The sequence below is a fragment of the Melampsora larici-populina genome, assembly GCF_000204055.1.
Source record: "Melampsora larici-populina 98AG31 unplaced genomic scaffold MELLAscaffold_20, whole genome shotgun sequence".
NCBI lineage: Eukaryota > Fungi > Basidiomycota > Pucciniomycetes > Pucciniales > Melampsoraceae > Melampsora > Melampsora laricis-populina.
Window position 1 is genome coordinate 1,087,896 of NW_006768784.1, and position 60,868 is coordinate 1,148,763.

Sequence of the window (60,868 nt, forward strand, 5' to 3'; positions counted from 1 at the left end):
ACACGCATGATGTGGGATTCGAACATCGACCTGGCGTATAAGCGATATATACTACAATTCCAGGGACTTTGCAAGAATCAAGTGTCACTTGTCATTATGAAACTTTTCCTTTCAGCACTTCTGTGCGCGTAGGAAATCTTTCCAGATGGCTCCTTTAGTACTTCTGTGTGCCTTGGACACTATTGCAGAAGGCCAAGTGGGATGTTAGCCGATAAACCCGTTACGATCCAAATCGACTTCACGACAAGTTACAATCACTCTGATTTTTTTGCATTTTGGTTGGTAAGGCTTCAGCTCAATTGACACTCTTCTTTTTAAAGCTTACTATCCTTGGTCAACCTTTTACAGGCTGGAGATACCTACAGTACTACCAGACACCAGATACATATATAGTGTATGGGACTTGTAATTTTACCTTCTCATTTTCGATATCATAAGATAACTTTCTTGATCATCAATTTCTCACAAATGTTCATGTTACATTTTAGCAGATAGAGTAAAAATACAACATATGGTATTACTATGACTATTCAAACAGTGTTGCTGGGTTTACAGCAGAACTAATATCTATCAAATCCAGCTCGTGTATAAGCCCAGAAACTGCATCATCATGCTCACCATCTGAGCTACTGTCATCATCGTTGATAATCACAGAATTCTGGCCTTCGATATCGTCCTCGTCCATATCCTCTTCTTCTGTAACCTCTTCTTCCGTAGCTGTATCAATATCACCAGGAATCATAGACAGATGTCCCTCTTTGAGGAGAGTTGTGATATGATCTATCTGATTTTCCCATGTTTTCTTGAGGTCTTCATCTCCAACTTGGCTATGATGTGTCCGAGAAAAAACTTCAAGTAGTCCTTCATTCCACATGAGCTGTAGGTTTGCCATTTTAACAGACCGATTGTTGATGACCACAGTAGCTGCGTTCTGACGAGCCAGAGGAGGTAAACATGAAAGTGTGGGGTGAGAGGTCAGAGTAGTCGCTAGGATTGGGTCAGAGTTTGGTACCGATTTCAAAGAAAGGAGAGTCCTCCAGATTTGATTGTGGCTCGTGATTGCCCAACACATAGCTCGGCGAGCCTCCCAGCCAAGCCGCCTGAGCTCCTCGGTTGCTCGATCAGCATATGCAACTTGCTGCATGCCATGTCTCGTCTTTGGATCTACTGCCCAAGGTGCTTCCAGTTTTGTGAAGAGAGAGTCGTTCCAGAAGGGATGATCTGCTTGGATATGAATTAGATCGTTATAATCAATATTTTCTGGGAGCTGATGGTGTGGATATTCCGCGTGGTATTCCGCCCAACGAGTTTGATATGTTTCAACAACTTTCTTAAGCTGTGTTACATGCTTCCGAAGTGCAACAAGCAAATTGGTCTTTCCCTTATGTCCTAGTTGGAAGGGAGAGTAGTAAGCTTCGCACTTGTATTGAATTTCGTTCCAATTTGTGACTTACCTAGATTTGATTCATGTCCATCTGTGCGACTCTGTTGGAGTGGTCGCTTTTCCTCACATATGGCAATATACTTCAGCCCAACTTCGTGCTTACTGTACCAGAGCTTGAGGAATGCTTTCTGCTCGTTTTCTAATCCCAGAACATTTGCAGTGCCTACTTTTGCCGCCTGCTTATCAATTCGCTCTTTCAGATCAGCTGTGGACCAAAGTCGAGCAAGAACCTGTTCAGGTGTAAGCATTGGCTTTAACCTGCCAAAAAAACAACACTGTCAATAATTATAAATCCTAGTATATATGAATCGACTTACCACTCAGCTTCTAGTTCATCTTGTAAAGATAATAGACGACCAAGTTCTAACTGTTGCTTCAACAAGACTGCCTGCTTACTTGTGTATGCTTCGCGCTCGGAAGCCCACTGCCCACGGAAAAAATCGGCTGAATACTTGTTTCCAGGTAAGGCTGGGTTGTCCATATCAAAGAGGGAATTCAAAGCGGATTGGGCTTCTCTAGAGACCTTCACAGCATTTTGAAATCGTTTTTGAAGCCATGTTCCTATTGTATCAAGCCCACATCAGATAAGTATAGACGTTATAGAATTAAATTTAATCTTACCAGCTCCTTCGTTAACCTTGGAAGAATAAAATACAGCGCGCCAATGGATAGCCAGTATCCGATGAAGCCTAGTGGAGATGCGAAGGGGGGCAACGAGAGCGGATAAAAATGACCAAAGCCTCTCGAGGCCCTCACCATCGGAAAGCCCCCAATACTCGTTGAAGCGAGGGTGGTACATAATTTGACAGGCCCACTGATGCACGTATGCGTGGAATACGGAAGTCCCAAACTTCATCTTCTTGATATCCTCGTCATGAAATAGCCCACGCTGAAATTAAAAATTCAATCACTTTTGATTAGTTGCTAGCTGGTGAGTTATAAGCCGTGATGAGACAAAGACTGACCTTTGCTATATGTACATCAAGGTGGCAGCCGATATCATAGAGTACACCAATAAACTTGTCAGGGTACAGTTCTCGAAGCTGTTTGAGAATTCCCACAGGGTAATAGAGTCTAAACGTAAAGGCACATTAGGTCTTGGCTTGTTTTTTTGCTTGGTACGTGATTCAAAGCTCACTTTTCACCACTCTGATAGATATTCACAAATTGAAGAGGAACATCATGACGACATGCACTTGCAAATAGACCTGTATCATCACATCTGTCCCATGATGTGCTATTTCGAACATCGTTGGCGGCGGTATGGGAATCAGAACACGAAGTCTAAATTCAAAGACACCATCAGTGTTGATGGAATTGAGATGAAACAGAAAAAAAGATACACACCTTAAGATTATTGGCTTGATTGTCGGTTTCTCGACAAGCAACAACGTCTTTTTCAAGCTTGCTAGGTGGAATGAAGAAGTGAGGATATTGGTCGTCTTGAAGCGAGTCTTTGCTGGCGTGAGACTGGTGGCGGTGTTGAAAATTACCGTCCATTGCAATGATAAAGTCAGGTTCGTTGGGAGACACCTTGACTTCTCCATCTGCTGGACCAAAGCACCGAGGACAACGAGCAGCAGAGATATCTAGGGGGGATAGTTGAAGGCCTTCTTCGTATAGAGTTTGTTGACCAACGAGAATTCGACGGTAGGCGTCAATTGCTTGAGTGAAAGGACGTCTGAGATTGTGATTGACATTCTTCTGGTGTCTTCCCTTGATTTGTTCGGGTGTCAATCTTGAATGACATTGTTCGTCCAAAAAGGACATCAGTGTGTCAATAAAGCCTGAAGTTGATACTGATAGGTGGTTCCAGAGGTGATGGTGGAATTGGACTAGCCGGACAGAGAAGGCGGTGCGAGGAAACTGAGGTGAGCCAGCTATGTAACCAAGGTGAAGAAGATGTATCACATCGGGTAGACAACCACAGAATGTGACTTGACGTCTTCTAGTGTGACCTAAGCCAATGTGCAAAGTGATAGTCAATAAACTAGAACGGAACAGAACAAAAATAACTACTTACTGAGAAGGTCAATCAGGTCAACTCGTTGCCGTCGAAGTTTGTCAGAAGGACACTTGCATTGAACCTCATTGGACAAATATGAGTATGGCTTTGTCCAATTACATGTAGAGTATTGAAGGTGGAGATATGTTGCCGTCAGTTGGGTTTCAAGTGCCTTCCACTTTTGTTGCCGCCTGGCTCGGGCTTCAGCATGTCGAAGTGATTTTTGATGGCTAGCATATTGGTCGCCGGAGAAGTCTGTGATTTCTTCATGGATACAATCATTTGTGTCTTCCCACCCATCATTGTCATCTTCTGTGGCAGAGGGAAGCAGGGGTGTTGGACGTTCGAGGAAACCAAGCTCTTGAGCAATCCTCAAAGCTTCAGGGCGGGTCATACCTGGTGGTGCGGTGTTGTTTTGTCGTTGACGGGTTCGTCGGTTGCCAAACATATCAGCATCATACCCAGAAAGACGGTAATCGTTACGTGGCATATTGGTGCGTTGAGATTCAAGTTGTAGTGGTAATTCAATTGAGGTGGAGGTGGATGAGGACAAGTCCGGGGCAATACATATGTAGTTCAGGACTCAGTGAGTCAGGGCACAGGGGCAGGGCTACGGCTACGCTACATATACGTTGTGTACACTATGTCATGCTGTGTATGTAGTGTACATGTGCCATAGGGCTCTTAAGCCTTATCTGGCTAAGTTGTATGTATGAAATTTCAAAAAACTTCTTGGTAAGTGTATATTTGGGGTACCGAGATGGGGAGATGCGTGAGATGGGTCGAGATGAGAGGGTTGATGCTGGAAGCAGCAGTATGGTACATTCTATTCACTGCTTCAAGTGGTTGAATAAGGTACCCCAAGGTGTCCTTTGGTCCAGAGAACCATTGCCTGAAGGGAAAAGCTGTAGAGGCCTTTTAAGGCGCTCCCAACCCTGAGTAAGGAGTTTGCACAAGTTTGGCATAAGTCCCTCGCTCGACCGTCGATGCCTCGCGAGTAGGCGCGAGCGTGGGACTTTGATAAGTTTATCACTCCCCATCACTCCCCATCACTCCCCAGTACCGAACCACCTTCATCATCTGGTTTACTTATCTTACATCATACTTCAAACATCTTCTGGGTGAAGAAAATGATTTCTTGAGATTTCCAACTTGATGGAAGTCCATCAAAGAAAACTTTTCACACTTGCACCTGAAAACTTGGTGATTCAAAACAAATTATTGAATCAAATGAATAAAATTGATACATACATACCTTAAACTCTTATCTTCTGATGCAAATCACAAACAGTCACCTCCATTTCCATTTTTCACATCTTGGCATTTTCAAACCCATAAAACTTTACAACAATCTTTGAGAATATCATGCTTGTATGTAAACAGACCAAAGCCAACCCATTTTGTGGAAATGAGTTCAAGTAAAACTTACTAATGCTTAAATGGAAAACACTAAATCAGAGAATGTGGTGTTTGGGTGAAAATCCTAGGCTGAATGCCTAGGGTTGATAATTTCTTGAACAATGATAACCACAAAAAACCCCCTCTCCGACCCGCCTATGAAACAGGTAGTCTAAGAGTGGTGAAGAAAGGAGAGGGAATTAAAGAAACAGAAGGTCAGCATCCAATCATCATTATTCATCCCAAACCAGGCTAAAACACCATTAACCAACACAAAAAGGCTTGAAAAGATTGCCATTAACCAAAGGATTAGGTACAAAGAAGATACCATTAACTGATCCAATGCATACCCAAGGCACAAAAGCCATGAACCGCGGTATCAAAAGAAACAAAAGCATGAAAGCTACCGTACAAAAGAAACTCAACAGCAAGGCTCATATCTTATTTTAAGAAAAAGGCACGGTTGCTCCGATGTGCGATGAATGCCCAATAACATTGTTTTTGTTCTTTGGCAAATGCAATGCCATGTGACCACGGACATAGATCAAGAACGCATCGGTTGACCAACGCCCCACACTTTTGATATTGTCCATGGAATAGCCAGCTTGAGCTAACGCTGTTGCACCGCTGGAACATAAAGAGTGAACAGAAAAACTTTTGTTGAAAAACATATGAAACCGGGATAAAAACCATGAGCGAGATGGTTGAGAACCATTTGAGGTTAAGGACAGAGGAGTTGATGAAATAAAATTGGTGTCCTGAGCTTGCAAATAAGATTTGAGGATTTTTATTGGGCATGCTGAAGTGTTCTCAAAGTTTCTGATAATGACCTCAGTACCTAAGAATTTAGAATCACTTTTAGAGTACAGTAAATGATAACAAGCAAAATTTTTGCATAATGAAAATTTTAAGGAACTTCTGAGAATGGTTTTTCTGGAATCCAGAATGGTCAGCTCCCCTAGTCTATGTAAACCAGCAGAGCCCATTGCCAAAATTGCCAAGAACAGCTTTTTGTCAAAGGAGGAAGAAGATTTTTCCACTACACATTCAATTTGCTTCACCGTGAGGGGGTTCTTCCTTTCCACCGGATTGGAATACTCCAATAAACAATGTTTCATGATCTTTCTCACATCTGGGTGTCTTGATTCACATATAACCAAAGGAAAGAGAAGATTAAAAATATGAGCTAAACCAACTAAGTATGCTTGAACCAAACGGGGTGAAATTTTGTGGCTTGTGTACAAGACGTAATCTGATAAATTTCAAACATTAGAATGAAAGGTTGATGAAATTGGAGACAAAATTCTGTAAAGCTTCTAAAACCACATTTGTACTTGATCAACAAAGACTTGCAAACAGATTCTTGTTTGTCTTGAGATGAAAAAACCCAAATCTGTTCTATTGTAATGTTCTTCAAAGCACCATTCTTTTTGATTGATCTCCCCATGAATGAAAGGAAGCGTCAAAAGATGATAAATTAGAATCTTTACCACCACTAGATAAAGATGGATCAATGTCAAAGAAGGAAATGGAAACAGTGTCAATTGATTTGCAAAGCTTAGCTGATTCTTTGGGAGAGAGGATTGAATTTTGTCTTGAAAGACTATCAGCCTTCTTATTGAAATGTTTTGAAATGTGCATGATGTAAAGTTCTGGTTCAAATATCTTCAAAGCGCGTGGCTATGCCGATTAGGAATGGTACCTGGGGTAATCAGGTCAGATGTAAGTATATCGGCAAACAGGCCTCTTAAGCTTCAAAGAGCTATACAAAAGAACAAACCTGGGGTAATGAGTGAAGATGTAAGTATATCGGCAAACAGGCCTCTTAAGCTTCATAGAGCTATACGAAAGAACAGACCTGTGCACAAGCAACAGGATACAATGACAAAGTCGAGTCAGAAAAAGATGAGTAATAATAAATAGATTCTTTTTGATCATCAACAATGCATACCTGGGGTAATCAGGTTAGATGTAAGTATATCGGCAAACAGGCCTCTTAAGCTTCAAAGAGCTATACAAAAGAACAAACCTAGACGCAACACAAGAGTTAGTGAGAATAGAGAAAAAGAAAAATAGAGAAAGATAAAGCACACCTGTGCACAAGCAACAGGATACAATGACAAAGTCGAGTCAGAAAAAGATGAGTAATAATAAATCTAATAGTTGTAAATAAAGGTATTGTTAGGATGTAGTCAACAAAAGTACATAAAGAAAACAGTTACAGATTCTTTTCGATGAAGGGAAAAGAATCTGAGTGATGGACAGACTTGGACTATAAGTATTTCGAACAGCACACACAACACAAATGAAAAAGAAATGAACACTCAAGTCACAAACAACTTATTCCCAAAAGAGACACAATGAAACCCTTAACAATCATTTAATAACCTTCACACAGCTACTCATATCTTAACTCGTCACATTCATCTCGATTTGTAAACACTAGCTCATAATATCCTTAATAATGTAACCGTATTAGATGATTTGTTCTTGAATTTGAATAATTTGTTATTGATTTGAAAACCATATGACACCGGAAGTCCTTGATCTAAAGTATCACAACACATGACTCTTATGTCAGAACCGGCTTTCAGGAGTCAAATGACACGATGTCTGAATAACGCTCTGATGATCTTGTTGGGGCAGTGAGAGCTGAACAGGTCAAAAACCAGATGTGAATTGGTGTAAATGAGAATCCTTTTACTACCGTTACCAATTCCTATGTCCACTGCAGAGATCCCACCTGGCAACTCTGTCCAGAAGATGTTACGGTCAGGTGGAGGAAGGATGAAATACCACCCAAGACGTGAGCCAGGCTCCCAAATCCCAAAGCCTGTCATGCAAGCATCTGTGAACAAGACCCCGTCAGCTTTATGTAGACCCCCTCTTAAAGACGTCAACACCTGGACACCGTCTGAACTGCTGAAATATTCTATCAACCAAAGAATATCTTGTTGCTTCTCTTTTTTCAGAGGAATGTGGAGACATTTGATTTCTTTACCGCTTATTTTCTTGTAAAGACTTTGCAGTGCAAATCGGCCCTAAGGCATTGAGTTGCAAGCCCAAGATGCTGAACCAAGGATTTCTTGCCATTCTGTCAAAGAGTGAGTCGGGGTCCTGACAAAATCCTTTAATTGTTGAAGTAATTTCTCTTTCTACTTTTCTCCAGATACATCAACATCTTCTCAGAATCCACAATGTGGCCAATGATCTCAATTACCCTACCCTGAATCTGTTTCTTCCAAATCCAAGGAATCCCCAGAACGTCGAAAAGATTGGGTAATTTTGCTTGAGGTAAAGGAATCCAGTCTAACTTAACTAAGTCCAAATCTCGTGCCTCTCATTTGAAAGTTTGCGGCCGAGGCACGAGGGACTTATATGTAGTGTGACTTTTCTTGGTGACAAGCACATCAGGCTTTTAGTGGGAGGACCTTATTGTATTGAAAACTTTTCTTTATTTGATTACAACATTGTCTGTTGTTCACATATGTTAGACTCGAGCTTCTTCCACAACTTCTCTTCTTTTACTTTTTTTTATTTGTAATCCCATCAAAAAGTTTCCATTGAGCTCAAAAGAGCGTCTTTTGAAATTTCGATTGCTGCGAGTTACCCAAAAGATCACTGTATGTAATGAGACCCTGTGAACCTTCCAATCGAAAAGCTTGAGAAAGCTTGATGCTTTTCATGCAGACAGCTTGATATCATATGCTGTCTGATGAGAAGCGTATTTACTATTGACTGAAAGCATTTGAATCAAGCCTTTAACTTTGGCAATATCTTGTGCCCAATCGATTCAAACCCCTTTCCGAGAAACCAAATGGATTCCTCAGCAGCTCAGCCTCAAAACCAACCTCGGAGCCGTCCCCAAAACCGTACGATAGCAATCTGCGAATACATAAACGGTCTTGGAATGAATTCCAAGTTGTTCATTCAGAATCTTCTTGATTCGACTACTCCTGGAATCCCTGAAAGACGACAGTTTTGGGGGACAGAAACTGGTTGGGATTCGACCAAGAATGTGATCTTAAGCATCAAGCGGCGAGTTACTGATAATGACAAGAAGACTGGTACTCGCATTTGGTCTGACTTTGTCTTAGCAGAGGTTAGCCTCGACTAGAATGCCAATTAAAGTATCTGAAGTGCTCACCGTGGGATTACTTTGCATCCAGGCCCACGAGATAGTTAATTGCGAAGAGCCACCAAGAGGCCATGCCCCTAAGGGGAACTTCTACAGTGCAGATCGGATCAGCTACAAATTTTTTGAAACAATTTCCGAAGAGGCTCGAGAGAAAACAGTCATCGACAGCATGCCGTTCTTGTATTCCTTAATATATCAGAAAATTGATCTAGCCAACATTGCTCGAATGAAACGTCGTGAGGAAAGGATTAAACCGGAAGACTATATTGCTCAGAAAGATGCCGAACACGTTTGATACAAATGATACCGAGGAAAGGATCTTTCCAAACAATCCTGCCGAGTCTATGGAGGGTGTTTCACACTCCGAGAATATCTCTTCAAGCAGTATGGAAATCCACCGGTTGAAGCATGTAAGTCCTATAGTTCAATGCACTTGATTTCTCTTGAAAGTTAATAAAGGAATCTCTGATTCCTAATCAGATCAGACAACACACAGATTAGTATAACAGTCTTAGAAGAGATGAAGTATCCGGAGAAGATGTGTTAAACAATATGTGGTGTTGATGAAAAGCTTTCTAAAGATTGATGAAGAAGAAAGTTTTCAACATGGATGAAATCTGATATAGTGAATGTTTCGATACAAACAATGGTTAGGTTAAAGTTTAGTCAGAAAGGTTGTGAGTAAGACATATACAAATATACAAATGTAATAAAAACACATATTTAATATTATTAATTATTTGATGCAACAGTTTGTTCCAACAGCCCCCCCTGCTCACTACCTTTCTATCTTTGACAGTCCTAATTGATCATAACTTCCAATTAATATGTTAGCTCCGGTTGATTTTGTTAAAACATCAGCTGGAATTTCCTTTGTGGACACATGAGACACGGTAATTTTTCCTTCTTTTGTTAATTCCCTGATGAAATGATGCCTTATATCTATATGTTTAGATTTGTTATTAACTGACGCTTCATTGCAAAGAAAAACTGCACCCTGATTGTCATTCAATATAGGGAGTCAAATAGGAACATTTATAGGAGGTCCTTGATTCAGATGTTGTAATAAACGGCATAACCACAATCCATGTTTCGCGCAATCACCTATTGCCAGATATTCTGCCTTGGTTGTCGATAGTGTTACACAGTGTTGGCGTTTGCTTTTCCAAGATACCAGTGAACCCTTCACATAAAACACAAAACCCGTAGTTGACCGACGAGTATCTACATCACCAGCATAGTCTGCATCCGCATAACCCTCCACAAATAAATTCTGAGCCTTTCCATTACCAAAAGTTAAACTAAAATCCATCGTCCTCTTAACATAACGCACCAAATGCTTCACCGCAGCCCAATGAGAGTCGTTATGACGTGAATTGAATCTAGCCAGATAGCTAACCGCAAACGATATATCCGGACGAGTCTGAACTGAAAGAAAGTTCAACATCCCAACGGTGTAGAACTTAAAGCTCAACAAGAGCTTTACAGAGCTTAAAGAGGGATAATCTACTAATATAACTAACTAGTAGAAGTTGCCTAAGACTGCCTCTTTGAAAGAATCAACACGGGGTTTTGCTGAATTCTTTGGGATAAGGCACCAGAGAAATATGTCTCAATACTTAATTCAAGTATTATTCCCGTGAGTTTTAGAAATAAAGAAATCTCAACACTATTGTAGTGTTATTCCAATTTGAACACAACAAAACACAATTTTAATTACTAGCAAGCAACAATCAGTTTGATTGTTATTCCAAATGAAGACTTGTAGTCTTATCACACGTAAAGAAATCTCTCCTTTTGATGTAAAGGGGCTATTTAGTGAACTTAGTACTGCTAAAGTAATTTAATAATGATTAAAAACACTCTAACAAAAGTATAAGATGAGTAAAAAGGGGAACAAAATCCCGTAAAATCCTTAACAATAGTATATAACCTTCCAACCAACTTCCACAATGGTCAACAACCTCCAAAAAACCTCAAAAACCGTCAAAATCAATAGAATATCCTCCAAAGTAATCATATGATGTCATAAATATTATTGTTTGTAATGATCCAAGGCGTGAATTTGATCAATTGATGTGAATAAATGATGAACAGATCTTCTTATGATGAATACAGGTGATTTTTTCCTAATATTCATAGCTGAAATCCATTTTTGGAATTACGAATTTTTTGTAAAGTTGTTCAATTTTGGATTACTATAGCTCATTTGATAGCACTCGTGATTCTTATCATTTATCACCCCTATATCACCTATTTCTGATGTGTGATGAATAAGGTATTGAGTTGTAAAGATTGCAAAAATAAGGTTTTGTCATGTAAATGTCACATGTAACCTCCAAATTCTAAATTCACTCCAGTTTCTTTGTTGCCTTATAACTTTTTTACTACTCCTCCGTTACTAATGATTTAAAGATTGTACATTATGAAATCGATTATTCTGCGTCGAATGAACTATCACACACCCAATTCTGACAAGTTCTACCATATGTAATTAACTGAAAACCTCCAATTTTGATGAATTTTGACTATTTTCACGTCTAATAATGATTTTCCTTCTATCAAAAGATCATTCCACAGCACTCCAATCAATCACACAGCATAAAAATCACTCTGAAAAACTCTTGGCGCAATCAATCCATCAATGACATCACTACACAGGAATTAATACCATAGTACCCTTCTTCGAATTTTCCCTTTTCTTGAATAACTTTACACCTCCCTTATCAATCCTCATGATTAAAGTTGTTGATGACTAATGTGATCCTTCTCTTTCACAATAAAACCTTCCTGAACCAATATCTCTTCTAATAATAAGCTAAAAACCACTTTCCAAGCTTTCATACCCATATTTTCGAATTTTTCTCCAACTTGCTTAATAATCTTCTTCTTCTTTCATTCTTTTCATAACAGTTTCCATTCCTAAAGATCCAAACTAAATGTTCTTCTTCCTCAAATCCCTTCTTACTAATTCTCTTAATTTGATTTTCACTCTTATACTATTTTTATTGATCTTTTCGAATTTTTCTTTGCTCTTAAATGATCTTATCAATTGCTTATGTAAATATATATTCTGAAAGATAATGAAATGAAAATAATAAATCAACTTTGATAACCTTGATGACTAACAACCTCAATAATAATATTGCCTTTGACCAAAAACTCGAATTTTCACACAATTTTTAAATTTTTTGCTTAAGTAGAGATCTTGCTCACCACATCCTCCTCTTCTTCTCAAACTGTCCCCAGTTTACCATTAAAACAATTCAAAAATTGCATATCCTTCAATTCTAAAACTCTTCTTTTAACTTCCTTAATAAATTTTGACAAAAACACCTAAAAATGACTTCTCATCCAACTATAAGAGCTCCATGTGAACAATGCCGCCTTGAAGAAGTAGATTGCTTTTATGAATTAAGTCCTCTTAGCATTATTCAACCTTTAAGATGTCAAAGATGTGTAATATTAAATTCTATATGTGGTAAGTCATAATTTCAAATTTCCTACTATTTATTTAATTTTTTAATTTTTACTAATGTTTTTTATTCTTTCTTTCTTTTATTTAATCTTTATTCAGTTGCCCATTTCAACCACCAAACTACTCATCAATATTTCTATGAAGGCTCTTCAACACCCTTAAATAATATATTTGATCATGATTTACAACACGTGGATTTACCTCCATCACCAGTTCCTTCAATTTCTTCTTCTGTTGAAACTACCTTTCCTACTACAGACCCATTATTTCTTTCTCTTTATGATCACAATTTACCATGGAAGACTGATTATATTACTTCTCAAAATTGGAATTCTTGGCGCATTCTTGATGATGTTATAAGACAATTCAAAGATAATGGTAATATCATTCCAAACATAGTTAATAATCATTATAATTTTCTACGTGAAGCTGCTATAGATGAATATATTGTTAGAAAAGGTCTTGATGGAGCTCCAACTATAAATACTTTTATTCCTTGGATCCACCACGCTGAAAATGCCAACAGACTTCATAATAATAATACTCATGCTCCTGATTCACCTCTTTCAAATCCGCCTAATACTGGCCCTCCTTCTCTTTCTCCTCCTGATTTTAATAATATTGACAATATAACTCTTAATTACCCAAGTCCTGATAACTCTGATGTTCCTTCTACTCCTAACCATCTTGATCCACGCTTATTTGATTAATTTTAAAACACTTTTAACTTATCCTTTTTATTTGATTTAATATTTCATTTAACATAACATTATACTTTATAACTAGTGAAACATATCTTAATAAATTTATATTCTTATCTTTTAATCTTTTTATTCTTTTAAACTTTGAAATTAATATTATTATATACCTTTAAATATCTTTATATTTGCGCCTCTTCTTCAACACTGACCACCTCCTCTTCTTCTGCTGTTGGAATCACACCACGTGGATAAAATCTCTTAATATGTTCAGCTGCATATCTACGTGACAATTCCACTCCATTTAATTCTGCCAATATATAAGATCCACCTACATGTTGCCTAACAATTCTAAAAGGTCCATTCCACCTGTTCTTAAATAACTTTCCCCATTGAAACTCCAAGCTTTTATTATAAGTTAAAACCAAATCACCCTCTTGCAAAGGTTTCCTCATTCTATGCGCATTTCTTTTGTCCCAATAAATTATTCCTTCAACTCTTGCCTTCATCATTTTCTTATAAGCCTTCTCAATAACTTCTTCTCTGCATAACAATTGTTCCATTCTTGCTTTAATTAATTCTTCTCCTGTGTAAACATCTTCCCAATCAATTCCCAAGAAAGTTCCAGCTTCTAAGTCCACAGGTAAAACAGCCAATTGAGAGAAAAGCATTTCATAAGGTGACATTCCAGTAGTTCTTTTTGTAGAAATCCTATCAGCAAATAAAGCTTGAGGTAAGAAAGCCTCCCAAGATGTACCAGTTTCATCACTTAATTTTACAACAGCACCTTTAATATCTTTATGACCTCTTTCAACCATACCTTCAGCTTGTGGCCAATAAGGCGTGGCTTCAACTACTTTTGATCCTGCCATAATTACAGCCTCTCTAAATATTCCTTTAAACTCAGATCCACCATCAACAGTAAAACATTTCACGGACCCATACCTCATAATCCATTCTTTAACAATAAATTTAGCCACAGCAGTTGAAGTTAACTTCTTTAAAGGAGCTGCTTCAACCCAACCAGACAAATCATCTCTAGCAATAATTGCATAATCATAACTACCCGCCTTTATATGAACAGCATCCAAACTTACTCTTCCAAAAATAGTACTTTCTCCAGTAGCTCTTCCAACCTCTTTTTGCTTCTTCCCACCTTTCTTTTGACAAATTTCACACGTCATCACCCACCTTCTAACTGACTCTTTCATTTCAGGCCACCAAAACCTAATTAAACACCTCTTGTAGGTCTCTTCAACTCCTCTATGACCAAGTTCTTCATGTAATTTTTTTAATATAAAATTCTGACCAATTAATTTCAAAATTACCAACCTTCCTTGAGGTACACCCCTTTTCTTTAACCTGTCTCTTTCAACATAAAATAAAGGCGCCTTACTCTTGATACTCTGAAACTCAGCATCCATACAATCTTCAGGTCTTGTCATCTTTAATAAATATTCTTGTAAATTACGCCAAATACCCTCTTGATCCCACATATTGTCTTCAATTTTCTCCTCTTCTTCTGATCTTATTTCCATATCCTCTAATGAAAAACTCTCATATACTTTAATTTCTTTTAATTCTTCATCAAAACTTTCAGCTTCTTCTGATTCACTTCCTAGAACTCTTCTTGATAAACCATCAGGCATTCCAAATCCCTTCCCGTGTTTATGAACCAAATCAAATGAAAATAATTGAATATAAGCTACCCATCTTGTCATAGCAGCATTAGGTAAACTAGGCGTGTTTATCATCTGAATTAAAGCTTTAGCATCCACTTGCAATTCAAAATGCTGTCCCCATAATTTAGTTTTAAACTTTCTCATCATTTTAGCCACGCCACACAATTCTAATTTAGGTTGAGAGTACCTTGATTCCACTTCAGAAAAGACTTCAGACTCATAAAATACTGGTTGCATCAATACTCCACCAGCAGCAATATAACTTGAATCAACAGCCAATATAATTTTAGGCGCACCTTCACTATAATTTAAAGCTCCCAATACTATTTCTTCTCCTATAATCTTCTTAAATTTATTAAAAACATCTTCACAATCTTGAGTCCATTCCCAATCCACTTTCATCCGTGTCAACCTCCTCAAAGGTGCTGCCAAATGTCCAAAGTTAGGAATAAACATCCTTACATAAATACACGTACCCAAAAAGCTCAATACTTCAGTTTTATTAGTTGGAGTTGGCCAAGTCTGAATCTTATTCTTCTTTTTAATTGATATACTTCTTCCATTCTTACTCACTATATGTCCAACTATTTCTAAAGCAGGTACACACACGGCAAACTTCTTCCCACTAACTGTCAAACCTGCTTCCTCAATTCTGAATAATATTCTTTCTAATACCACGGCATATTCCCAAATAAACTTTCTAATACCATTGTTCTCCTTCAATACTTCATTATTGTAATCACTTTCAGGTCCTTTAATACCACCATCATCAATAAAAATTCCCACGTGTTGAGGAAGTTCTTCTTGCCAAATCCACATCATCTGCGCCTGATATACTGCCACAGAGTTTGTTGCTCCTTGAGGTAATCTTGTTAATTGTAATCTTCCTAAAGGAGTCTCAAATGTTGTTAAAGGCCTTGAAAATTCAGCTAATTCCCTCTCATCATAACCTCCCATGATATCACCAAGTCCATAACAAGCTCTACCAGAAAAAGATTCCACAAATTCCTCAGGTGAAGGTGGTACTCCAGAATCTTTAATAGTAACTTTATTTAATACTTGAAGATCATGAACTATCCTCAACTTTCCATCACCTTTAAGCACGCAAAACACAGGACTAGAATAACTTGAAGAGGATTGTTCATAAAGACCAGTCCTAATTCTTTGTCTAACCAATTCAATATAATCATTTCTAATTGCAGTTGGTATAGGTATAGGTCTTATTTGCCAAGGCACGTGTTCCACAACTGGAATTGCATAAGGCAAACCATAACTATGTTTCAATAAACCTCTTTCCTCCTCACAATACGCTATTGCTGCCTCTCTTAACACCATAATAAACAAAAACAACTTCCATTCTTCTTCAGAAAGCCAACCTTCAGGTCCAAAATTACACTGCTTCAATCTTTCCACCGTGGTCTTTTCAGTTTCAATAAATTCAGGAGGGTTATGAATTAAAGGAGTAACATAAGGGTCTCTAGATAATGGAGGCCTTTGAAGTGGATAATTTAAATACTGTGGCATAGGCGCATTCACAGGTTTAACTTTCTTATCAACTGACTTATATTTAGTACTAAAACTTCTATAATCCCTTCCTTCATAATCTCTACTCAGCATATCTTCATCTTCCATATTCATAATTAAATTCAATTCATTTACCAATCCTTCATCTAATTTAACTTCATCTTCAAACTTGAATCCATATACTTCATCTTCATTTAATTCCTCACGTAATTCCTCAAATAATTCTTCTTGTTTAAATTCCTCAACCATAAAACCTTGCCTTTCTTCAATTGACACATTTAATTTCCTTTCCCACGTACCTCTATCAGGTTCACACAATCTAATTTTCATCCAAACACCTCTATTATCTTTCACAGTCATTCTTTCTCCTACATCTTCCTCAAAATTAAGCTGAGCTTCAAAGTCAAAGAGAAAAGGTCTTCCCAAAAGAATTGGCGTGTCTTCATCTTCTGCAACAAAGAAATGAACCAATCCACTAATATTTGTTCCAATACTGACTTTAACATTCTCAGCAATTCCACACAAAGGAGTCCTATGTCCACTTATTCCCTTCACGCCACTTTTTAAATTTACCAAAGTCTGAACAGGAAGTAATTGCATAATCTTCAAAGGAATAATATTAATTTGAGATCCAGAATCAATAAGAGCTTTGATCTTCTTCTTTCCAATAGTAATTTCCACGAATCCTAGAGGTGTAGAATAAAGAGTAGCTTGAGGAACATTAACTTCCAATGAAGAATCTGAATCTGATTCATAATCAAAGTCAGAAACAGCAGTACTTTGAACAACTGAAGCCATAGTATTCTGATTAAGATTCAGTCTTCTTTTTGATACCCACTTCTTAACCTCATCAGATATCACGGGTGAAATAGCACATAATTCCTTGATTTGAAGCTCTATAGCACCTTTCATTATCTTTTCCACCACTTCTGAAACTACTTTTGTTTTATCAGCAAAGGCTGGTAAACCTCTTTCTGATCTACTTCTGACAAAATCCCCGTCATTTGGAATAATATAAGAAGGCTTGTTTGTTTGCTGACTTCCTTCTTCACTCTTCTCACTTTCATTATCCTTATTAATTCTTCTTAAAGTATCTTCAAGAATTCCACGTCTTTGATCTTCCACATCTTCTTCATCAACATCCATAGCATCAATCTCCTCCACCACGTCATTAATTGCTACCTTCTTCTTCTTCTTCAATTTAAATCCTGAACCTTCTTCCACGTCCTTTCCACTTCTAGTCTTCATTCCTACTCCATATAATTTTGTTCCAGCTCCTGCCTTAACTTCTACTTGCTTCTTATTAACCTCAGGCACGCTCCATTCCTCTAAAATTCCACAACTAGCTTTCAATTCATGTACTCTATCTTTTCCATCATTTTTAGTTATAACACTCGTAGGAATAACTGGTGGTGGTACCACAGCTGTATTAGTAGCTGGTGGTGGAACAGGATTTTGTTGTTGTTGTTGAATATTACCACGTGCAACAGCATTTGCTTGCTCCTCAGAATACTTAATTACTTGTTGCCTAATGCCATCTTCACCCTTCTTAGACAATCTCACGTCACTTCTTGGTAAGAAAAATCCATCCATTCTATCCTGAAGTAACCCAGCCTGCTTATCTTGAATAACCCATCTACATCTACCAACTGTATGCCCTTCAGTGCTACAATACGCACAAAACAAAGTTATAGGCTGATTATTAAAATTATTATTATTATTCACAGCTGGCAATTGATTATTGGTATGAGGATTATTAGGATTATAAGGCTTATTGACATTATTATTAAACCTATTAAAGTTCTGTTGATTAGGCGCTCTTCCAGGTTGAAAAGAATTTGGTTGTTGATTATTATAATGTTGGTTATTATTATAATGTTGATTCCTGTTATTATTAGGCGCATATTGATTATTAATAGGTCTTTGTTGAGGTCCAACTTGCTGATGAATTTGATTTTGCAAAGCATTAGAGATAGGGAGTTGAAAATTATAAGAATTAGGCGCAGGAATTTGTAAAGGATTCTGCACATGATTAATTTGCAAATTCTTCAAATCTGAACATAAAACCTCCATTTGCTGAGTTGCCTTAGCTTGCATTCCGCCAATCTTAGCCACTTTACTACTTGTATCCTTCTGAATAACCTCACTTTTAACTCCAGCAATCTCATTCTTAATTGTATATCTTTCTTCTCCAATATCTTCAAAGACCAAAAGCGCTTCTTCCTCAATATAATGATCCACCACTTTCTTTAACTTCTCCAAATTAGGCAACTTATATCTTCCACTTGATACCTTCTTCATCATCTTCTTTTTAATCATCCTCTTCTTGAATTTCTTTTGAAGCTCATCAGAGAAAGCTTCATAAAAATACCTTGCCACCTCTTCATCATTTGTATCCACATAATCATGTCTAGCTAAATATTGATGAATCTTATCAAAGTTAATTCTAAAGGTCTGATATTCACTTTTACACGTAACACCTCCATTTCTCATTGTTCTTTCAGATAAAGTTCTTAAATGGTCAATAGAATATCTTGGCTGCTCCGTGGTAGTCTGATATCTTGCAATCAATTGCTCCTTCACCTTCTTCCAACTCCATTCTCCAGTTCCCCATCCTTCCATATCACGTATTTCTTCCTTAAGCTCTTCTCCAACCACAAAACTGGTAATCTGCCTTACCATATCCAATTCTGAGGCGCCATTTGCTTCAGCCTGACTATGATAATTAATAATAAACTTCTTTACATTACCACCAACTTCAAATCTTACACTAGTATCAGAATTATCAATTTTACGTGGTTTTACATGACTTCTAACTTCTTCATTTCTTTCTTCCTCACTACTATTCTCTGAAACTGAACTATCCTCCTCACTTGAACTACTAGACACGCTTGAATCACCATCACTATCCTCTTCCTTAATAATCTTCTTTACAACCTTCTTTCCTTTCTCTTTCTTAACTACCTTAATAACCTCCTTATCCTTTTTCTTCTGCTCATTTTCTTCCTTAATCCTCCTCATTGAATTAATCATATCCGCCATTTCCTTCTCTCTTTGCAAATAATATTGTTGTTGAGTAAAGAATTGCTGCTGCCAAGCCATTTCTTCCTCGTGGTCAGAGGGTACCAAAGCTTCTTGTTCTCTAAATCCCGTGAAAGCTGTAGGTGGAATAGGATCTTCAGAAGCAGATGCTTCACGCTGTTTTCCACGAGCAGTTGATCCAGAAACAGGTGGTGGTGGTGGTAATACATTATAATTTACAGGATTCTCCTGAACATAAATCCTACTACCAGAAACTCGTGGTGTTCTCTTATAATGAGAAGTAGGTGGTAATCCTATATCTTCATCTCCATCATCCGCCACATTTTGATCATGAATTTGAATTACTGAAGACATTCTTTCTTCTGCTAAATTTTTTTAAAACAATTTAATTTGAAGAAAAAAAATTCGAAATAATCTCAATATTGAATATTCTTCTTGAATTAAATATAAATATATGCGTGTTAATTTAATTAAATCTTATAAAGAAATCTTGAACTGTTTGATGATTTAAATATAAAAATTGTTTAAGTTGACTGAATGAATTAATTCTTGATACTTGATGATAATAATTTTTCTTCGAAATTGAATCTTGAATTTTATTATTAATGTAATAGTTAATTTTAATAATAAATTTGTTAATGTTATAGATAATAATTAGGGAAATTATTCAGTTTTAAATGACAGATGTAGCCGTTGAAAGTAGAGCCCCAGTGGAGTCACCAATATGTAGAACTTAAAGCTCAACAAGAGCTTTACAGAGCTTAAAGAGGGATAATCTACTAATATAACTAACTAGTAGAAGTTGCCTAAGACTGCCTCTTTGAAAGAATCAACACGGGGTTTTGCTGAATTCTTTGGGATAAGGCACCAGAGAAATATGTCTCAATACTTAATTCAAGTATTATTCCCGTGAGTTTTAGAAATAAAGAAATCTCAACACTATTGTAGTGTTATTCCAATTTGAACACAACAAAACACAATTTTAATTACTAGCAAGAAACAATCAGTTTGATTGTTATTCCAAATGAAGACTTGTAGTCTTATCACACGTAAAGAAATCTCTCCTTTTGATGTAAAGGGGCTATTTAGTGAACTTAGTACTGCTAAAGTAATTTAATAATGATTAAAAACACTCTAACAAAAGTATAAGATGAGTAAAAAGGGGAACAAAAGCCCGTAAAATCCTTAACAATAGTATATAACCTTCCAACCAACTTCCACAATGGTCAACAACCTCCAAAAAACCTCAAAAACCGTCAAAATCAATAGAATATCCTCCAAAGTAATCATATGATGTCATAAATATTATTGTTTGTAATGATCCAAGGCGTGAATTTGATCAATTTATGTGAATAAATGATGAACAGATCTTCTTATGATGAATACAGGTGATTTTTTCCTAATATTCATAGCTGAAATCCATTTTTGGAATTACGAATTTTTTGTAAAGTTGTTCAATTTTGGATTACTATAGCTCATTTGATAGCACTCGTGATTCTTATCATTTATCACCCCTATATCACCTATTTCTGATGTGTGATGAATAAGGTATTGAGTTGTAAAGATTGCAAAAATAAGGTTTTGTCATGTAAATGTCACATGTAACCTCCAAATTCGAAATTCACTCCAGTTTCTTTGTTGCCTTATAACTTTTTTACTACTCCTCTGTTACTAATGATTTAAAGATTGTACATTATGAAACCAATGATTCTGCGTCGAATGAACTATCACACACCCAATTCTGACAAGTTCTACCATATGTAATTAACTGAAAACCTCCAATTTTGATGAATTTTGACTATTTTCACGTCTAATAATGATTTTCCTTCTATCAAAGGATCATTCCACAGCACTCCAATCAATCACACAGCAGAAAAATCACTCTGAAAAACTCTTGGCGCAATCAATCCATCAATGACATCACTACACAGGAATTAATACCATAGTACCCTTCTTCGAATTTTCCCTTTTCTTGAATAACTTTACACCTCCCTTATCAATCCTCATGATTAAAGTTGTTGATGACTAATGTGATCCTTCTCTTTCACAATAAAACCTTCCTGAACCAATATCTCTTCTAATAATAAGCTAAAAACCACTTTCCAAGCTTTCATACCCATATTTTCGAATTTTTCTCCAACTTGCTTAATAATCTTCTTCTTCTTTCATTCTTTTCATAACAGTTTCCATTCCTAAAGATCCAAACTAAATGTTCTTCTTCCTCAAATCCCTTCTTACTAATTCTCTTAATTTGATTTTCACTCTTATACTATTTTTATTGATCTTTTCGAATTTTTCTTTGCTCTTAAATGATCTTATCAATTGCTTATGTAAATATATATTCTGAAAGATAATGAAATGAAAATAATAAATCAACTTTGATAACCTTGATGACTAACAACCTCAATAATAATATTGCCTTTGACCAAAAACTCGAATTTTCACACAATTTTTAAATTTTTTGCTTAAGTAGAGATCTTGCTCACCACAACGGCCGCACAATATTGTTCAATTTCATTTGATTCTTCGATAGACGGGGTTGCAAGTTTTACATTTTGAGGGAGAGGTGTCTTGACTCCATTACAATTTGACATGCCGAATCTATCCAACATAGTTTCACAGTAGTGGGATTGGTCTAATGATAGAGTGCGCTTGGAACGGTCTTGAGTGATATGAACACCCAGATGAAGTGACGGGTTGGAGTTCCATCGGAACTTGTAGATTTTCTGAAGCTCTTCACGAAATGATTGGAGAAATGATTTATCATTGGAAAATGTCATGCCATCATCCACGTGCATGTGAATGTGTATAAATGAATTGTCTTTACGCATCGTGTATAACGAGTTATCAACTGGGCAGACACACCACCAACATAGATGCCTCGGATCGGGAGATCCGAGGTATCGTCGGATGCAAATCCTCGGACAGATCTTATCCGAGGTTTCTGTCCGAGGTATCATTATGCGCCCAAAATTACCTCGGATCAAAACCTCGGATAGCTTCTGTCCGAGGTTTCAGATCCGAGAACGCCTCGGATTTCCCAATCCGAGGTTAATATGCTGGCAGTGACAGTGAATCCAATACGTTTGAACTTCGTATCCAAGTCATGATTAAACTCGCGATGGGCCTGACAAGTTCCATAGAGTGACCTATCCAAAGCAACGACATGTTTGGGCTTGGAGGAGTCACGAAATCCTGTGACTTGACGCACGTAAACTTTGTGATGAAGCAAGCCGTTGAGAAAAGCGGTTTCTATGTCGAATTGCTCCATTTCCAAATCATCCGTGGCTGCAAGACTGTAGAGAGTGCGGAGTGTATCAGTTAGACCGACGGAAGCGTAGGTAGAATCGAAGTCGATGCCTTTAATTTGATGATTTCCTCCAGCTACCCAACAAGCCTTGTACTTGGTTATTCGGCCAAACTCATCACGTTTACGCTTCAATCGCCACATTCCCAGCAATATATTAGCATCGGGTGGAGCTTCAACAAGTCTACCAACATCATGGATTTGTAAAGACGTGAACTCCTCAGACATAGCTTTCAGCCACTCTTCACGATTGGGTCCACTCATTGCCTTGGTGTAGGATGGATCATCATTCTCTGGACCATCATCTACTTCACTCAGGTAGCATTTGTCAAGGTCAGTCACTGTATGATATCCGATCAAGTCGCCCAATCGTTCTACAGGGGCTGGTTGTCACTGAGATCTGCGAGGCTGAACAGGTTGTGTTATTTGAAGAAAATCATGAACGTCCTTGGTGGTATCCGGAGGTGATGTGTTGACCTCCCAGACTTCATCCCAACTTTCATCATTTAGCACCGTCAACTCCTCAGTAAATTCAGGATCAAGTTTTCGCAAAGGAAATACCTCCTCATTAAACACGACATCATTTGAGACCATTATTCTATTTGTCTTCGGATCCCATAGTCTATAGGCATTTGAATATTTTTCATAACCCACCATTATTGACTTGATTGAACGTGAAGCCAGCTTATTCTGATGACCAGGGGGAATGGTGTAGGCCAAACAACCTATAGCACGGAGACGATCATAATGTAGGATTGGTGTTTCGAGTCTAAGAGCAGTTGTTTGCCAGGCATATTCAGGACAATCGAACTTTACAGATTTTGAGGGACACAGGTTCAAGATGTACGACGTAGCCATTATTATTTCACCCCAAAGGCGCACAGGAAGGTTGGCATGAATCAGTTGTGCTCTCAATCTTCCTGATATCGTTCTGTTGAATCGCTCAACCACCAAATTCTGCTCAGGGCTCTCAGGGGGACCCATCTCATGCACGATACCTTTCTCAGCCAGACAGCGTTTGAAATCATTGCTTGTGAACTCTCCACCACGATCAGACTTGAATACGGCAATTTTGAACGACGTTTGATTACATAGCATGGTATTAAATTGTTTGAAAGCTTCTAAAGCATGAGATTTACATTTTAACAGAATGACCCAATTGCGACGGGTTGCATCATCAATCAAAACCATAGAATAAAGGAACCCGCCAATAGTCGCAACAGGAAAGGGACCTGCAAGATCACAATGAATTCTATGAAGAGGGATTTCACTCCTAGGAAGCCTGCCAGAATGGCTGCTCCTCGTCTGTTTCCCCAAGGTGCAGGCCTCGCAAGTAGACGGTGGAGACGGATCAAGTCGTAGGACATCCTCCATGACATCTCGGGTATTTCTGGCGTTGAGATGACCAAACCGCAGGTGCCATAAGTCAGTATTGTTAGGCTTGAAAGCAGTCGCAGATGACGCACTAGGTTCAGAAAAATGATAGAACCGCCAGAACCCTCCAGGACCCGAATCCTTATACGCTGGAACAGTGTTTTCATTGTCAGAAAAATACATGTTCTTGTCATCCGTGTTGGTACCGTAGTGTGGATCGAAAATCTTGTAACCCAACTCGTATAACTCAGTGATAGAGATAAGACTCGCTGGTAGTGATGGAGAGTAGAGTACATTTGGAATCGATACAACAGTCGGAGAACCTTGACGATCAAAGGCGTGAAGCTTGGCAGTACCCATCTGGTTTGCAACAATTCTAGATGACTTGTTCGCGTTTGCTACCTTGATCCAGACTGGCTCGACAGACCTTAAGTCATCCAACAGCATAGCATCTCCGAACATGTGTCGGTTGCATGCCGTATCAGCTAGCGTCGGTTTGTTTGTCGCAGTCGGAGAGGGATACGCAGATGATACAATCAGAGAGACCTCTTGAGGTTCTTCAGCAACTACATTGTATGATGTAGCAAATTGACATGCTGGAGGCGTCTCGTTCGAATTCACCGGTTCATGTCTGACTTCAGTTGGAACAGCTGGTTGCTGGCTTTGAACTTGAGCTTCGGTGTTAAATCCTATAACTCCTGCGGCCGCCAACTGATTGAATCGTCGAACCTTCTCCTCGTCAGACAGAGATCGAGATCCCGAGTTGTTAACCGCAGATGAAGGTCTCGAGCGGTTGACATCGCGATTCTGTTGTCTCGAACACACAGCATTGGTGTGATTGAATCTCCAATGATCTCTCAATACGCAAGGTGCGTTCGGAGATTTGTTGGTTCGAGGGTTGACTGAACGGGTGGGATTGGGTATGGTCTGCCTCGCATTGACAGCCATTGCAATTGGGGTTTCATCTACATTACTGAGCGCAGACTTTGTACGAATACGAGATATGACCTTTGCAATCGTAAGATTCTTGAGGTCACCAAAGAGTTGGTCGCGTATTGTGCTGTACTGATCACCAGGGAAGCTTAACAATAAGAATACGGCAAGAAGTTTGTCGCTTATTTTAAGATCCTGGTCAGAGGCGGTGGCTTCAGCTAATTGAGTATGTAGGTCATTGATATTGTCAAGAAAGGCAGGGACAGTTTCAGATCCCGAGTATCGTATTGTTGCGACCTTCGCTATAAGCGCAGCAACTTCGAGCCCATCATCTTGCGATGATTGTTTGATGAGTAGGTCGTAAGCCTTCTTGGGATCCTCGATTCCGCGAATTGCAGGAAGTCGAGTCGCAGTAACGGTGGCTCTGATGATTTCAAGCACACCAGCACGTTCAGATTCGATCTGCTCGTACTTGTCAGGATCCTTGAGATCCGACGAAGATGGCGATGTGTCTCGTTCGACATGCTTCCATAACTTCCTGGTTTTAAGATAAGTCTTTAAACCCAAATTCCAATCGACTTTGTTCGTGTCGTTTAGTTTAGGAATTTGTGCAAGAAGGAACGAAGAGTGAGATACTGAGGATGAGGTGTTATTGGACGCCATCAGTACTGTATTGACAGAATTGTTGGGAAGAGATGAGCCTGTATCGGACAGGATAGTTGGGTGGGTGGGTGGACCAGAAAGACTGATATCTGGGTTGTCCGTTACAGAATCCAGCGTGTGGATGTGGCTGGTGTGGGGTTATAGTTAACGTTCGGATTGATCGACAGTTTGTTTACTCCGGAATTCGAAAGAAGGTTTTCAAATTGTCGAGTCAATAGCCGAAACTGAACTTAGACAATTCTAAAGTTCAAGGTATGAGTATTTCGAGTTTGAATTGACAGGTTCTTTTGCGTAAGTCTGTATTCAAAACTCTAGTCTACCGTGTTTGTTGATCAAGATTGAGCTTCGAGCTCTGGGCTCATAACCTAAAGGAATCTCTGATTCCTAATCAGATCAGACAACACACAGATTAGTATAACAGTCTTAGAAGAGATGAAGTATCCGGAGAAGATGTGTTAAACAATATGTGGTGTTGATGAAAAGCTTTCTAAAGATTGATGAAGAAGAAAGTTTTCAACATGGATGAAATCTGATATAGTGAATGTTTCGATACAAACAATGGTTAGGTTAAAGTTTAGTCAGAAAGGTTGTGAGTAAGACATATGCACATATACAAATGTAATTAAAATACATATTTAATATTATTATTTGATGCAACAGTTAATATATATTTTCAACTTCTATTGGTCCAGCTTCCTGCGACTTTACTATCAATGATAGCATTCGCTTGTAACCGATGCTGTAATGGAATGCATATGCAAAATTCGATTGCATTCATTGCGTGCGGTGTCTCCGAGAGAGTGAATGACCATCTCCATTTCCTCGGCTTAACCACTTCTCGTCAAACAGGGTTGAAAGCAATGGACACGCTCGGGAGAGCTTTGCAAAATCTCATCAAACATCGTATGAAACAATCATATAATTTAAGACCCTTTATGACGCTTGAAAACATCGACATTCAAGCACGTATTCACAACACTGCCAACATAGATGCCTCGGGTTGCGGAATCCGAGGCATCATCGGAGGTAAAACCTCGGACAAGGTCTGTCCGAGGTTTTTGTCCGAGGTAATCTTCTGCGCTGGGAGTTGCCTCGGATCAAAACCTCGGACAGCTTCTGTCGGAGGTTGGTAATCCGATAATACCTCGGATTTTGCAATCCGAGGTAAATATGTTGGCGGTGAAATACACGAATTGAGGCATCTACGAAGCTTTTTCACGGTTCTTATGGCTACCTTCACTTCCTACCTCCTCATCTCATTGACGACATCAATCCAGAAGAAGCTAAAGTTGAATCTATTCTGAAGTGTATCGATAAAAGTCAAGAAGAGCCTTTTGAACCAGACACGATTTTGCCTACTCAAGAGGAGAAATTACATTGGAAGCTTGTACTAAAAGCACAGCTTTCCCGAGCTTTATTAGATTACGGACTTGAAAAAGACTCTGTAGAATACAACACTTGTAAATCAGCTCTTGCAACCGTTCCTCCTCCGGTCGATCCAATCAAATGGCACAATCCTGATCTTATGATGCTAAAAATGATGAGTGCATCAGATAGTTCTGCTGGAGGTGTAGCTGACATGCTTGAACAATGCCAAAAACAAACTGGTGAAGATGCGATTGAGTTGGCTAAATTTCTTTGAGTCCTTGAAGGCGATATGGGAACCTGCTTAAACTTCGAGTCACTCATCCGTCAACGCTTTCCAGCCAGTTCAACTCAAGATTCACTCAATAATATTCTCAATATGCCTGGATTAGCTCACACTATGTGGAACGTAGCAAGCAAAGTGATAAGCCATCATTGGGGTGATCCGAAGGACTCATCCGACACTGGTCTTCACCGAACCGCAGGCGCACTTTTGATGAGGACAGATAAACTCCCATCTCAACAGGACTTTAACTCCTTGATGGAAATGATTCATAAAAGCCACACAGCTACTCTAGTCTTTTTGTTGAAGTCAGTTCTTTATTTTTTTTGTTTTCATTCTTGAGCTGATCATTAACTTTACTTGATAGGCAAATAATTGCAAATCACGATCCACCTGTGAAACTAGATCAACCTGGTATGGCTCAGTCCATAATTGATGAATGCTACAAAAGATACTTTAGTATTGAATCTTTAGAAGCCTCTTCTAAAACGGGCAATTGGACTCTTTACAACTTGCGCCTTCGACTCAGGGACTTTGCTTCCATTGTTGAAGGGGATCAAGCTATGCGATCAGGTGATATAGGCCGCACTATGAGTATGTGGAAGAGAAGGGCCTTGATGGCTCAAGGTATCAAAGGACTTTCACATTATGCCATACATCTGCCAAGGTTTATCTTGATACTTGAAAAGTTTTTACCGCCGAAGATCGCCAAAGCAATAAAACACTCACTTTTGATTCCAACTGGCGGACGTGATGGGCACTGGGTTGCAAAGGACTTTTATCTTGAAATTCAGAACTATTGGCTGAAATATTTCTACAACAACTCGGTGCGTCTTTTTCTCCTTTGATATTCATCATATGATCTCATAGAATTGATGTTAACAGGGTCAAGGGACAAATATTGAGCGATTGATGGAGAGATTCTCTATCCTGATTCCACTTGTGAGTGAAGCATTCCGTGTTGATTGACTCAGATTTGCTTGCTAATTGAAGCTATTGTCTTGAACACAGCTTCGTAATCAGATCCATCAAATGAAAGTGAGATCTGGACTTAAAGACATTTACCAAAACAATTATCACCCAATCACGGATCAGACAATGAGAACCTTTTTACATATGGCTCAGATTCACTTATGTGATCCTGAAATATCTCAGAATTCGAGATCCACCAATGATAACGATGAAGTCGGTGATGTGGAAGAATTAGGGATAGCTAAATTGAAGTCAATCCTAAAAACAGAGGCACGTAAGAAGTTGCCCTCAAGATTCATCTGGGGATCAATGAGCGCAAGAGCCACCAATCCGGATGATCTAGAGCAACTTGATGAATCTGAGATGATTTGATTGTCAAGATATTACATGATAATTACTTATTGAATTGTCTAAGTATCATTTAATAATGTCTAGATAAGATCGATCCCAACTCTGTCTTGTAGCAATATCATTGATTACATGGTGAAGTTGTAATACATAATATCTATTGCTATAAATTCAAAGAATCCGAAACCTTTTTCTGCTTATCAGTGATCTTCTTCTCTTTCGAACTTGCTGCCTCGGCAGCTTTTTCTATTCGTAAAAGCTTTTGGTTTGCAATATCCTTTGCTTTGTTCTCTTTTTCCACAGCTTTCAATCGCAACTCTTCTCGATGTTCTTCTTCGATAATCTGTGTGTCCAGGATCTCTTGATCATTAGAAATCTCTATATCTTCAAGTTCAGATTGATATTTTCTGTAAGAATCGCTTTGAAGCCAAGATTTGATACAGTCAATTATCATCTTGAACATTCCAGGTAAGGTCTGACCACCCAGAATTTCGCGAAGAAAGCTTCCGTTCGATACCGAGACATAGTTTTTAGCGATCTGCCAAGCATCATCGCGATTGAAGAGGGTGTGAGGCAAGATTTTTGGATCTAATGGATAGGTTTTATGGAATAAAGCCTCGAAATGGCCCATGATCGAGACAACGAGGTCGATAATTGGCACATTCAGCCGTATAGGATCGTTAGACTTGCATACAAGCGGGATACTACTCGTAATCTTTCTTTTAGAACTGGTTTTTGGAATATCAAATAGCGAGATGTCCTCAGGATCAGTTGGACTTGAGGACATCAGTTGATCTAGCCTGGTTAAGTTTGTCTGTGGAAGGAGCCGGATGAGTCGAGCTGCTGCCTGAGGATCACAGTTTGAGCATCGACAGGTTGCCATCTTCAGAGACTTCTCGCGCTCAATCTCTTCTAGGTAGCGAGGATCCGTCAAAGACATAGGAATATATCCTTTCCTGTACCATCCAGTATAATCAATTAATACTATTGATTTTTTAGTTGTGAAACATTAGGTAAATATAGCTTACAGATTGTCAAGGGCATATACAACTCTTAAGCAGCATGGAGTGAAACGTAACGCATGCATACGCTCTTCATTATCCATATGGGATGTTACCAAAATCTCTGATGGTGAGTTTTTTCCTTTTGGAATATTGGGCTGAACAAATAATATCACTAATCCGTCACCATCGCCACGACCTGCTCTTCCAGCCATCTGATTCGAATCTGACGGGTCCATAGCACCCATGATGACTACAATCCTAACACAAGGCCAATTCTGACCCAAGCCAAGTGCAGAAGTAGCTGAGATTATGGGATACTTGCCTTCCCCGTACTCTCTTGCACTTTTGAGCTTGTCGTTATCGCTAGTCACAGAGTGATATCGTCGGATACAGTCACTGTTCCCATTGGAGGAATCTGTTGGTTGTCCACAAGCTTTGCAAACAGATTCTATTACATTCATTGTAGCATTCCGAGTTCCAGAGTATATGATCATTGGTGGTAAGTCCTTGTTTGAAACAACGGATTTGTGAGGAATTATGAGATTTAGATCCTCTGCTGAATCGAGTGAATGATTAAGGTATATCCGAATGAAACGTAGCTCAGGCCGTACGAGCTCGCCATGAATCATTGTGATATGTGATTTGGTGATGCTTAAGCTTTCCAAGATTGCAGAGACAGCTTGAGGCCGACACGTTGCAGACATCAGGAGCACTGGAATGTTGTCTGTTGCCATCAGGTGCTGGCCGAGATTTCCATATGACAAACGGAATATGCCGATGTCTTGTGGAGTGACATGAGTAGAGAAGTGTCTCGAGGCTCCACTGACCTGAAGCCCCCAAAGATAAATACAGTGGGCCTCATCGACCACTTTCAAGACCAGATGAGCTTGAAAATCTTTGCTATAGTAAAGAGTCTGAAAGTCTCCATTATTAAGAAATATCTCGGGACTCTTGGAAAAACAAACAGATATATTAGTTATGTTCACAACACAGTTGACTAGATGTTTTGACAGAGCTAACCAGATATATGAACGAGTAAAAGTTCTGCTTCAATTTTACCAATACGTCCTGGGTGAAGGTTGTTTTTGTCAGATTGACTGCAGAAATGCCGGAAAGTTTTTTCTCCAATACCTGAAATGGAGTACAATCTTCAGGCTGACAGTTTGCCAATTTTTATGGTGATATCAAACTAACCTGATTGTCACCAAGCGCATCTAGTGGGTTCAAGACCAAGATGACTTCTTTCTTGGACTTTGGAAACATATGGAAGAATAGTTCAGAAACACGACTCTTTCCAAAGCCAGTAGCAGCAAGCAAGAACGCGTTTAGACCGTTCAAAAGAGGGACTGTTGTGTTCAGCTGGATCTCCTTTGGACTGATCCTTGGGTACATTTCTCTAAACTTCAAATCAGCCATTTTCTTCTGCTCAGAAACCGTCGCGGTAAGTATCTTCTTCAATAAACTGGTCCAAACAAGCTGTAGGCTATTGGTCGATTGACGACTTTCATTTTTGTCTTGTCCTTGTAAAGCATCATGTGGATTACTTTGGGTTTGTCTTCTTGACAACGACATGATTATTGATTAAGAAGAAAAGTCAAGACTGGTAAAGACAGTTTGAGTTCATCGAGGTCATCAAAGTCAAGACCTCGATGATTTTGGTTTTCAAGCTGCATCAATGTCACAGATGACCGTTGAACGGTCATACGCAGTCAGATTTCGAAATTTCAAAAGACGCTCTTTTGAGCTCAATGGAAACTTTTTGATGGGATTAAAAATAAAAAAAAAGTAAAAGAAGAGAAGTTGTGGAAGAAGCTCGAGTCTAACATATATGAACAACAGACAATGTTGTAATCAAATAAAGAAAAGTTTTCAATACAATAAGGTCCTCCCACTAAAAGCTGTAATCAAATAAAGAAAAGTTTTCAATACAATAAGGTCCTCCCACTAAAAGCCCGATGTGCTTGTCACCAAGAAAAGTCACACTACATATAAGTCCCTCGTGCCTCGGCCGCAAACTTTCAAATGAGAGGCACGAGATTTGGACTTAGTTAAGTTAGAATCCAGTGATCTTTGAAAGTAACAAAATGTTTAGCTGAACAAACCACCCAAACATCATCCATCATATTGTTCATGTATTTGATCCCAAAAACGAATTCTGCAATCCAAAGGACTAGAGAAAAGACTCCACACCCAATGTATGGAGAAGCTGAAGATCCAAAATTCATATTAGGGGGTTTCAAGTCAATAAATTTACAGGATTTTACAGTCCAACAAGTTGTCTGATGTTGCAAAATATACCGTAAATTTGAAAAAGTTGGGACACCTAAAAAGGTGTCCTGAATGCTGTTGACCGTATATTTGCAGAAAAAACCTCACCGTAAAATTTAAAAAACTTGTCCGTTTTTTAAAAAAGTTTCACAAAAAAATTCTGACTTGAAACCCCCTATTATGGTCAACACAATGTTTATCTCTGATCTTTAATATTTGACGCATCTGATATTGGAAATGTAAGGGGATTATTTGAAAGGCTGTCTCAACATCAGATTTGACAAGGATTACGTCAACCCTGGGCCAGCAACGCAGCTGTTGCGCGCTGCGTTGCTGGCGCGTTGCGGAAATTGTGGGCCGCACCGCAGCACAAATTCTGCATATCTGTTGCGTTCCGAACTGACGCGTAACAAGATCCCGGAAAACAGGGTTTTTTTTGACCGCAACATTACCTGCTGCGTTACGGCGCACAACCGCAAAGTTGCGGCTGTTGCGGGTCGGGTTTCTCATTCCAGTGATTTCTACGCACTATACCTGATTAGGCGAAGTCTTCTCTTTGTTTCACAATCCGATCGATCTCAATTAGTCTGAATCCACCCATCCTAAACACGACGCACCAGCTATGCATTGGTGCATTCGAGACAGGAGCAAGCCAGGGGCTGACTGGCTTGAAAGTCATAACATGCTCCTTCCAAATCCGAGGGTGAGGTCTCTTTTTCTTTCATCCTCGTTTTCTCTCTTACCTCCTCACTGATATCCTTTCTGTCTTGGTTTGATATTATTCACTTGATAGAAACATCATCATACACTTACAACTTTATCAAACTTCATATTTCCATTTTCTTTCTTTATACTACTCATTGTTTACAATATGTCAGAAACTTCCCAAGCCGAATCCAAAACTCCTTCTAGATCTATCCGATCCAGAAAGCAAGTCATCAATGAGTCCATGGTTTTGACAATGTCCAACTCGCGTCGCTGATTGACTTCAGAGCAACCTTCGGCCTTGAAAACCAAGCGCAAATACCCTAGTTATCATCGCACCGATACTGACGCCGATTCTGATGCCTCAATCACGAGTCTTCACCCTGATGGAAAGAAGAACAAAAAGAATTCAAAGACACCAAGCAATCCCTCTCAATCCAAGTCTCAAACTCGCAAGAAGAAGAAAGTTACATCAGGACTTGAATTGAATGACGATGAGGTAGCTATCAAATTCAACTTCTTTAATCTCTACTTTTAGTATTACCTCATAGTCACTGAAGCGCGGCCCATCTTTCAGCACACCCAGGCCAAGTCTCAACCTTGCAAGAAGAGAAAGGTCCAATCAGACGTGGTACTGGATGAGGGCGGCTCCGAGGTAGGTTTCAAATTGCATTCATCCAATCTTTTTGCCAGACTGTTTACTTACCATAACCACTACGTTTATCAGCATATCTGTTCAAATGTGACCAAAGCCATACTCCGAGCCGACTCTGATGTCGAGATTACTGGGGTAATTCAGAGACCTCGTCGCAAGATAGCCACTCACAGCCCCCAATCACAAGTGACTGGCAGCCCAGTGCATCCCGGCAACCTCAACATGTTTTCAACATGTTTTCAATATGTTTTTAGTATGTTATTAATTGGTTGTTCAAATTACATCACACAGTCTTTGACAGATATATATGAGTCATAGTGAGCTGACAGATTCAATTCCCCATCACAGCCCTCAATTACAAGTCACTGGCAGCCCAGTAAGTCCTGGCAACTTCAACTTGTGTTTCCATTTGTTTTGAATCTATTTTGAATTTGCTGCTCAACTGAAATCATGCAGTATTTGACAAGGTTTCAAATATATCTTGACCAGTTTTCAGATATTTCTTGACTAGTCATGTTGTGATGCTCTTTACTGGGTGGGGAGATCTATGCAAGTTTTTAACTCAATCTCGAAGAGATACGGGATATATATATGAGCTGGTTACCCATTTCAAAACAAGCTGATGAATAAATCTCCCAGTATGAACCCTTTTCAGCCACTGGTATTTCCAGCTCCAAGTGATTGATCATCTAGAGCGGACCCCAATAACAACCAGGGCCAGCTCTAGATGAACAACCCTCTCACAGCCAACAGAGATACCGTGGACTCAAACATCCAAGGTATCTTCAGGTATATATATATATATATATGCTTGGACTGTGGGTCCATGGCAATGTTCCAAGAATTTCTTAGCACCAAAAAAATCCTTGGATCAATTACTCAGACACCTTGTCTGAGGCTATTGCCATACAGGGATACCTCAGGTATACGAAGATTTGAGGAATCTTTGTTGAAGGTGTCTAGAACTGGCCCTGGCTCTGGTTCAATAAAAGCCAGCTCTATATGAGTCATCATCTAGGACTGGCCCCAATAACAGCCAGGGATGTCTTTCAACAATCACTCATTCAGAACTGGTATTGGCTCTCATATTGCTCAGGGCCTGCTGTAGATGGTGCATCAAAGAGAGCTGGCTCCAGCAGGACTCACGGCCTACTCTAGACAATACATCAAGTAGAGCTGGTCCCAATAGCACTCAGAGGCTGCTCTATTTGATGCATCAAATAGAACTGGCCCCGACAGCACTCAAGGCCTGCTCTATCTGTTGCATCAAATAGAGCTGGCCCCGACAACACTCAGGGCCTGCTCTATTTGTTGCATCAAATAGAGCTGGCCCCGACAGCACTCAGGGCCTGCTCTATCTGTTGCATCAAATAGAGCTGGCCCCGACAACACTCAGGGCCTGCTCTATTTGTTGCATCAAATGGAGCTGGCCCCGACAGCAATCAGGGCCTGCTCTATTTGTTGCATCAAATAGAGCTGGCCCCAACAGCACTCAGGGCCTGCTCTATTTGATGCAACCCCTCAGTATTGCATGATGTTATGTGGATGCTAAAGGTTTCTACTCCACTTAGTGATTATTATTAATATTAATAACCTACTGGAAAGAGAGAATAGTCATTTTACAAATTAATACAGCTTGTAAAATCAGGGGTGATAAAGGTATAATAATAAATTGTTTATAGCTAAGAATTTGAATTCTTTATACCTTGGATTACTTGTACTTTCACACCTTTGAGCAGATGTAATATACATATACATATAAATATATAAAGTATATAAGTATGATATATAATGATATAGGAAGTAATGAGAAGATAGAGTAATTATAAATAATAAATAACATAGCTTCAGAGAATCATCACGCACCAATGATTCTCAATTCTCTTGGCTTATTACTATTACTTCCACACATTATCTTGTAGATCATAACCAATAAATGTGTGAGTAAAAAGAGTGTGCAAGTATCAAATCTGAATACAAATCTCTCTTCTTGATTCTTGACTTGTCTCTCAAATAGTCGGATTCTCTCTTCTTGATAATTTTATCTTGTAGAGAATTTATGAGACTATTAGAATCTAATGTAGTCTGCTGTTGGGGCCAGTTCTATTTGATGCATCATATAGCGAAGGCCCTGAGTGCTGTCCGGGCCAGCTCTATTTGATGCATCAAATAGAGCAGGCCCTGAGTGCTGTCGGGGCCAGCTCTATTTGATGCATCAAATAGAGCAGGCCCTGAGTGCTGTCGGGGCCAGCTCTATTTGATGCAACAAATAGAGCACGCCCTGAGTGCTGTCGGGGCCAGCTCTATTTGATGCAACAAATAGAGCAGGCCCTGAGTGTTTTCGGGGCCAGCTCTATCTGATGCAACAAATAGAGCAGGCCCTGAGTGTTGTCAGGGCCAGCTCTATCTGATGCAACAAATAGAGCAGGCCCTGAGTGTTGTTGGGGCCAGCTCTATTTGATGCAACAAATAGAGCAGGCCCTAAGTGTTGTCGGGTCCAGCTCTATTTGATGCATCAAATAGAGCAGGCACTGACAGCACTGCTGGGTAATTGAATCTGAAGGAAATGTTAATTGTTCCAGATGAGGGCCTTTTTATGTGAGCAATTGAATTAAATGAATCATAATATTGGGAGAACCTTTTGAGATTGATGATCAATTAACTTTTTGATTTAGCTATGCCAAATTTGGTTCCTGATTTCTGATAAGAGTCTTCTTCAGATTAGATTGGCCCAATGAAGTAACCTTCTTTGGATGACTTGTGAAGTTCATTTGATGGTTTGATAAGTATACATTTGACCACAAATCAAATATTGGACCAAAACCTGCTGAGGTGTTAGTGGATCAGAGCAAAGAATGAGATTGAATCCAGGGTAGTTTAGCAGTGAGCAATCTAAGGGTTGTGTTATTGGAGTGTATATTGTTATTGTGATGTGGCAAGGATCATAGTTAGAACTTAAGCAAAGTTCAGTAACTCCATCCTTGAGGCTAGGAGCTGATAATTGTACCTATAGATCCACTTGAATGTGGCTTCTGATGTTGGTCAGTGTCAGATTGGTGATCAATAATAGCCATGACTATCACCACCCCAGCAAGGACCAACTTGATACAAAATGAATTGCTGATAGAGATCACACTTGATAGACATGCTGAAGTGGGGTCAAGAGTATTTCTTCAGTAGCAAAGTGGATGGGGGTGGATTTCATTTGAGGCAAGTATAAATTGTCAAATGGAAGTTGTATCTAAAGGCAAGTATTGACATCCAGCACATCTTTCACCGTGGCCAATTGATTATCATAGTCCACAACATCAGTGCTGTTACTGTATGGAAGAGGCAAGTGTGAAAGTGAGGATTGAGGATCTTGCCAGTGCCTGATCAGGATATTGTTGATGACTGGACAAGGCCTCTATAAAAACTGGTTGAGATCTGTTAAACATCATATTGAAAACATCTTTTAAAAAAACTAAAAACAAATTAAAAACATATTAAGGTCATCGGATGTACTGGGCTGCCAGTCACTTGTGATTGGGGGCTGTGACTGGCGACAATGACTGTAACAAGCTCAGGGCTTACTACGACCCTCCATTTCATGGGCCAGGCAATGTACGTGCTTTTTTCATTTCATCTATTCTGTCTTTATCTGTTCCTCACTTCTTCGTTTCTTTTGCATGTGTCCACTTCAACCAATTTTAGGACAAATCAAAGCCACCACTCTCGTATCCATGTAAACTCTGCCCAAAGGATCGAAAGGATCCTATTCGAGTCAGCTACAGCAACATGACGGGTATGATACGGTCTCACCGCAATGGATCTACCGCAACAGGCCGTTCAGATGTCGGATGTCCAAGCCGCGCCAAAAGCTAAAAAAGAGCACCCGGAGCTTGAAATACCCTTGTCAGTGGCAGAGCGACGACTAGCAGACAGCAAGAAGTCCGGTCAGAACCTCAACAGTTTTGTCATCACAACTCCCGGCCTCAAGTTCAACAACGAGACCTTCAACCAATTGGCGTGCACATGGTTGATTCGACACGCCCTTCCATGGTCTCGAGTCGAAGACCATATCCTTAGAACTATGGTAAGTTATGTATGGTGTGAGGCCAAGCTCTATGGCCGCAAATGGGCAGCTACAGAGGCCAAACACATCAATACTTCTCTGAAAACCAATGTTTTCAAAGAACTTCAGGCAAGTTTTCTACATCTCTAATTCTTGATTGGTTTACAAACTGAAATTTCCCTTTCTCTTTTCAGCAACTCACTTCACGGTTTAACCTAGTCCATGACGCCTGGACCAGTAAAGGCAATCGGCATGGTTTCATAGGCGCGTCGGTAACGTTCATTGATCCCAAATGGAAATATCACGTCCGACATGTAGGCCTGAAGGTTGTTGCCTGGCACCATCACGGTCCTTGGCTGGCTGAGCCCATTGTAAACTTACTGGTCAAACATGATATCTTCCAAAAGATAAGTATTTCTCACCTCTGGCTACTAGACTCCTGGGATATCATCCGGAGGAAAATGAGACGTATTGGTCGGACTCTATCCGTATCTCACTGCCAGACGCACACACGCGTGCGTCGTGTCATTTCGCGTCTGATGTCTATATCCATCCACGCAGAGTCCGACATCTAGACGTGTCCTGGCCTCAGACGTGTCTATGAGGCTAGCCAGACCTGTCTGGCCTCCGAACCCAGTGGTCTTACCAGTCTTTGAGGCCTTCTACGACCGATTGTACAAATGTAATTCCCTTATCTCCCACTCTTTCATTAACTTTATCAACAACGGCCTATCAAGACCAAATCATTTTGAATTCTGAATCAAAACCAAGGACTCAATCATCAATATCAAGCAAACCCTTGTTTTTTAACTCATTTCAACAAATCGAATCGCAAAGACATTTCAACCAATCGAACCGCAAAGACATCTATGTACAGGCACCTATAGACAAATCATGATGAGTCAACCTCAATCAACACAATCAACCTAAACGCAAAAACACACATTTTATACAACTATTTACATATCTGTCTCTCATCAAAATGATCAAATTCATAACTCAATTTAAAGATCATCAGCAAATGGGTCGTCCCCACCTCCATCAGGCTCTTCCACCTCAAACCCAAACTCATCAGCCTCAATCACCTCGACCTCATCCCGTGGCAGCCTCAATTCCTCCTCTTCCTCCCCCCACATTAGCATCCTATGCTCCAGAATCTCCTGATCATCCAGCGCCTCGGCTTGAAGACTACGTGCGTTCACATTAGCCTCCCACTCCCTTTGGCACTTCTCAATCAGCCTGTCCCAATCATGTGCTAATGAATTGTTGAATTCAGAAGTCGAGCTCGAGTACGGCGCTGTTTCTCTCAGCAAACCAAGCATGTGTACATTCCATGACATCCAGTCTCGACTGTGAAGCTGGCGAAGATTTATCTCTGCTGCCTTCAAAACGGTTTGACTTTCATTCCATACATCTTTTGCTTGTCAACCCCCAGGCTGAACCAAATCGATTGGACTTTCTATTCCATGACATTCCGGGTCCCATTCTGTAATTACAAGTTGTAATGTAATTCATCGAATCAGTCGCAGACCTGTACCACTTCATTATGTTATGTGCACAAATAATACAACTTACCTTTGGTAGATAAAGTAGAAATACGATCAAAGCTCTGGTCCGTTTTGAGGGCATATAGCATCATTTGGCGGATCTCCCTGCTGATGCGGCGGAGCTCTTCAGAACAACTTCGCTGTTCTAAAAAGGCTTGAATACCTTCTATAGTGCCTCGGTCAACAGCCCAAGCCTCCGCTGGATGTGAGAGTGACCCCATGCTCCAGAATTCGTCCTCAATTGACAACTCCTTTGTCTCTCCGAACAAAGGACACAGTAAGTAACTGACAGGCAAGATTGCATTATACTTTGACACTTGTAATTTGAATGAATCATACTTCTTCTTGAATAAGTTATGTTTGTTTCTCATGAACTGCTTGAGACTCTGTTGTACGCGAGTGCCTAACAACATCCAAATGGATTTGAAACATCACTCTGAATTGATTCAAAAATAACAAACTCGTAATCAAAAGGTAGAAGTTATGTACCTTGGCCATGCTTGTCCCATCGTCTTTGAGCCTCTAAAATCCCCACCTTGGCTTCATACAGCCTCTGCTTTGCCATACAAACTCGGATGAGCGCCCAAGCCTTAGCATCTACCAGATCGTACAGTGCATGAGACTTTTGAAGGGAAATACAAAAGGCAAAACTTGTACTTACTGGTGGCTGCTTTGAGAGTGCGAAACTCTTCGCTTCCTAAATCAGCCACCACGGTTGCAATTGCCTCTTCAAATGCTACAATTGAACCTGGCAGAGTGAGTGCCTGCTCTCGTTCCGATTCAGTTGTATTCGGATCACAAGTGTTCCTCAGACTTGCAAGTTTCACACTGTTTCCAATTGTACATATATCAGCTTGGTACAGCCTCGTACTGAAAGTGAGGAGGGAAGATGCAATTCACTGTGATTCTTGCAACTTCTCCTCAAGATCAAGCAAATGAACTAATCGCTCCTCAAATTTGAGACGACTCTCGTCTGCCATGGCGGCCAGTTGCAGAGCTCTCTGTCTGGCCCACTGAGCGGCAAAATAGTCCTGAGTGTAGCATGGATCGGACTGCAACAAATCGTTTAATGTCTTAGTAGCTTTTAAGCTACGTTCCCTAGCATGCGTCAATTTCTCTCGAGCGGAACCAACTAATTATACACACAATACAATGCATCAGCTAAAAGTGTGATGTGGTAAGTACAAAGAGACTGACTTGACACCGCGGGAATCAACTCGTTTGAAACCCGATTGAGCGGAATTCCGGTGTCCGGGTTGAAATTCCTCAAATCACGAATCTCGTTCACAACTCGTTTGCATTATGTTTGCCCATTTCCCTCGAGTACCCTACAATACATACACATACACATCACTTTAAAAACCTTTGATTCCAACGGTTTGACTACATATCTCACCACTTATCATGTTCCCGCTGAACTGCTTATCTTTCTGTTGATTGAGGCTTGACAAATGAGGATGAAGGTGAGGAATGGTGAAAGGGGATGTTGCGGTATGATGTGACTATACATACACGGGGCCAGCCGAGTCAGAGCACAGCCCGAGGGAAATTGGCAAACATAATGTGAACGAGTTGTGAACAAGATTCACGATTCGAGGAAATTCCAAACCCGGACACCAAAATTAAGCTCAATCGGGTTTCAAACGAGTTGATTCCCGCGGTGTGACTCTCACCTGCATTACCGCGCAAAAGACTGTTTTGATGCTTCGATCGGAGATGTAAGGTGATCAATCGATGCTGTTTTGTTGAGTACCTATTTGACATAACCAACGGAGACAAAAAAGACCAGTCACGCTCAAGACCCTCGCCATCCGAGAGTCCCCAGCCCTTGTTGAGGCGAGGGTTATATTCCAATTGACACGACCACCTGTGCACATATGAGTGGAATACACTCGTGCCAAATTTCAGCTGCTCGTTTCGGAACAGTGCATTCTAAGTTGAGACCTTCTGTCAGTAACAAGTAAGAAGATACAAAAGATACTGGCTGATTCAAAAATACCTTCTTGAGACTCTTCTCCAAAGTACAGCCAATATCATACAATATACCAAGCCGCTTTGGGCGGTCTACTTCGGATTGTCCCGCTACAAATCCTAAGATTTCATCGAGGAGGGCAAGAACATAATACTGCCTGTAATTGTCAAACACGAGTATTTATTAATGAACATTCATCAATGATAAAAACAAGTGTGTACTTGCTTTTCACCGCTTTGTACAACGTTCACAAACCGCAGGATATGATCGTGGCGGCAACCCATACCGATCAGGCCGGTTTCGTCGCAGGCTTTCCAAGTGGTACCTGCTCGGTGATCTGCAGCAGCTGTGTGCTGTGCACTGCACGGATCCTGTTTCAAAATGTACTCTGAAGTTAGAATGATATAGTCAAAACTTATTAACCTAGATACGACTTACTGAAGCAACTGATTTCTTATTGGTTTCGGTTGGTGCCCACTTCTCTACTTTGGCAGGTTTCATGAATAAAGGTGGATATTCCGGTTTGCGTTTGTCGGACTCACGACTTGCTGCTTTGTGTCTTTGATGTTGAAAGTTACCATCGAAGCATATTATGTAGTCAGGTTCATCCTGCTCATTATTATCCTGGAGAGGACCAAAGCATCGGGGGCAGTTGGAAGCCAGCTTGTCCAAATGCGAGAGGTCCAGTGCCAAGTCACAAAGCTTGTCCTCCATTAGCAACATGTGTTGATAAACATCAACAGCGGCAGATAGGGTTTTTCGCCAGAGCCGGGGCTACAACTCATATGTAGTATATACATATGGTCAGGTTTGAGTTTCAAGTTTGTAGGAATAAGGCCAAGGAAATGACTGACCTGAGTTGTTCCGGCCACAAGAATAAGAGGGCTACTGGCATCTAGAAAGGTGTCTAGTCCCAATGCAAACCCTTGCATGCGAATGCTGCACTGTTCCCACAGTGTGTGGTGGAATCGAAGAAGCCGAATGGAAAACGCGGTTTAAGGATGAACCGGTGATCCCCCAACGTATCCCATTCGGATCAGCCTCACTTGGTCACTGGTGCATTGGCAAAACTTGATCTCTTTCTTGTCACGAGCTATGTACAGTATCCGTACATTCAAATTAATGCTGGCTGATATTTAATTTGACAATAAATCATGAGACTCACAGAGAATATCCACTAGGTCGACTGATCGTGTTGTAAGATCTCCAACACCACAAGCACAAGTGTCATTAAAATCTTCATTCCAATTTTGAAGATCACCCCATTGTGCGGTCCTTGACGACTGGGTCATGAAAGCCACAAACATTGGGCCAAGTACCTTCTTCCACCGAAGGTGCTCAAGCAGCTGCTTGGATTGGTAATAAGTTCCCCTGATGTACTCTCCAAAGGACACGTGAAATCCTCCAACCAATGGAGGAGTAGGTTCTCGAGGTTCGCTATCTCCCAACGGAGACAACGGTGTTTCACAATGGTATATATACAACATGGCATCTGCCTCATTGTTCTCGGATTCGGAAGTTTGATCGTGATCAGGGCCACCTGTGTTTGGATCGACTGGATTGTTCTGGTTTGCATGCCGGTTCGCGGTAAGAGCATTATGAAGATTTTCCGCGTTCTGAAGTGCTGTTCGAGATTCCACAGCCGCAAGATCATTAGCAACTCTCTGAGAAGGGCCAACATCTGCTCCTCGTGCCCGTGGCCGCTTGGTTTGAGGACCAAGTGGGCACTTGATGACTCGACCTTTTCCCATTTTAGATACTTATTCTTCAAGCCGATAAAATAAGATAAACAATGAAGACCGAGGTGAGTTGTTGAACTGAATCAAAAAAATTAAGATGGGATAAAGAATATCTCGAAAGGAAGTTTGTTCAATGATAGATTAGAAGGAAGTTGAGAGAGACAGAAAACAAAGGATCACATAACTAGCCATGCTTTTGTGAATAGAGGAACCCATTAAGAAATGATGTAATCATTCTTACATCATTCATTGAGATAATCAACTCTCCTTCAGGCACAAATGCTTGTTTAGTGCAATTTTGAAAATTAATCAACCATCCATCTAGCCCTGCATCTGCAGGTAAGTGACTATGATAATGAATATTAAACTTCTTCATTTGGATTTTGATTCCCTTTTCAATAGTTGAGCAAAATTCAAGTTCGAACCTGGAAAATATTGATTGTCATTTGGGCTTTCAGATATTCCAAGGTCACTGGAAATGCAACGGTTTTGAAGAGCACTCACTTTCACCAGGAAGAGTTTGAGAAATGAATACAGGATGATTTTATGGCAAAATGGTGTCAGAGTCATGCAACACAGTGAGTGCTGAAATCCCAATTTTGTTCTTCAAATCAACCTGTTGCAAGTTTTGGTTATAAAACCTCCCCAATCACCATCAAGATGGTGGAAAAAAGGTCAAAACTCCGCCTTAAAATACAAAATCAAATTTCAAGGCCAGTCTATTAAGACACTTTTTCAATCACATCACATCTTCCCTCTTGAAAATCCCAATTTTGTTCTTCAAATCACCCTGTTTTCTCCCGCTCACTCCTCAAAATTGAAAACAGTGGGGTTTATTTCTTGAACACTGCCGGAGTTTCAAATGTACATGCTCATCAAATCATACATAAAAGTGGGACTGCTGTTGTATTATATGTGAGCTACTTTATGGGATATGTTTGTTGAATGTGGCTCAGATTTTGATGTGAGTACTTTTGCACTATTTCAATTCCAATATGAAGGTTTAAGAACGTGTAAAAAAAGAAACTTTGACTCTTGAGATTCCTCTTGATATAGCCACATTGATCACTTAACTTTTCAAAATAAAATCAAATAGGTAGGCCCTCACGATGTAAGTGTTGATATTATGGTATGTTGGGGGTGCCGGGCTTCCAAATGCTTCGTGACCCGGGGACTGACCGCACAGACCGCACTATATGTACAGTCCAGGTGAGTCACGAGATGGATCTTGATTCTTCCTTCATCTAAACATTCATCTTCATTCAATCCCATCACCCTTCCCCTACGTCCATTATCTTTCTTCCCAGCATGGCTAGTACTCGATCCGGTCGAACTCGAGGTCCCCCTTCTGGTACTGGAACAGCTTCCATGTACTCAACCAGAGCTAAACGTTCAGGCCGAGTCCTTGCATCACCTACCAGGAAGTCCACCTTGACCAAAGCGCGCTCAACCAAAACTACCATGACTAAATCAAATTATTCTACAAACCAAGCAAATGAACTATCAATCAACGAGTTCTTACCTTCAACCTCCAACAACCAGCCAACTCCTAACCCCCCCGTTTTACGGTCTCCAACGTTGGCTGAGCCTTCTGCTGCTCTGCCACAGTCTCAAACTTCATTTGATATCTCTCAAATCAATGCAACTATATCTCAAACCAATGCCACTTTGTCACCACCCATTCACAATGCTTGCAGCATACCTTCAGACTCCAACAACCAGCTAACTACTAACCCTTCCATTTTACGGTCTCCAAACTCGGCTGAGGCTTCTGTAGCCCGCTCACAGCCACAAACTTCAACTGATATCTCTCAAATCAATACAACTATATCTCAAACCAAAGCAACTTTGTCACGACCCATTCGCAAGGTTTGGATCACCAACCGGCCTAGAAACAATGGACCTGCAGAATCCAGCGACGAAGAGCTTGGCGACTTATTCAACCCGGGTGCTATGTCTGATTCAGATCTGTCTCTAGAAGAAGACTCGAGACCTTCTAAACGCCAACTTTCCCAAAGGAACACTGATCAAGCACCACCGGCCTCTAAACGTTCTCGCCGAGTGCCTCAAAACAAATCTCAAGCTCAACTTCAAGGTGTTGATTCTCAAGATATCGATACTCAAGATATCAGTTCATCTATCAACAGGAATGCACCTCTTCCTCAAAGCTCATCAAGCTCACGTGCTACCGACCTTCCAACACTATTGAATTATCAGGCGGTGTGTAATGAGTGGTCGATGACCAGGATTTCAGCAGTCAAGCGGACTAGCTCAGCTGTGCCACAAAATATCCAAGAAGAGGCTAAAGCGCTCAAACAGCTGTATCATCATCACAAAGAGATGCTCGCGATGATGGGAAATGTCACCTTGTTTACATTGGACAAAGCGATGTATGTTCTTTCATTCATAGTCATACTATTTCACAACATTCTTAAGATTGATCCAATCTTAATCCGCTTCAGAGGCGATCTAGGTTCATCCCGAGGTCAAGGTCAGGATGGCTATCGCCTTTGGATGAGCTATTCAAAGATGGCCAATAAGGAATATAGTGAGTCGACTCCTTCCCCAGAAAGCTACATGAACATACTTACTTAAAATGTCTATGGTGGGTATGTTTATTATGTTTATTATTACTACAGTGCCTCGAAACAGCGAACCAGAAAGTCTTGGCAAGCGCAACCAACAAATGGGTAGGGCATGGACTGCTCGACCTGACGCCGAGCGTCTCGTTTTTCATCCTTCGGTATTTTATATGTTATCTGGCTTACCCTCAAAAAAGGAACAAAAGCAACTCAATCTATCACCCGAAGAACGCATCGAGCTGCAAGAGGTCTATGACGAAACGGTGTGTGGTCAAAAGGTTGCCAAAGCTTATGCCAAGGCATTGTCAGGTATTCCTGGCGGTCAATCATTGGCAGACCACAATCGCCTTTCAAAAAAGCGTGTGCAGCAAATACATTCTCAGGTATGTTGTTTTATCATATGTTCATTATTTGAATCACTATATTTCTCCATCGTATTTCTCTTGTAAACAACTGATTTTTCATTTGGCACTGATAGATTGAAAGCGAATCCACACACATGGACTTTGCATACTATTTTCTTGCATCTGGAACCCATCCTCAAACTGAGGAAGGCAAAGGTTCCCATGGATGGTGTATTGAATACACCTCACACCCGGAGATGGCTGAATATGTTTGTGCCAAAAGCAATTTTCCGGTTATCTTTGCAGCACGTGCTCAGGGCAAAGCAGTGGAAGAAGCTGTCGCCGATGCTATAGGATCATCAAAGTCGTCGACTGAAAAAGAAAAGCGCCAACAGCCAGCAGATGTCATAAAAACCGACCTCACCAAAGCCCTTTGGGCAGATCTAAGTAAGTCATTTATCCCTTGTCATTAATATAGTTGTTTCGGTTTCATTACTGAGGTCGCTCTCTAGAGGAAGCACTTGGATATTCTCCAGGAAAAGGTTTCCCGCGCAAACCGAACCCGGGAGAATGTCTTAAAGCTAGAGGTTTTCCGGTCAATATCGTCCAACTCGATGGAAGCAGCCTGAAGCCTGAAGATCTTGCCTTGGGTGTTGACAAGATGCCAAGCAGCAAGAGATCACTGTGGCTGAACGACGTGAAAGCAGGTTTATTCAAACTAGTAAATGACTCAGCCGTGGCAAACAGCAGCAACAATATTAATGATTTGAATGATGGTGGCTCAAATCCGCAAGATATTGAAGACGACAAAGAGCCATGGGGAGTTATCTCTGGCTTAGACGACAATTGTGATCATAGAGTTGATGATATGTATATCGGTATGGGTGTGGATGAAGACAATACCAACCTCGGTATGGGTCTGGAGGACGACGACCTACCTGATGATGATGATTTTTAGTGATACCATACAGATATTTAGCTTTGATAGATAAGTAAATGGATCATTTATTGGGTTTATTGTTTTTTATACAAAATTGTGATCTTGTGTTCCAGATTTTTTTTTATCACTCACTTACTTTTTCATCCATTTATCATTTTTATGGTGATACCATACATTCATTTACCTTACATGGATAAAATAAACACTCGAGGTTATCTTTTTTTGGTGCTTTTTTCTTACAAAATATCCTGCGTTTCATATTCCTTTTTTGGTATGACTTACTTTTTCATTGTCACACCATTTGTTATCTCAAATTGTCAACATCAACAATTACAACACAATTGAAATCTTGACTTCATCTCGTCACTTGACACTTGAAACTTCAAGAACGGTGTTGGTAGCAATTGATTCAAAGTATAATTTGATTTTATTATGTGTACAGATGATATTCTTCCAGTGGTAAGCTAAGTAAAAAAGGTGTCGGACCTTCGGTTGTACTAATGTCTCTGAGATCAAAAATGAGTTATACAAAATTTTCACACGACTCGCTTATATACAGTACATTTTGAATTCAACTATCCATATCAAGCTCACTATTGAGTTTAATATTAGTTGTGCTGTTGCAACAGGTTGCAACTGCTTGTATGTACCGTGATACTTGGCAAAGAATCAGACCGTATGCAAAAGGCTGATAGACTGATGTATCACATCCGTGGTTCATCTCATGGGTCTCTCTGTCTCTCTTTCAATAGTTTGTCCTATTCAAGGTGGAAAGGTCTTGAGGAGACAGGTTAATACGTGTAATGTAAATAGCAATTTTAAATAGCGACTTTGTCTGTTTCTATTTGCTCATGAAAGATAGGAAGAGATAACATATTGAGGCATTTATCGGGGATACATACAAAAAACGAGTTGAGATGACCTACAATAGCGTTCATTCAAATGTTGGTAGGGTGGTGCAGATAGAGATGGAGGTGTGGTGAGGTTGATCCGTTTGATCGGATTGATCTGGCTTGGTATCCATTGGTTGGTGTGGCTTGCTCTATTGATAGACCGACACGTCCTGATAGGGAGTTAGGTCTATCAATAGGTGGGTGGGAGCTGGGATGGACGGCGTATGATGTGTCATGTGTCTGACAGAGCGAGTGTTTGTAGGGGAGACCACTGGGTTCGGAGGCCAGACAGGTCTGGCTAGCCTCATAGACACGTCTGAGGCCAGGACACGTCTGGATGTCGGACTCTGCGTGGATGGATATAGACATCAGACGCGAAATGACACGACGCACGCGTGTGTGCGTCTGGCAGTGAGATACGGATAGAGTCCGACCAATACGTCTCATTTTCGTCCGGATGATATCCCAGGAGTCTAGTAGCCAGAGGTGGTATTTCTATAAGTCACTTTACTAAACATTGATTTTCGTAATACTGACACTGATTCTTATTTATCATGTCTCACATTCTCTGCCAGACTACAGATTCCGGTTCCAACAACAAGACAATGGCGACCGAAATGCATCGCCAGTTTTCATTGCAACCATCAAACCCCAATGGCATCCAGTATAAATGGGACCCCACTAGTATGCATATTTTTTGTTTCTGCCATAAGTTGGCTTTAATTGTCAATTCAGGCCTAGCCGAGCTAGGCGTGAAAGCTCCACCTCCTGCCAAGGCCAAATTGGCGGCCTGTGGTCACTTTCCAACCATAGGCACTATCAAAGAAGAAGACGAGGACCTCAGTCCCGAAGAGGATGAGAGTCCTGAACACGACGTCAATGATTTGGAGGAGTCCACTTCAGCTGAAGCAGTCCCTGCCGCAATCGACGACGAGAATGAATGGGATGTTGCCGATGCTGAGGACGAAGTCATACCAGCAGTTGTCTTGGAGGCAGAGGTAGCGCCGACACATCGGAGAGAAGCTAACCACGTAAACTTTATCTTACAAAAGGTATGGTTGTTATGGTTTCTTTCTACAAAGTCGTTCCCAACTGATCAATTTTGCCTGTCTTTGGATCTTTAGCTTGACTTTATCATTTGTCGCATCACTCGCTCTTCCTCTTGGCGTAAGGAATTCGAGCGTGTAAGTGCAAAGCATGAGTTCACAGGCTCACTTATTTCTGGGTACGGTATTTGCTGGAATGTCAAATACAAGAGCCGACACAAGGCTTGGCTTGCAAGAGCGGCAAGTATTCATTTATGATCCTTTCTTATATCTTTCATGCTAACACATTATTTACACAGGTAATCGACCAGATGTGTAAAGAAGATATTGATCGAGTCCTGGCTCTTGGCCGAAACCCGCGTAAGGATGGCAAGCCTTATGGGTATTTCCACCAGCTTGAAATCATGACAGCTGAGTGGGCTCAAGTGCGGAGGATCAACGTGGAACTTGAGGTATGTGATTCATCTTGTCAATTATCTCTAAGTAAAATAACCATTGCTTGTTTATCTAGATGTTTCTTCAAACTACCCTCAAGATGGAGGGCCACGGGCCTACCGGTTGTATGGTCATTCCGGAGTATGTCGAGCTTTGACATAAGCTACAGCAGAAGGTTAAAGGGTTAAGTACTTCAGATGCGGTATACCCAATGTTGGCGAAGATGCTGGAGAAGACACAAGCATACCTTGATGAAGCACTTCAATGCGAAACCCTTGTCGTAGCCACAATCCTCCATCCCTTCTTTCGATTGAAATTTTTTACTAAGTGGTTTGGAGGAACAATTGCTATGAAATCAGAATCCACTTTACGCCGACTATTCTCTGAGTACAAACTCACTTCGCCTTGTCAACGCCCTGGCCCTTCAAAAGAAGATTCTCACGCCTCCTCCGGCTCTACTCAGTCTGCTAATCAACCAAAAATCTTTCATGACGACTCTGACGACGAAGAGAATGAACCAGCCGATACAATCGATAACTCATTGGAGAATTATATACGGTTGTCTGATAAGATGCGTCAGAAAGATTATGATCTGACTGACCCTAAGGTAGGCCTTTTATGGTGGTCTGTAAGTAATTTGCTACATTCTTATTGTGTCATTAATTAATACTACTGTATGCTAAGTGGCTTTTTTTTGTTTTAGCATCACAAAAAGGATTACCGAGTGTTAGCCATCATGGCCGCAATTACCTGGCAACGACTGGATCGTCATGTGCTGCAGAACGAATATTTTCGTGTGCTGCCAACATCTGTGCCAGTGATTGTGGCAGTCTTCTTGCACGCACAATTGAGGCCCTTGTTTTGAGCCGGTTGTAGTTAAGGGAAGGTATATTGTTAGGGGAGGATTTTGCAGATCTCGCTGCTGTTTTGAAAGCCTTTAATGTCACCCTTGATTGATTGCAAGTTTTTAGATAGTTAACTAGTTACATGTTTAGATTAGGGATGTGGAAGATCTATTGTTTGGATTTGTGGTTCGGCTTTTGAAATTAATCGTTTCTTTTTCTTGATTTTGTTTGGCGCTGTTGCGGTTTTGTTGCGCCTGTTGCGCTGCGCTGCGGGTGAGCCGCCGCGCAACCAGGCCTACCGATTTCATGTTACGGTACTGAGAGCAACACAGCAGGGTTTGCGGCCCAACCGTTGCGTGTTGCGGAGCAACGCAGCGCAAAACGCTCATGTTGCGCCGCGTTGCATTGCTGGCCCAGGGTTGATTACGTCATTGAATTTAGCTTTCATTTGAATCAAATAGGGGATGAAGTTTTTCAATGAATCATAAGTAGGCCTGATGTCTTTCTTGTTGATCAATTGATTTGGCGGAGGGTTTCCAATAATTAGATTTGAACAGACACACATCTTCTTTGAATCCTTCTTTGGGACCATCAGCAGCGGAATCACCTTCATGCCGTCCAAAAGAAATGAAAACTCTTCAGAAAAGCGACCTTTGTCTACTTTGACTTGACATTGTTCTTCTAAAGGTGTTGATTAGCTTTGCATGAGATGTGGTTGGGGATCTCAACAATCTTTGAATTGGGTAAAGAAGAACAAGGCCAAAAACTGATCCGTAAACCTTTCAAAACTGAATGTACAAAAGGTTTGTTTGGATGTTGAACCAGTAACGTTTCCAACTTGTCCACTTTGATAGGTGTAATGATTTTCAACAAATGAGAATATTGCTTGATGGTGTAAGCTCTGTCCTCGTCCTCTGAAAGCAGAGGCGCATCTGGAAAGGGTTTTGCATGAATACTTGAATCAATAGCTGGCAAAGAGCTCACCGTAGTAAAACCATCCCAGATGTAACCACGTAAGAACTTTTGAGTAATCTCTGTTCCCGTAAAATCAAGGTTGTCAATTTTCACATCGCTTCCCAATGCCCTGCAACCATTACTCAGATGTCAGCACTTCATTGTGGACTCATCAGAAACTCAATCCTGAAAAAAATTCAACACCTGAAAGAAGAGTGAGGATTATAGAAACTACCTACCCATCCAAAGATACAATTTTGTTAGTATCCTCACACGTGGTCTTTCCCTTGATGCTCTTTTCTAGCATTGCATCCTTTGAAATTCTGTGATGTAAACAGAAATCAGTATCACTTCCAACTATACAAAACTTCTGAGCTAAAAACAAATAATGAAATAAGATGAATACAAAACACCAACACATCGATGCATGCGGGGACAATTACTGCCCAGCTTGCAGTATCCCAGGTTGTGCGCAAAACATAAAGTTTCAGAATCCTTGAAGCCTCTTGTGTCCTCAATAGAGTGAATGCCTATGTGTTTATACAAGTGATTGTAATACAAAGGTAAATCCTTCTTATCTGCTGAATGAGATTGTTGCTGAGGAAATTGCTTTTGACGAGAAGGCAATTGAGCTGATTGCCAACCACTAGTCAAGGCCACCGGAAGATGGACTTGAGGGTGGTTTTTGAAAGCCTTCGAGATGAATCTTGTCTTGATGTTTGAAAGGGATTCGTGGTTCCAGTCAGCAAAAGAGATGCTTGGTTCAATGGCAAATTATTCTTGAAGCACTGCGTCAAAATCTGCCACACAAGTCCAATCTGCTTTTGAACTGCCCGACATAAATTGGCTTTTGATGAAGGTAGCATACTTGATGAAATCTTGATAGCAGCTGGGAAATGCTTCTTGATACGTTTGTTGTAGAATATTGAAATAAAAGAACCATTCTTGTAGGTCATTGATTTTTGAGAACTGCTGCTTGTTCTGTAATGAAATCCCTTTATCAATGTTACCGGCCACCGTGAGCAAGGCAGCATGGCCTTTTTTAGATGCCACAAACTCTCCCTTAATCCGTTGAAGATTGATGTATTTGCCCAGAAGAAGCTCCTTAGTGAGATTTTTAGAGAAATTCTTTGGTTTGACACAATCATTGAATCCTGCAACAGCTTTGGTGATGTTTGGACCGTATCCATGTGTGGTGTGAGAACACCTTTTAGCACTTGGAGTATAAGAATCTTTGTCTCTAGGTCTGGAAGATTTTCTTTTGATCCAGTCTGTCAGCCCTAGGTACATATGTATGTACCCAAAGACTAACTTGTAACATATATAACCACCTTCACACAATTAATTACATGTACATAAAGCTTACAAAACATATGTAACTTGTAATAAATCATATACACTTCTTAATTACATATACATATACATTCAAAATGATATGTAATATGTAATCATATATCAATTACACCTCATAGCTCAGTGTCAAGAGTTAAAAAAGCTTATATTACATATTACACATAACATGTATATGTAATCAAGTATTATTAGTAATAATCCCAAATAATAATAATAATCAAACCCTAAACCAAAGTAGGGATGTAAACAAATCTCACCACAGTTAGGTTTGGAGAGGAGAGTATATAAACCCCTCCTCTCTCAGCCTTGAGAGATTTCCCCCCAAGCTTTATTACACACTACTTTTAAGAACAACTTAAAGTTCTACTGAAGTAACATCAAGAGTCTTATAAATATAAGACTAGTGATATCTTCATTACTTTAATCTGTTCCCTGATTAAAAGTCAGTAATACTCTTCACCCTTCTCCAAGGTTGGTGACCATAAGAACAACCCAGGGTTGGTGACCATAGAACAACTAGTCTAGTGAACTTCAACCCACTCTTTAATCTGTCACTTGAAGATTAAAGGAAGGATTAGGATCCACCCTTCACCATTTATAATCTTATTTCAGTATCTTCCATTCCTCATCCCTTTCCTTTGTTTATAATTCTTTGTAACTACTTTTATATTTGAAATATAATCATAATTACTTGAATTATAAGACCCACCTTGCCCAATTAGTGAGCCTTGAGTACTCAAAAGAGTAACCAACCCTCACACAGTCCCATTCTTTCAACATCTTTGATTGTTTCTTGTCTGAGTCAGAAGATTTGTCTTCATCCGCATCACTTTGAATTGCTTTGTCTTTCCCTTTCTTGGCCCGTTTCTTCTAAACAAGAGGAGAAGCGGACTTAGATTGTGATCTCTTGATTTGATTTTGAGTGTCCAAAATGTTTCTAGCAAGTTGAGCCTCATTAATCTCTTGTTGCGTAAGGATATGTACTGGGTTTTCTTTGTTTGAATTAGGTTTATGACTATGTTGTCTACTATCAATGGCAATATCATCTGGATACTTTGGATTGAATGATATGTCAAAGTTGAACACAGGATTGTTGTTTGAAGACACAGGTTTAGTAGGTACTTCTCCTTCATTTTGAAAAACTGGGCGATTGGATTCTTCATCCATTTTGACCAAGTTTGATGCAAACGTGGACCATTGCCGGTACCAGTTTGGGACATTGTATGCAAGAATTTTTGAAAAGGAAGAACAAACATCCTGCATGGTGAAGTTGTTAGAGCCTCCCTCAGTGATGTACTTGTTTGCGGGCTTGGCCAGCTTTGCGGTAACCATCACTGCAGCTTCAAAATCAAATTCATCATCACTCATTTACATGAATTTGGGATGGTTTTTAGTGACAAAAACAAAATCTTCTTTGCTACTGAACGGGTTTTTAGGATTAGATATAGAAGCACTAAGGTTTAGGGATATGGTGTTATAAGATTTCTAATGGTTTTGTAAGATCTGAGACTTTTTCTGATGATGAATTCAGAATCAAAGAGAAAAGAACTGTATTGATATTTTAGTTCTTCAACTCTTCCTGATTAGATCACACAAAAAATACGTGTAAGAAAGAAAACTGATAACTTGTGAACAATAAATCAACAAAAGTAAACACAATGGGAAAGAAATCAGAATTGGTAAAGAGCTATGACATCATCAAAACAAAGTGGTAAAATAGATGATGGAAAGTCCAACCCGTCAGTGACATCTCATATGTAAAAAGTTCCAAATTTCTCTCATTCCATTCCGTTAATAACAACTTACCAACATTAAATCATTCCAGAGCAGAGGTTTTCAAAGTAATCTTTGATCCACTCACTTGGTGTGCTTCAAAAAATAAAATCAACATTGTAGTCCGTGTCATACTGTTAAAAGACACAAGACACTGGTCCGTGTATTTTGTATATACCAATTCTCAATAAAAATAACAAGTGATGAGAAGAATGATCACACAAACCCAAACCTTAGGCTTCACTCAACCTGAAAGCAAACCATATCCCCCCAAAAAACCCACTTTATTCCAATTCCCATATAACACATATCCATAACAATCTCAGAAACCAAACACTGAAAAACCCAGAAAAAACTTTTGAACCCTCAAACCTTCCTAACCTTTCTACAATATATAAAGAAAATCTCTTAACAATAAAATTCAACAAAACCCCATCAAAACCAAACCCAAGAAACCAATATAAATCTTCTTTTTTCAAATCAAATGGAACCAAATCTTCTTTCAAATCAAATCAATTCAAATCACTTCTTCTTTTTCTTTTCATTTCTTTTCTTCAAATCAATCAAACCCCAAATAACTACAATTTTTTAAAATTTCAAACCCAATCCAAAACAAAACCCACACACTTTTGATCCCTTCCCTCAAACAAAAAAAACAAACAACTAATTTATATATAAATGCTAAGAATGAGTTTTGTAAAAAAAACAAAAAAAATATATGAAACCAAGATGCAAAACATAATTCTTTCCTTCAAAAATCCAAAAATAAAAACCAATATGCGTGTAGTTGTGATAAAACCTTAACAAAAAAAATTCAAATCAACAATCAAGTAAATTTCAAAAGACCAATCAAAAAATTTCAATCTTTACCATAGTGACATACCTTGTCAAACCATATACAAAAATTTACAACCCTTTCCCTCCCTTGTTTTCCCTTTCCTCCCTCCTCCCCGGCGCAAAAAAGTAATAAGAATCATTTAAACATCTTATTTTTCTTTCATTCTTTTTTCTTTCTCAACAATCAATATTTAAAAAATCATCATGTACCATTTATATATGAAAAAAACCAAAAGTCAAAAAAAACGTAAGACGTTCAATAGGCTACCTTGAAGAAATAAAATGGTCCAGCCTATTTATTCAGAAAAAAATCATCAGTCTTCAAAACCCATCGATTTTTATTCTCAATGACTTACCGGTCCTTCTACATCACCTCTATTCACATCTGTCCAAACTCCTACCACACCCCATTTGGCACGAACGCCACCTACCTGAATCCCTTCAGACGACCAACGATCTCCACCTTCAAACGTACTCACTACGCTCCATCTGACTTCTCCATCCGACGTTTCTGACACACATCCTCTTACTAATGAAGTAGCATGTACAAGGGTTGTGGAGCTATTGGAACTAAGATTCGAGAAAGTTGATCAATAACTATTCAAGTTTGAAAGCTTACTAGACAGTCAAAAGAAACACGTACACTGAAGTCCCACGGAAATAGATCGGTGGACGTCGACTGGTGTATAGACAAGGTGGGGTGGGATGAGTTGGATCTGAATCTGGTTTACAACCGATTGAGACCACTTTAAGATCAAGTGTCATAAGTCTGATCGCTTCATTATGATCATCTAGCGTTGGTCTGGGATTAGCTCCGTAAACTTTACAAATTCCAATCGAAACAAAAACACACACTCAGTCTTGTTGATTCAGACACTAGGAATGGATGAACGTCTACTTACAGTTATACGCATGTAAATCACGATAGTCTAGAAAACACACCACTCGTAACCATTTGCCTGACACACCAGCCCAATCATACCGATTCAGATCGATTTGATTTGGATCAAGACTAGTGGTAGGTGGCCAAGGAGGAGCAGGATAAAAATAAGCCGGATTCATGATTTGAGTATGAGGTCTTGCGGTTGAAAGACCCGATAAGATAGGCCAATCGATATCAGCCCAATTCGGACCGATGTTCAACTGAGCCATCTGATCTTGAGGATCTTGTGATGAATGAATCACAATATCAGTGATCAAAACACCTGTGGCCGGTGTATGAGACGTAGTAGGTTGAGCCTGACTTGCATAAGTTAAGTTTAAGCCGACCACCACACTCAAGGCTTCTAGATGTGCCCAATTCACTCGACCTGATCTATCTGGCATAAACGGACCATAAAAGTTTTCTGGATGATTGTTGGAAAGTGCATAACAAGCTTCACGGGCCACACCACGAGATCGAGGTCTGGATCGATCTAGATCGGTTAAACCAAACTTCGTATGTAACTCTGCGGCTGCAGACACTAGTGAATCGTTTAAACATGGTCGATGATCAAATAAAATCTGGGTATGAAAGTTTTGCCCAGAGAAATGTAAGATTCGAAATTGAGCTGAAGTGTTTTGATGAAAGAGTTGATGTAAGAATTCAATGTTTCTGGATGTTGAAGTGATGGATGATGAAGCCGAATTAAGTAAATCAAATATATCGCGATACACTTCCATCATCTTTTCTCTTCCTGGATAATTCTTTGACTAAATAGAAACCACCGAAAAAAACCCAAAAAGAGAAAAACCATCAATCAAATGAACTGAAGATCGGTTTTGAAAACCTTTACAAAATCCTTACCAGTCTTGTACAAAGGATCTCATCCTGAGTAGGAGCAAGAGTTTGTCTCAATTTGATCCTACGTTGAACCAATTCTCTCCAATCGATCAGCTCAGACGGAGAACTTTGACGGGAAAGTTCATGAAGCACTTCTCCTTCAATCTCACCACGACGACCCATGACGGGCTCATGAGTCGAAGTGATAGGAGGGTCCTGTAAAAGAAGAAGATCTCAGTTCTTTTGATATGATTTGAATGACAGTTTTTGGTTTGGATGAGAAAAACTTACAAAGTATTTTAAAAAGATTAAATGGAATAGATGATGAGAGATTGGAGAGTTAGAGTAAAGATAATGACGAGCTAGGGAAGAAGTTTGAGCCCATGAAGATATATCGATAGGATCAAGTTGAATTAAGATTCGATCGATGAGCTAAATCCAAAAGAAAGACAGAAGTTGATCAGTAGGAATGATGAATCCAAAAGAAATGAACCTGATTCTCCTACCTCAGATGGTAAAGATTCGAATAAAGGATTAGCAGACATTGAAGTAAAAGTAGATTGATAGGTTTCATTGACTTTTGGTGAATTCTTTCTTTCTTAATGATTAAGTAGTAGTCAACATTTAAAATTAAAATTAGAAAAATTCAAATTTGATTGGATTCGATCTTGAAGGTGGTGATCGATGGTGTAAATTGGTTGTACTGATCTGTTCTTATCTGATACACAATTCTTTCAAGTCATACAAATTCAACCCTGCCTCAAACATATATCCTCATATATCACTTCGAAGCCATATCCAATTCCACCCCCAATATCTGTTCTTAAAAAACCCATCCAAACAAGTCTTATACTCAAACTAAATTCAATCTCAACCATGTATCAAATAATACAAAGTGAATTGATCATATATAGAAAGTTTTGGTACTTCCTTCAATTTGCCCTCTCACTCTCTACTCACCCCTGAAAGCTTATTCATGTTATCAGACCAAAGAAAGTGAACCAACAAAAGGGGCTGCATCTATCTGCCTTGAAAAAGGAAAAGCTTGAAGTCACATTAATCCTTTCCGACTCTTCATCATACATACGTTATGGCGATCTACTGGTATATATGAATTTATGACTTTATAGATTGGCTTTAATTCAGACGAGTCTCTCATACAAACCTGTCTTGATTTATTTACCTTGATTTATTTACCTTGATTTATTTATCTTGATTTATTTATCTTATACACATTTATGGTGTTTTTACCTTGATTTATTTATCTTGATTTATTTATCTTGATTTATTTATCTTGATTTATTTATCTTATACACATTCTTTTGTTTTTGCACATTCAGGGTTTAAGCAAGATGAAATATGATCAGATCACCATACATAAATTCACATAAAACAATCTCTTGAAAGAATAAAAAGAGAATCTAAAGATGATCAAGACCTCAATATATAGTTCTGATCTTACATTATAGACTTTTGATATTCAACAACAAGTTCACAAGAAAACATTCATTTCATGTGCCCAACACCTCACTCAGTTGTCACATTTCTTATGTTGGGCTCATATTGTCTTGCTATGGGATCTTTCTGTATGATACAGCTACATTACAAAAGCACATGAGGGTCACATTAAATCTCATTTTTGTATTGTTTACTCAATCCCATACACCAACCCAAACCATTCTCAAAAGGGTTATTCTGCAGCGGTGAATGGTGAAAGTTACCTGCAGTGTAGAGGAATAAGAAAGTTGATCATCACAAGTTTGGAAATGTGAACCTTGATCTCAAGGTTCAAAACCCTCAGGCTCCCAACACAGCCCCACATGGTAAACTCACAGGGAAAATGCCATATAGTTGTGGGCACTGGGCAATGGGACTTATCCTGACTTGTCACAATCTATGCCAAATCAAATGATCTTTGGAAGCTACATGAACACAGTGTTGATTTATCCTTTGGCATCTGTCATCCAATTCAAAGATCAGCATTGTAATAAACTGACTTGACAAGGTGAGACCCATTTGATTACTTTTCAAATTCCACAGTTTACAGCTATTTCACAAATCAGTGTCATGGTCTCAACTTTCTTTTGTTTTTGTTATTAGGTTTGAGTTAATTGAGAACAAATTCAGTTTTGGTATCATGATCATACTGGCTTGGGAGAGACTTGTGAATCCAATCACTGTGCAACAAACTTCAGACCATAAATCTGGCAAACTTGGGCACCTGTGAGCTTGGGGGGTGGGGATTGTTCATCTTTTGATTTAAAAGTCAACTTATTGCCACTCTGGACCACATACAGTCATGAGCCTAAATTGCAAGTAACCATTTTTAAGCCCAATCTATGTATTTGGAACAATGAGTCCAGCTAAAATCATGTTTACCTTTTCTTTAGGCTTCTGAAATGTGAGTACAGCCATGCTAGTAAGGCACAAGCATAAAGGTGTTGGCCTTGCAATTACCCAAAGAAAGCCCCACATTGCTTTGGTCCAACACTAGCTTGGTAGCCCTGTCAGTGACCCAAAAATTGCACACTGGAAGGAACTCAACACTTGGACCTCTTACATCATCTGTGATCCTGCTGAACAAGGAACTGGGCTGAAATACCAGTTTTTCAGATCATGATTGGGATTACATTCTTAGTCTTGCTTACAAGGGACCCATACTCCACCTTAATAATAAAGTATCAGCTTGCCTTGTACTTCCACACAGGTAAAGTCTTGGGTCTGTCAGGTATTGCAATGGATCTCAAGCATCCACTCTCTCTTATGCTCAGAAAAACCCAAAATGTGCATCCAAAGCAGAGCCTGCCAAGCATGCAAAGATTTTCAACAGTGTTGGCAACTTTGATCCCAATACAATGTTGTTTCTAAGTATGTCCTGCTTTAATACTGACATAAGACTACCATCTTCTGGACTTACTTAGACAAATAATCAATCATGGAGTGCTAATTGAGATTGGTAATCTCAGCGCGTCTCTTCTTTCATGCGCTTATGGTTTTCTTTGATTACTTCATCTTTTGGTTATGTAAGATTGTAATGATGTCATCGTATTAGAGTTCTATAAGAGTAAATCGTTGTTCTTCATCTTAACTCTTTTTCTCTTATCGAACTTATATTTTACAATCTTCATTACTTCAGATTGTTCTTTTCTCTCGATCAGTGTGCAGCTTGTTTTACAAAGCTGACACCTTGAACAATCTTAGGTATTGTTCTTTTCTCTCGATCAGTGTGCAGCTTGTTTTACAAAGCTGACACCTTGAACAATCTTAGATTGATTGATTCATAGCTCAATTGTGCTCACTATACAGAAATTTTGCCTGTCAAGAATTTCACAAGGTTCAAATTCACACAAGGTATACAGAAGCCTGCTTGCACTGCCAGCATAGATGCCTCGGGTTGAGAAATCCGAGGCATCATCGGAGGCAAATCCTCGGACAAACCTTGTCCGAGGTTTTTGCCTGAGGTATTTTTTTGCCCTGAAAATTACCTCGGATCAAAACCTCGGGAATCTTCTGTCCGAGGTTTTGCATCCGAGGATACCTCGGATTACAAAATCCGAGGTAAATATGTTGGTGGTGTTGGCAGTATGCATTCCAGAGTCTCTCAGCATGGATATTGTGTTTACTCTCTCAGACTCACATTGAAAACTCACTTGAAATTTCAGCATACAAATCATCCAAACCATATGATCCAAATGGTAATATCCACAACATCTATCAATCTCGGATGTGGAAGGAATTTTGTGCCCCTGATGGAAATCAGTATACCAGTAGTAGTAATCATTTGTCCTTTGTGTTGTTTGTGGATGCAATAAATCCATTTGGTAACAAACAAAGTGACCATCACAATTTGATCACATTTGTAATCCTTGTGTGTCTTAGTCTTCCTCCTCATCTCCAACATCAACCAGAGAACATGCTTGTGGTAGGGATTGCACCTGGACCTTGCAAGCCATCACTCAAGCAAATGAATTGGATATTGCAACCACTGGTCACCAAACTTCAGGCCTTATGGACAACTAGGTTAATTCTATCACAGACTCATGGATATCAGAACGGTCATCTTATCAGAGCAGTGATACTGGTCTTTGTTGTAGATATCCCGTCTCTTTGTTGCTGTCTTGTATTTCCTAGTGCTACCGCAACATATTTCTGCTCATTCTGCCTCCTCAAGAAAAATGAAATCAACAACTTTGACAACAGCTCATGGCCACCTTGAACATGGTGTCAGCATCACAAATGGGCATGTGGCCCGTGATGCTAAGACATTCAAAGAACACAAGAAGATTTTCAAGACACATGGAGTAAGGTACTCAGTGCATATAGAATTAGATTACTGGAATATTATTGATTATCATGTTGTCGATTCAATGCATAATTTTCTACTTGGTCTAGCTTCCTGGCATGTTCAACACTTGTGGGCAATGAAAGATCTCTAAAACAACAAGGAGAAGCTGCCACCAATTATTACAATTGAGCTTCTGAAGCTTGTTGCTGAACATTCACAAC

The 60,868-nt window shown here is 39.7% G+C and overlaps 5 protein-coding genes across 5 annotated transcripts; 1 reads left to right on the forward strand and 4 right to left on the reverse strand.

Annotated features, from left to right (window-relative positions):
* Positions 1 to 812: 812 nt before the first annotated feature.
* MELLADRAFT_106960 (uncharacterized protein) lies at positions 813 to 3,939 on the reverse strand (the record flags this gene model as incomplete). Its single annotated transcript, XM_007410444.1, has 9 exons — positions 813 to 827; positions 851 to 1,389; positions 1,455 to 1,702; positions 1,762 to 2,005; positions 2,066 to 2,081; positions 2,410 to 2,487; positions 2,792 to 2,852; positions 3,312 to 3,402; positions 3,468 to 3,939. The coding sequence occupies 9 exons, from the start codon at positions 3,937 to 3,939 to the stop codon at positions 813 to 815; spliced, it is 1,764 nt and encodes a 587-aa protein (XP_007410506.1).
* A 24,878-nt stretch (positions 3,940 to 28,817) lies between these two features.
* Positions 28,818 to 29,594, reverse strand: MELLADRAFT_63590 (uncharacterized protein; the record flags this gene model as incomplete). The annotated part of the gene is made up of 2 exons (XM_007410443.1): positions 28,818 to 29,030; positions 29,295 to 29,594. The coding sequence occupies 2 exons, from the start codon at positions 29,592 to 29,594 to the stop codon at positions 28,818 to 28,820; spliced, it is 513 nt and encodes a 170-aa protein (XP_007410505.1).
* Positions 29,595 to 38,344: 8,750 nt separating this feature from the next.
* MELLADRAFT_106962 (uncharacterized protein) lies at positions 38,345 to 38,680 on the reverse strand (the record flags this gene model as incomplete). Its single annotated transcript, XM_007410442.1, has 1 exon — positions 38,345 to 38,680. The coding sequence occupies one exon, from the start codon at positions 38,678 to 38,680 to the stop codon at positions 38,345 to 38,347; it is 336 nt and encodes a 111-aa protein (XP_007410504.1).
* A 4,852-nt stretch (positions 38,681 to 43,532) lies between these two features.
* MELLADRAFT_63592 (uncharacterized protein) lies at positions 43,533 to 46,482 on the forward strand (the record flags this gene model as incomplete). Its single annotated transcript, XM_007410426.1, has 6 exons — positions 43,533 to 43,562; positions 43,695 to 43,727; positions 43,803 to 43,807; positions 43,906 to 45,146; positions 45,879 to 45,971; positions 46,037 to 46,482. 6 exons carry the CDS (start codon positions 43,533 to 43,535, stop codon positions 46,480 to 46,482), a joined length of 1,848 nt encoding a protein of 615 aa, XP_007410488.1.
* Positions 46,483 to 54,276: 7,794 nt separating this feature from the next.
* On the reverse strand, positions 54,277 to 56,976 carry MELLADRAFT_116616 (uncharacterized protein; the record flags this gene model as incomplete). Its single annotated transcript, XM_007410441.1, has 8 exons — positions 54,277 to 54,562; positions 54,647 to 54,892; positions 54,957 to 55,170; positions 55,244 to 55,421; positions 55,503 to 56,292; positions 56,387 to 56,578; positions 56,654 to 56,794; positions 56,869 to 56,976. The coding sequence occupies 7 exons, from the start codon at positions 56,905 to 56,907 to the stop codon at positions 54,857 to 54,859; spliced, it is 1,590 nt and encodes a 529-aa protein (XP_007410503.1).
* Between the last annotated feature and the right edge of the window lie 3,892 nt (positions 56,977 to 60,868).